Source organism: Alosa pseudoharengus, unplaced genomic scaffold (genome assembly GCF_046254945.1).
Source record: "Alosa pseudoharengus isolate Yale_2024_CS ecotype anadromous, Long Island Sound unplaced genomic scaffold, YU_APseudo_1.1 YU_APseudo_1.1_scf_11, whole genome shotgun sequence".
Taxonomy (NCBI): domain Eukaryota; kingdom Metazoa; phylum Chordata; class Actinopteri; order Clupeiformes; family Clupeidae; genus Alosa; species Alosa pseudoharengus.
In genome coordinates this window covers 28138559-28209497 of record NW_027468576.1, presented here as the reverse complement: position 1 = coordinate 28209497, position 70939 = coordinate 28138559, and the positions used below count along the sequence as shown (strand labels likewise).

The following is a 70939-nucleotide window of genomic DNA, read 5'->3' as shown; positions in this document are numbered from 1 at the left end:
CGTTCGCAGTGCTCAGTCCGAGGGGCGGGATAATCGGTTGTCTTTCAAATTCCCTCTGCACGCAATAGGACAGCACTGAGTCTCATGCGTTTTCCCACCAGCGGAGCTAGTTGGCTAGTTCAAACTTTTGCCATCTCAAAACAAGCTTAACTTGTGTCACACTGTTGGCCAACAGTAATATCCATCTTCTTTGTTTTCAAGTAGCAGGGAATTTAAGACAAACCGTTGCAACTCTGCCATCAATCATTATGTTATGCCCCCCTAACAACTCTATAGACGATTTGATTGGCCTGATAGAAGTTTAATTTTTCGAGCTCACAAGCCAATGGAGAGTTGCTAGCTAGACTAGCCCTGGAAGCAAATGTAATTTGCTGCCGCTAGGGTGTGTCTAGATTTCTAAGCTACCAAAATGCACCAGAATACAGGAAATCACATCAAACAAATGAAAAAAATTCTGGGGGAGGACCCCCAAACCCCCTTCCACATATGCGACAATTAGTGGTGAGCCCCTAATACATGTGGGCCCAGGGGCCCGAAAGTTCATAATCCGTCCATGCCTAGTCCCTACACCTGAGAACCACTGATGTACGTTTTTTTTTACTTTACGGTATAATGCTAAATGAGCCAAACAAAAAATTCCGCAGCAAAATTTTGGTTGGCCCCACCAAATCTCACTCCAAGGTTTTTTGAAAAGTTGGCAGCCCTGCAAACACACTGAATGTCTACCTATATGACTAGGCTATCTGATGACAATTACGGATCATCATTCATTTAGTGTTGAGATGTTGTTCATTGAGTGAGATACAGTAAGATCCAAATAGCAGGGATAGCCAGAACAGATAAAACACGTTTTAATTAAACGTAATCTACAAAGAGATCGTATCACACTGAAAGCTCATATTTTGTCACTAGCAAATAGCCTATATCGGTCCTTTGTCAAATACAGTTGCATTATCAGCCCTGACCAAAACCGTTCAGGAATTATTTATGCAAAAGTGGAACGTGCTTAATGTTTCATTCTCCCTCCTTTTCTGCACGAATGAAACAGCATGAGAGAGCATGAACCATATTGTTTCTCCCGTTTTGTATTTGCCAAATTTGACAACAGTCTACATTCAAATCATAGCCTCGTGGCTGCCTCCACTTTCCCTGTCGTCACGGCTGCAACTTTCGCACTCGTTTGTGCTTTTTAGCGCCTTGTTTATCAGGTCCCGGGACACCCATCTGAGCCTCCATGGACCATGTCAACAATGAATAAAAATTGGCAAATTCTTATCAATTTGAGCGAGTATGCTACACATACATTTTTTTCTAAAGATACAGGACTGCTGCAGACAATGACCTGCCAACCACCATAGGCCTAATGTAATAGCAACCCAAGATAATGAACTTGCTGTCCTTATAAAAAAAAAAATGGTCTCGGCATGCACATGCTTAGTCCAATGGTATAGTGACAATATAGGCTACTCAAGTGAATAAAGCAATTAGCCTAATAAATAAAATATTTGTCTCACTCAGTACATATACATCTCGTAAATTGGTAAGCCACAGAATATCCCAGCGTCACGATTATTATATTTCAAGATTCCAATCTATCCCACGTAAATATGAAAAGTTATTTCTACTGACATGCTTCATGGTGACATAAAAACACAAATGGTTTCTCTTGATAAGGCTGACATAAGAGACATAGGCTATGCATTATACTTTCCCACTCAAAAGTTTATAAATAAAATAATAAAATGCTTCATGGTGACATAAAAACACAAATGGTTTCTCTTGATAAGGCTGACATAAGAGACATAGGCTATGCATTATACTTTCTCAGATGGGTAGGCCTACAAATCCCTGACTGTCCTGAAAAATAAACAAAAACAAGATATGGGATGTATAGATTACAATGACAAATTCAAGGTCTCAAAGGGTTAATGCTTCTTTCCAATTTTTTTTTAATTAGTGAGTGCGGTGTGTATTTTCTCTGCCCTCTCTTTCGCATGCAACATTCAAATTTCTGGCCAAAAAATTATATCCCGAGAAAAGTGGATTTGAGGGGTACAGCTCAACAGCCCTCCATTCATTCTGCACTTATTCGTGAGCGCCCTCATGTGGAACCAGAATTGGAACTACAACCAGTTCAGAAACCGGAAGCTTCCCGAGAGCGGCGGTTCTCCCCTTATTAGACATTCTCTGATGCATTTTAATCCATTATCAAACACTTCCGGGAACTTTTTGAAGTTTACATGAACCACGTGACCTTAACGAATTTTGAACACCCATTGTCGCAACTCTACCTTTATATTGCTCTGGTACTCCCCAAAGGTTTTATTTTAGATAGATTGTTGCAGGGCTGTATAGTATAGCGGCTAAATCGTTCAGTTTTTGCAGAATGCATGAAACTTGGCACAGTTATACTACTACTCCTAGTGATCAAAAATTGAAATGGACCCCAACAGCGCCCCCTAGTGGCCGCCATCTTGAATTCAAATATGCCTACCATTCTTAATAGAATTGTTGATACAACTTACAAAAATACAAAATTAAACAAGATAAAAAAGTCTTTTAAGTTCTAACACTCAATTTTTAGGGTCAAGGAAGCTATTGACATGATTTCCAAACAAACTTGATGTTGGCCATTTGGAAATCCAATATGGCGGATACCAAATGTGAAAATATAGACCAGGGGTATTCAATTAATCTTCAGCGAGGTCCAGTTACGGAACATTTCCTCAAGAAAAGGTCCGGAGCATCATAATGTTTAACGTGCGTGTTTAGGCTATGTATGTGTGTGTGTGTGTGTGTGTGTGTGTGTGTATATAAGGCAACATTCGAAATGAGAAGAAATAAGGCAAGATAAGAGTAATTGGGGAGAAAAACTGAGTAGCCTTAGCTATTTTTAAGATCTTAACGTGAACTTAAACTTAAATTTGAGCTGAGACAAGGATGGATATTCCACAGCTGGTTCCTTGAACCCATTAATCAGCAAGTTTAATTTTTTTTTATTTTTTTTTTTTTTATTTTTTTTTTATGTTGACCCGAAATCCTGGAAACCCAGGAACATCACGTTGTTGGGCAGTGCCTTAACTAGATTGTGGTGGATCAATCATATTGCCTTCTTAAAGCGTAAAATATTCTGTGGTCTCAGTTCACTGTTGAATGGGCCTAACCTACCCTATGCTTGCTCAAAATATATTGTCTAGTAGAGGTGCTTCAAATTGGCGCTTTTAAAAATCGCCTGTCTCAGAATATTGTAGCGCCGAGGCTATTTGCCCCGTGTTGGACTTTCCCCTGTGTTCCCCTGTGTCTTCTGTTTTCCCGGCGTGTGCGCGTGTGTGTGTGTGTGTGCGTGCGAGAGTGTCTGTGTCTCCCTCTCCCTTCTGTGTCATAGAATGTGTCAATAAGTTCTGATGTGTTTTGATTGGGGGGAGGTGTCCGGGAGGGAATATTTAGGGGTTCGGATAGGTTAGCGATTGATAAGGGGAGGGAATAGAATAGGGGGTTCTAAGACGTCTAGTAAGTTTAGTCAGGTAGAAGTGAATTACGTGCGAGTGAGTTGTGTTGCGTTGTGTTGTCTCCTTTTGAGAAATAAATAACCGGAGTTTGGAACGATATCCCAGCCTCCCCGTCTCCTAACTACTCTTCGGCACTACACTGGTGTCTGGAAGTGGGATCGTTACCTCTGCCGAGAATGGATGACATCGCTGGGCTGGTAAGGTCGTTCCCTTTACTTGGACAGACTAGGGACCCTGATAAGGATGTGCCCCGACATGGGCAGGACCACCGAGGTCCGGAGGGACAGAGAGCTATTGCTAGATGGTCTCACAATAACCCCTTTCTGCCATTACTACGAACCGAATGTTCATTAAGCCCTGACTCTAACGCTCGTGCCCCTGACAGTGACAATCACGTTCGTTTTCCTGTTGCTACTGGCAACGGCGAAGAGATCAACCGGAAAGTATTCAATAAAAACATCCGGTTCGCTAGTACGCCAATAGTGGCTAGCGGCGCTAGTGGTGGCTGCCCTGCGCTGTCGGAAGCTAACTGGCTAGCGGGAGAAGCTAGTCGCTACTCCGGTAGCAGCAATACTGTTTGCTTAATTGATTCACATCCCAATTGCCTTCTAAATAAAGTCGAGTCCTCTTCTACAGAAGCACTTTTTGCTCCTTCACTTCCCACACCACCCAGTTTTATGTGTCCAATACCAAACGCCTGCAACTCCCATCAGCTCCTTGATATTGAGCCCCTTAGCATGCATGCTAATTTCCCATCTGAACACACTAGCATTGTGGCAAACACTCTGCAAAAAGGCTCCGACGAGGCAACCCGTCTATTTTATACACATAGAGAGAACACCACACAGTTGCCAGACACTCGACCTTCACCCCATCAGTGTGCTCACTCCCCAGTGACTGGGCCTCACTGGGGGGTCAGTCATTCTACCGGCGGGCATGCTACAGCCACAGAGACTGGGCCGTCTGTCCCCCTGACCCCTCTGGTTGCACCTGAACCTGTGCGTAATAGAAGTTTCCTGAAGTTGGGCAGATACGATGGCCGTACCTCTTATGAAGCCTTTCGTGAAAAGTTTGAGCTAATGGCTAACTCTAATGGCTGGAGTGAAGAGGATAGAGTGGGGCAGTTGGCAGCTGCATTGGAGGGGGATGCGCTGCAGGTTTTTCTTGACGTCCGCGGCAGCCAGGTGACCCAGGCAGATGTTCTACACAGGGCATTGTCTCGTCGGTTCGGTGACACCACTCCCACTGTGTCACGCCGTCAGCAGTTTCAGGAACGTGTGCGGCAGGACAAGGAGACACTGGGTGTTTTCATGGCTGACCTACAGCACTTAGCTCAGTGCAGCTATCCATCTTTTAATGTGGAAGTGAGAGATGCCCTCACCTTGGATGCATTTATTCGTGGTCTGACACCCGAGAGGCTTAGGCAACAACTGCGGCTGCAGCAACCCACCACTCTCGAAGAGGCGCTTCAGCAGGCCCATGCCATTGAGGGGATTTTTGACGAACAGCCAGCAAGAACCGCGAACAGCTGGGGTAGCCGTCCTAGGGCCTTTGCCGTTTATCCAGGTGATGGTAGCCATCCTCCATCTGCTCGTAGGCCTACCTCTTTTGACCATGACTCTGCCGTCTGCTGGCGCTGTGGCAAGAGAGGCCACCTGCGCCGGGACTGCACCACACTGGACTCAGCTGTTGGCTCTTTACAGCAGGGAAACGGGAAGGGACCGGAGTAATGGGAGTGTCTCCTGGTCCTGTGTGCAGTGTAGAGTCTCCCGTCAGTGTTGTTTCATCTGATTGTGGCCTAGTCGAGTGCTGTCATGTATCTGCTGTTGTAAATAGTCATCCAGTTAAAGCTTTAATAGACACTGGTTCCACCGTCACTCTAGTCCACCCCAGCTTGTTAGTGAACCATGCACTACAACCCCCCAGTGTCCCTTTAACTACCGTCACCGGCGAGCATGTGCCTATGGTCGGCCAGTGTGAGGCGGAGATCCAGGTGGCTGGACAATGCTTTTTCATACGCGTCTGGGTTGCTGAACTTCCTGAGCACTGTATCCTTGGCATTGACTTCCTTCATGCTGCAGCGGCTGTCATTGACCTAGGGGCAGCATGCCTCAGACTTGGAGAGTCAAACACTGCGCCCATCTGTTTCAGCCCCTCACCCCTTCGACCACTGTTAAACTGTGTTGGCGTGCTCCATGCGGCTGAGAATCCTGACCCGCCAGCACCTGAGACCATAACCACTACCCCAGACCTTCCTGTGCCGTTTTCAGCAGCCTGCTCTGGGTCCGAGACTCCACTTCCCCTACGCCCCTTTCCTGCTGTAGTGGAACCTGAGCCTCCAGCACTGGTCACTGATGCACCAACACAGAGACACACCATCCATCAGTTGTGGGAGGACAACAGCGTAGGCCTTGATGAGTCACAAAAACAGATGCTATGGGCTGTGCTGGACCATCATCGTGCTGTTTTTGCTGCAACCCCCGGTGATGTTGGTAGGACCCCGTTGATTCAGCACAGCATTGACACTGGTGATGCAACCCCTATCCGTCAACGTGCACGTCGCTTGCCCCATTCTCGACAGCTGGCTGCAGAACAGTGTCTGGAGGAAATGAAGGCTGCTGGAGTCATCGAGCCCTCTGACAGCCCCTGGGCTTCTCCGGTTGTATTGGTCCCAAAAAAGGATGGCAGCTGGCGGTTTTGTATCGACTTTCGGCGGCTCAACGAGGTGACTGTTAAGGACTCATATCCACTACCCCGGATTGACGAGTCCCTGGATCAGGTGGGTGGGTCGAAGTGGTTCTCGTCGTTGGACCTCCGGTCTGGTTACTGGCAGGTGCCCCTCGCTGCTGATGCCAGACCAAAGACAGCGTTCACTACGGGGACAGGGTTGTGGCAGTTTAACACCATGCCATTTGGGCTTTGTAATGCGCCCGCAACATTCGAGCGGCTGATGGAGCGTGTGCTGCAGGGAATTCCCAAAGAAAGGTGTCTTGTGTATCTTGATGACCTGCTCGTACATGGCAAAGACTTTGAGTCTGCATTGCGTCATCTAGATGCAGTCATCACAAGAATAGCCCAAGCCGGCCTGAAGCTACACCCAGAGAAATGCAGTCTGATGCAACGCGCTGTCACCTTCCTTGGACACCACGTGACTGGAGAGGGGGTTGCTACTGAACACCGGAAGACCGAAGCTGTTCGTGACTGGCCAGCCCCCTGCAACCTACGACAGTTAAGGTCTTTCTTGGGTCTGGCTTCATACTACCGCCGCTTCGTTCCAAGCTTTGCCACTGTGGCTGCCCCACTCCACCAGTTGTCTCGGAGGGAACAGAAATTTCATTGGGGGCCTGAGCAACAACGTGCTTTTGACAATCTGAAGCTGGCTCTTTGTAGTGCACCAATCCTTGTGGCGCCAGACCCGAAGCTCCCTTTCATCCTGGACACGGATGCCAGCAATGTAGGCCTCGGGGCCGTCCTATCCCAGGTGACTGCAGATGGAGAGAGGGTCATCGAGTATTACAGTCGGTCCTTCAACAGAGCTGAACGCAACTACTGTGTGACCCGGAGAGAACTGTTAGCCGTTGTCGAAGCTGTTCGTCATTTCAAGCATTACCTGTGTGGCCTTCCTTTCGTGGTCCGGACTGACCATGCCTCCCTGCGTTGGCTCCTCTCTTTCCGTGAGCCAGAGGGTCAGGTTGCCCGTTGGATAGAACAGCTACAGGAGTTTCAGTTTGAGATTCAGCACCGGAAGGGAGAAAACCACCAGAATGCTGATGGGCTGTCCAGGAGGAGCTGTTCAGCTGCGTGTCCACAGTGCAGTCGTCTACCTGGTAGCGCTGAGGGCACGTTGCCTGACGTGTTAGAGGATGAACTGCTAGCCATTCAGTGCCGAGCCATACTACCGGCCTCCAACATGTCCTGGGCTACCGAACAACGTAAAGATCCAGAGCTCCAGGTTGTGATCAGCTGGGTGGAGGCTGGACAGTGCCCATCCTGGGAAGATGTAGCTGCTCATGGACTCACAGTGAGGGGCCTGTGGTCCATGAGGGATGGGTTGGCCCTACATGACGGGGTGCTGAAGAGACGCTGGGTGGAGCCTGCAACAGGTTTACCTAAATGGCAGACTGTTGTCCCGATGTTTAGCTGCGGATTGGTCCTCGCAGCCATGCATGGGCAACCTGGAGTGGGTCACTTTGGGGTGAAAAAGACACTGAATCGTGTGCGGCAACAGTTCTATTGGAGCACGTGCAGGAGGGATGTAGAGTCCTACTGCCGCCGGTGTGACGCATGCACTGCCCGTAAGGGACCCGTGGGCCGTTCCCATGCTCCACTTCAGCAGAGGAGGGTAGGCTATCCGATGGACCGTATAGCTGTGGATGTGATGGGGCCCTTACCGTTGACACCCCGGGGAAACCGTTACATCATCGTGGCTGTGGATTATTTCACCAAGTGGCCCGAGGCGTACGCTGTGTCCAATCAAGACGCGTGTACTACAGCTGAGGTGCTCCTTGGAGGCATGTTTGCTCGGTTCGGAGTGCCTGCAGAACTCCATACGGATCAAGGGCGGAACTTTGAGTCCCGCACCTTTGCAGATTTTTGTCAGCGGATGGGTATTCGGAAGACTCGAACCACTGCTCTCCACCCTCAAAGTGACGGCCTAGTCGAGAGGTACAACCGCACCCTTGCCGAACAGCTAGCCTTGTGTGTGCAGCAGGATCAGAGAGATTGGGACCTGCAGATTCCTCTGGTCCTCATGGCAAGCCGCACTGCAGTCCAAGAGTCCACAGGTTGTACTCCAGCGCTGTTGATGCTTGGTAGAGAGCTGCGGACCCCACCCTCACTCCTCATGGGCCTACCCCCAGATGCTCCAGATGCCCCTGCAGGGCTTGAGTATGCACACCAACTGCAGGACCGACTCCAGCTAGCTCACGACTTTGCACGCCATCAAGCCATTCAAGCTGGAATTCGGCAGAAGAGAGCATATGACCACCATAGTGCAGGACGTGACTTTACTGTGGGTGAGTTGGTCTGGGTGTATGGGCCAAAACGGAAAAAAGGACGGTCGCCCAAGCTCGACTCAGCGTGGGACGGGCCTGCGTACGTGGTAGAGAGAGTTGGGGAGGTGACATATCGCATCCGTAAAAGACCTGGAGCGCGGTGTGTGGTCCTCCACCGTGATAGGCTGGCTCCGTACCGAGGGGATCGTAATCCCTTTGTCCGTGGAAGTCCGCGTCGTTCCCCTGGGGTGAACTGCCCTGAACCTGGAGGAGCTGGACACGCAGCGCCAGGGGATGGGTGGGGAACCTCAGAGGAGGGCGAGGTCTGTCATCCCGTTGCCCTGGTCCCTGGGAGTGTTCCAGGAACACCTGGAGGAGCTGAACACGCAGCGCCAGGTGGACCTGGAGGCAACCAGGTTCAACCAGGCTTGGGATTGTGCTGGCCAAACCCCGCTTCGCCTGCGCCTGACAACCACAGGGAGGAGAGGGCTCGTAGGCGCTCAGCTCACCGGCTCGCGGACGTGGGATCACGCGCCCACCGAAGACCGGCAGCACCGGACAACATTCCTGTGTCGCCCCTTGGTGCTGTGCTTCCGGGGACATCACCGCAGCGGCTCCAGCAACATCAGCCTGCGTATAGCTTGAGGCCCAGGAGAGGGCTTCGCCCGCCTCGACGCTTTGATGAGGCCATCTTTCCTCGAGGGCGAGGAACTTAAAGGGGGGGGGCAGTGTAGCGCCGAGGCTATTTGCCCCGTGTTGGACTTTCCCCTGTGTTCCCCTGTGTCTTCTGTTTTCCCGGCGTGTGCGCGTGTGTGTGTGTGTGTGCGTGCGAGAGTGTCTGTGTCTCCCTCTCCCTTCTGTGTCATAGAATGTGTCAATAAGTTCTGATGTGTTTTGATTGGGGGGAGGTGTCCGGGAGGGAATATTTAGGGGTTCGGATAGGTTAGCGATTGATAAGGGGAGGGAATAGAATAGGGGGTTCTAAGACGTCTAGTAAGTTTAGTCAGGTAGAAGTGAATTACGTGCGAGTGAGTTGTGTTGCGTTGTGTTGTCTCCTTTTGAGAAATAAATAACCGGAGTTTGGAACGATATCCCAGCCTCCCCGTCTCCTAACTACTCTTCGGCACTACAATATGTAGAAGAGGTCCAGGGCAATTCCGCGCAAACCTGTCACATCCATATTTAGTTGGCGTTACGGGCGTGACAGTTTTGCGTTGGTATTGCCCCCGTATCGTTATAAAGCTCTATTCTCGCTGTCTAGCTTTCTCCTCTTTGATCAATCGATGATTTGAAAATAACTTACTTATCGTTAACTTAGATATCCATCTGATTGTTTCTCATCTCCTCTCCTCGCTCGTTTCAGGCTATCAGTGAGTCTCTTACCCATAGGCTAGGCCTACTTTACTCACTGGCTCGACTTTATCAGAATTCACAGATTTCACTGGCTGAGTAGGAGCAAGCGAAATGATGGTTCCTGAAGCTCCTGAAGTAAATGCTGTTATCCTAACCAACGAAACATTTAGCGCAGCTTTGAAATCTTCCGTGAAAATCCAAATTAGGCTATTATGGTCCGGGTCCGGTTAGGATCACGTCAGGGTCCGGACTCGGACCGCGGTCAGCCATTTGGTGACCCCTAGACCATCTCTATTGTTATTGATGATAGAAATATCATTCAAAAACAATTTCAAAGTTTGAACAGTCATCACATACTCAATAATATACGAGGCATCAAGTATAATCTGGTAAGATTCCAATATGGCCACTATGTCTAAGAAAACTAGATGTACCGCAGAGCGGTACAAAATATGACCACCGCCCAGTCCAGCACATTTTTTCCACAAAAATAAATCACGCTCAAAGGCCTATATGATTCTAACTGTCTCACTAAATTGCATTAGCCACACTCAATTCTCACTGGTATCTGCTAGACAACAAGTACCAAAACATGATTAGTTCATAGATTTCATAGATGTAAAATGTATTTTATACAACCCCACCCCCATCTTGCCTGTTCATAATTCTGAGAAATTCTTGAATTGTGTGCATGTGTGCGTGTACACGTTTATGTTTATGTGTGTGGGTGTGTGTGTGGGTGTGCGTGTGCGTGCTTGTGTGTTTGCCTGCGTATGTGTGTTTGTGCATGTGCATGCATGCGTACATATGTCTACTGTGTGAGTATGTGTCATACGTATGATTACTGTGAATGTATGTGTGTGCGTGTGTATCTGTTTATATGTGTGCACATGGAATGGGTTAACATGACCCCTGGAGGCAAACATATGGAAAAAATTGGTCATCCTAGGCCCTACGGTTCTCAAGATATTCACAGAAAACTGTGTCTGCCCTACCCTCCTTTCGGGGGGTCCAGTACAGCGGGGGGGGGGGGGGCTACAGATCAAAACGAAAAACGATGGTTCCATGCTATCCATGTGGGGTTACATGCCCATCAAGTTTCGTGTACCCCAGTCTTTCAGTGTCCCGGGAAAACTTGGCATGCATTTGGAGGGTGTCATAATGATCCTACACTTTCAATTTCGTGCAGTTTTGACCATGTCAGCCAGAGATATTGTGATGAAAACACCTAATTTTTTGCTTTTTAATTTTTAACTAGGTGGCGCTATACATGAAATAAGTGGTAATGGGATGGGTTGACATGCCCCCTTAAGACCAACATACAAAAAAAAGGTGGACCTCCTAGGCCCTACGGTTCTCGAGATATTCACAGAAAACTGTCTCCGGCCACCTACAGGCCAGTTGGTGTATAGTAACATAAATTAATTTATTGTGTGGCCCCCCATGAACGGAATTCCACGAAACTTGGCGTGCATTCAGAGGGTGTCATAATGATCCTACACTTCCAATTTTGTGCAGTTTTGACTATGTTAGGTCACAGATACCTGCGATTACAACACCTCATTTTTACTTTTTTGTGTTTAACTAGGTGGCACTATACATGAAATGAGTGGTTATGGAATGGGTTGACATGGCCCCTTGAGATCAACATACAAAAAAAATGGTCCTCCTAAACCTTACGGTTCTCGAGATATTCACAGAAAACTGTGTCTGCCCTACCCTCCTTTCGGGGGGTGCAGTCCAGCGGGGGGGCTACAGATCAAAACGAAAAACGATGGTTCCATGCTATCCATATGGGGTTACATGCCCACCAAGTTTCGTCTACCCCGGTCTTTCAGTGTCCCGGGAATCATTGACGGAAATTTGGACATGCGAAAAAAAAACACAGTAGACATATGTACGCATGCATGCACATGCACAAACACACATACGCAGGCAAACACACAAGCACGCACACACACACACACACACACCCACACACATAAACATAAACGTGTACACGCACACATGCACACAATTCAAGAATTTCTCAGAATTATGAACAGGCAGGATGGGGGTGGGGTTGTATAAAATGAATTTTACATGTGGAATCTATGAACTAATTATGTTTTGGTACTTGTTGTCTAGCAGATACCAGTGAGAATTGAGTGTGGCTAATGCAATTTAGTGAGACAGTTAGAATCATATAGGCCTTTCAGCGTGATTTATTTTTGTGGAAAAAATGTGCTGGACTGGGCGGCGGTCATATTTTGTACCGCTCTGCGGTACATCTAGTTCTATATCTTGGAAGTAACTACCTACATCAATAAATTCTTATTCTACCACCTTCTCTTTCTGAGCAAACCTTAACTCTGACTATACACTGCTCAAAAAAATGATACACTTTAAAAAATAAAACACATCAGATCTCAATGGGGAAAAAACATCATGCTGGATATCTACATTACATTACATTTGGCTGACGCATTTTTAGCCAAAGCGACTTACAACCTGGTAAACAACAATTTCTCTCAATTCTAGAACAATTTAAAACAATTCAAAAAGGTAGAGTACAATAGGAAAAAGTGCATCAGTGAGTGCTGTTTTTATACAGTCAAGTCAGGTGGTAAGTGCTAGAATTAGCTAGTTGTAAGTAGTGCTACGAGAGGAGATATTCTCTGAAGAGCTGGGTCTTCAGGAGTTTTTTGAAGATGGAGAGGGATGTCCCTGCTCTAGTAGGAACTGGTAGCGCGTTCTACCAACGAGGAACAACAGATGAAAAAAGTTTGGATTGACCTGAGCATACCGATGGCAGAGCTAGACGATGTTTGTCTGAAGAGCGCAACGGTCAGGGGGTTGCATATATGCCTGTATGAGGGCATTCGAGTTTGGTTTTTGAGAGGTTTAGCTGGAGGTGGTGTGCCTTCATCCATGTAGATATGTCTGAGAGGCAATCCGAGGTCCGTGCCGAGACCAAGGGGTCATCAGGTGGAAAGAAAAGATAAAGCTGTGTGTCATCTGCATAGCAGTGGTATGAGAAGGTGTGCGAATAGATAATCTGTCCCAAAGAAGTAGTGTGGATAGCAAAGAGAAGGGGGTCCAGTACTGAGCCCTGGGGGACCCCTGTGGTGGGATGGTGAGGTGCGAACAGCTGTCCAAGCCATGATACGTTAAACGAGCATCCTGTGAGGTAGGATTCAAACTGATATGGACTGGGTAATATGTTAGGAACAAAAGGATGCCACTTCGTTATTTGGGAATGAAAATGATCAATCCACAGAGGACGGAATTCAAAGACCCCCCGAAAATCTAAGTAGAAAAAATGACGCGGCAAGTCCATTTTGCTTGAATTTCAGCGCAGCAACCCATGATGGTACTCAGTAGTTCGTATGGCCCCAACATGCTTGATGGCATCGGGGCATGCTCCTAATGAAACGGTGGATGGTGTCCTGTGGGATCTGCTCCCAGATGTGGACATGGCCATCACTGAGCTCCTTGACAGTCTGTGGTGCAACCTGGCGGTGTTGGATGGATCAAAATATAATGTCCCAGAGGTGTTCAATCGGATTTAAGTCAGGGGAGTGTGGGGGGACAGTCAATGGTATCAATGCCTTCTGCCACATTCTGGAGGAGTTGGACTACCTGTGCAACATTTGTAGGCTCCAGGTACTGGCTTATGCTACCAGTAGTGACACTGACCCTAGCCACATGTAAAACTATTGAAAAACCAGTCAAGGAGGATAAAGATGGAAAATGTATCATTTGCCACCACCTCTAAAACCATTCCTGTTTTTACAGACCTATCTCCCTTCTTCCTTTCTTGTCAAAGTTTTTGGAGAAAGTGGTCTTCAAGCAAGTCTTGGACTTACTATATCAGAACAACCTGCTAGACCCTATGCAGTCTGTTTTCAAGAGTCATTCTACTGAAACTGCTTTTCTGTCTGTGACCGAAGCATTGAGAGTAGCTAAGTCCTCATCTAAGTGGCTAAGTCATTAGTATTCATTCTACTAGACTTATCTGCAGCCTTCGATACTGTTAACCATGACATTCTCCTTTCTACACTATCTGAACTGGGATGTCTAGGAAAGCCCTTGACTGGTTTAAATTCTACCTTAAAGGGCACATGTGCCTCAGGGATCAGGATTTGGGCCCCTTCTTTTCTCTATTTACACACTTTCTTGGGTGAGACCATTCGTTCCCATGAATTTGATTATCACTGCTATGTGGACGATACTAAACTTTACCTGTCTTCAGCTTTTGGTGTTTCCACCACAAAGCACACCCAAGGACTGGGCGCTGAATGCACTAACAAGTGTCCTAAAAGTGCTCACTGACTAGCATGAGCCCTAATGTGTCAGGAGGGAGCTAAACCCATAAGGTATTATGTATTTAAATTAGCTTCATTAACAAGCATAATCATTTTATGGGATGGAAAATGTTAAACTACAATATTAGGAAGATATTTGGCTGATAGAAGAGGTTAACATGCTCTAGGACGTCGGTCTATCATTACATCGGAGAAAACTGGATTGTTTAATTCGTCCCGTGTTTCAATCGTCCTGTCCCCTATACTGTAAAAGTCATGATAGGCCTACAACTTAACTTACACTATGCAGAGGTTAGCATATCAGTTCCCTTACACATGGAGGATTATGGACCCTTTCAAGAGAGTTCCATTATCAGCATCATAGTTGGCCCCACAAGACTTCCTTTTTAACATTCCATATGTTATCTTAATGCAGAGGAAGTAGATTGGGGCCCAAATAGAACGTTCAAGCATTGTTTTTGTTTTTATTGTTGAAAGGGTCTTATAGAATCACAACTAGACCTTGACTGTTGCCGTCACCAACAGTCACCAACAGTGTTTTTTTTCCCTTTTTGGTCAGGGCCCATGGATTTTACTGTGGTAGGTCAAGTGACCTGAGGATGGCGGTGTTGAGCATTTGTCATGCCTGAAGTTTGAAGTCTGCGCCGATTCTTAGTTAACGCATGCGTATTAAGCACAGTCTGCGTATTTGCAAGTGTGTTCGAACGCCATTTTAGAGCTCACCGTCTGGTTTCGTGGTCTAGTTTGACTAGAAGTGGCGTGAATAGTAGTCTACACTTTGCTGTCAGAGTAATTTTCAATCATGTCTGAAAATTCTGCGACAGTGGAGTCAGCGGTCGGCGAGATTCAGGAGGGCACCGGCATTCGCAAGCTCTCCGAGCTCAGAGTTATTGACTTGAAGGCAGAGCTGAAAAGGCGAAACCTGGACGTTAGCGGCAACAAGAGCGTGCTATCTGAACGACTGAAAAAGGTAGAGCTAATGTCTGAACTGATTTAAGCGAACAGAAACTGTGATGACGAAATCACCATCTTACTCATGTGACTGTAGACAAATCGAAGTGTGGAGGCGAGTAAATGCTGCTTGTAAGCTAGCTTACAAAGTCAACAAGTCGTCTCGTTAGCAAACCAGCTAGCACATGTTGGGTTTATAGGGTAACGCTAGCTTGCTAGCTAGCTGCTAGCGAGAATCGATGTTTGATTTATGCAGTGCTGCATACCGTTAAAGTGGTAATTTTCAGAAATCGACGTGGTGTATAATGATAAGCTTTATAGCGTGCCCATGGAAGATGCATTTTAGCACTATAGGAGTCAAAACAGTATTTCATAACATTATGTAACAACAGCGTGCAGCCATTTCCCGAACGTTAACGGTATAGCGCTAGCTAGTGTCGAATCACAGATTACAGTGTGTTCTCAATCTCAGCCAATGTTGAATATGAGGGCGGGAATATGGATTATTGTCAGCCCATTAGGAAATGTCCACATTGTCAGTTAAATTTGTTTGTCAAGGTATTCAAGCTCAAAACACACTTTACATTATATTATCTCTACATTCTCTCTGCACGTGCATTAGGCTATTGAAGAGGAGGGTGGAAATCCGGATGAGTTTGTCGTCCCACTTGAAGGGACGCTGAAGAAAACGCCAAAAAGGACGCCAAAAGGTAACGTTGGAGAAAAAAAAACTGGTTGGTGTAAATATATGATGGTGATGGTGAATTGACATCTTGCATTGGGGTTTTCTGCAGGGAAAACACAGGAGAACGATGAACCGGAAGAATGTGGTTTAGAAGAGGATTCAGGAGATGGGCAGGTGTGACTTCGATAAAATGTTGATAGAAGCTGATGCTATGATTATAACTAAGGATGTATCTTATTTGTAAGAGAAGGACTTTTATTCTTTTCAGGATGACACTGATGGGAATATGGACAGTCTACAGGAAATGGACCTTAGGGACATGAATGTACTGGATGAGGCAGACATAGACAATGGCATTACAGCAGGCGACCAGGATTGTGACATGAATGAAGAAAATGGCAATGAAGAGGAAGACCATGAAGACGAAGACTCTGAAATCCTTGCACCAACAAACGAAAATGACGAGGTGTGTTGAAGTATTGACTGTCAGTTGTTTTAGCCTCAGCCATTTCGTGTCTCCTGTTTTGAGTCATCATAATACAACTGTGCACTTTATGCCCTCAAAGGAGATGGAGCTCAAGGAGGAGGATATTGCTGAAGATAATGATGTTAAGTCTTTCAAACAGGCAAGTATTCATTTCTCCAACTCCTGACTTTAGTTATGGTGTTGTATTGCGAGAAGTATCATTAGTGCTTGTCGTCCCCCATTCATCTGTCATTCTTTTTCATAGGAGCAAGACGGGGAGCAGGAAGGCATTCAAGAAGAGATAGGTACTGTTTTCAAGGTTTTGGATATGTTTCATTGCAGGCTTTTCCTGCTTGCCATAAGTTCTCACAGCAGCTCCCTGAACATAGTATTATCATCTAGGACTTCTAAAGAAAGAGACTGGAAATCCAAAGTTAATTGCTGGTTTTGAGCATGACCGGATGGACAAGCAAAAATGATACGGTCTGACTTGTTAGTATGATTGGCATATTTTGGTGTCTGGTTGAGACACTCATTTCTGAAGGTCATGCACATGGCCAGCAATTGGTGGTCTAGTGAGTAACTTGGAGAGGTCAGCCGGTTGTTGCAGGTGAAGTGCAGTGTTTCTAGGTTCCCTTGAGAAGACAAGAAGATGTGGACGTCCATCAAGCGAAATGTACAATGGAAAAAAGATTGTCAAATCCTTATTCGGACTCTGTTTATGCATTCAAAATGATGCTAAAGGACTCCTTGGTTTTATACATCATGGAAAGACAGAAAAGACCTTCATGTGAAAAGACATTGCAAAGTTTCATCACATCATGGACTCTCATGAAGTTTGAAACAAAATGAAGATGGACTCAACTCGTTCTACATGCTGCTGCCTTGTGGCTTTTCTGCCATCTCTTTCTTGGACCAGGTGAACTGCTTAGGGCGACCTTGTCAGAAATTTAGTTGATTATGCTGTTCCTTTGGTGTTTCCAGTCTCTTCATAAGGTGTGAAATTCATTGCATATTGATATCAGAGTCCAGGGTCACTACGTTTTCCAGCCTTGCCAGTTCCACGTTAACCATTGCTGTGTTTCAGAAGTAATTAAACTCTGTACCATTCTATTCCTGTTAAATCCGTAGAAAATGAGAAAGTAGCCGGGTCTTGTAAGTCAGAGCCCCTTAAAGAAGAGCGCCCATCTGAAGAGGAGCAAGCTTCCGTCGAGAACAGTCAGAACAACGTTCCTGAGGAAGACAATGCGTGCGACCTCGGTACCTCGGCCGATGAGGCCGTCGATACGGAGCGAGAAATGTCCACGGCGTCTCGCGATCTCGAACAGGACGTGGCCGAGTCTAACAAGGCCGAATCACAAGGCGAGAACGATCAAGTCATCCACGAAGAAGACATGGACGCTCAAACAGAAACTGAAAGCACTCAGGCTAGTGCTGTTGAGAAAGGCTCAAATGACATTGAGGGCACTGTTGATTCAGAAACGGGCTGTAAAGCCGAGAGCAAGAATGAGAACGCGAAGACAGAAGAGTCTGCTGCAGAGGCTACGGCACTGAAAGAGTCCTCTTCTGTTGAGGGTGATGATCAGAAAAAGAGGTTTGTTGTTTTATGTCTACTAGAAAAAAACAAAATGGCTATGTCTGTTACATTGGTTCCTTTTGTTAACACGTTTTTTGGTGCTCTTGGGAGATGTAGTGGCCTGTGCATTCCGTCTCAAGCTCTCATTTTTGTTGTCACCCCCTCCCTCTACCCTACCCTACACCCCCTTCGTTAAGTAATGCATTGCAAATTTCCTTGACTGCCCCAAGCCTGTTTGGAGGCTTTTAAAAATCAATTTGCCTGTCCATCATTGTTAAATCCCACAAGTAACAGTAAAACTACAACATTGTTGACGTCATTGTCTGCAAAAGGTGGGTATGATTTGCCAGGTTGAAACGCTGTTAGACTTACCTCCTATTCATCAAGTGTGTTTTTCTGTCTTTAGTTCTGATGATGAAAAAACTAGCAAGCCTGAGTCTAAGGATGAAAAAGGTTTGCGTTTTTGTCCTCTTTTATATCTTAATTGTCAGTATGTCTACCTCACCCCAGTTTTTTCTATAACTTCTGTTACAGCATGAAGTATTAATTTCACTCCAATCATGCTGTGCGTGTGTGGTTAGCCCCAGCAGGTAGTGGAAGAAATCTGTGGGTTAGCGGCCTATCGTCTACCACAAGAGCAACAGATCTGAAGAACTTGTTCAGCAAATACGGCAAGGTTGGTTGACATCTGTGTATGTATAAATTGATCACTGCAAAATTAACCATGGTTCTCAGTTAATCTTCAACCTGTTCATTTTGTTTGAGCATTAGCCTTGAACTCCAATGTTAAACATGGGCCAATCTACTGGCTAAAGGTTGTCATTTCAATCATTTTGTTGGGATTAAGTCAGTGTATGGAATAAAAGACCCCTCAAACTTCTATGCTATCCTTGGTAAAAGACTTAACGGAAAGATGGCCAATGTACCATACACGGGTGAAGCCTAGTAAAAAAGCTTTTATCAATGGTAGACTTTAATTGAAATGTACTCATAGATTAGTTCTTGGTCTAATCCATGCATGGGTAAACTGGTTGCTTATCTTTTTAACCGTAGCAGGATATAGACAAGTCAAAACAATGCAATCTTATTTCTTCTTTTCTCATTGTGGTTAATCTCTCACCAGGTCGTTGGTGCTAAAGTGGTAACCAATGCCAAAAGCCCAGGCGCCCGCTGCTATGGCTTCGTCACCATGAGCTCCACAGACGAGGCCACCAAGTGCATCAGCCACCTGCACAGGACAGAGTTGCACGGGAGAATGATCTCGGTGGAGAGGGTGAGTGAATCTGCCTACATTTGCAGTGCTTTAAGAAGGCCACCTGATCATTGGGATGTCCTGCTGCAGATGATTCATATTTCAGAGTTGAAATTGAAATTAAGAGGAATGAAAGTTATATAAAGTTATATCGCTGTTGGGCCAAATATCCACAAAATGGCAATGTCACTGTGAGCAATCTGTTTTTTTTTTTCTTTTTTTTTTCCAAGAAACGCTATGAAAAAGTATTTAAAAGCTCATTTTGATATTGTTTGTCTGTCAATGATACCTAATGTTTCTTGCAGGCCAAGAATGAGCCTGCCGGTAAGAAACCAGCAGAGAAAAGCGAGGCAAAGAAATCTGGGAGCGACCGTCGTCATTCCACAGATTCCAAGTCTGAAAAGTGAGTTCTCTTCCATTGTTTTTGTTTTGTGTCTGTTTTGTGTGTTTTCTTTTCTCATATTTTTTGTTGCCTCTGAAGGACTGACAATAAGGATGAGAAGACCGAGGAGTCGGAGGAAGGCAAAGACGGAAAAGGTTAGTTTTATTCTGTTGTACACTGTGGTTCTCTCTCTGTCAAATCTTGACATTGCACTCATGCTCAAAAGAAAAACATAGACAGACATGTGGAAGCACCTTAAGGTTACATGTAGTTTGCTGGTCTTTGGTGTATACTTCAATAGTTCACAACTTTGCGATTATGGTTTTCCTCCTGATTTTTATTGATTTATTTTCCAGGACGGGATGAGAGGACAGTGGTTATGGACAAATCCAAAGGAGAGCCCGTCATCAGCGTGAAAACCAAGAGCAAAGAGAGGGTATGTGTCCTTTACGCGGAGTCAAACTATCCTACCGTGGGCCAGGTCTGCATTAGAAGACGGTCATGAAATGTGGCCTTCTCTTTCAGAGCACTAAGAGCCGCGACCGCAAGTCCTCCAGCAAGGACCGGAAAGACATCCTGTCCTTTGACCAGATCAAAGAGCAGCGTGAGCGGGAACGGCAGAGGCAGCGCGAGAGGGAGATTCGGGAGGTGGAGAGACGCAGGCATTCTGGGTACAACAAACATGATTCTCTCTTTGATAACAGGCAGATAGCTTTTAACTTGGGGCTTAAAGGGGAATAGTGCTCAAGGGAGTTGTATGTCCTCAGTCTTTAGAGATTTAATTTTGATGATTAAATATAATTGCCAATCACTGGTCTGTGGCTTTTTTTCTCTGCCATTATTGCTATTGAGAGGATGTTTAATTGGGTCATAATTATGGGTAATTATTAAGATAATAATCTTGGCTGATCCCCCTCTCCCAGTGATCGTGAACGTCCCACCGACAGCCGAGCGGAGCGTGAGCGCATCCGTCTGTTCCGGGAGCGGGAGGAGCGGGAGCGACTGTTGCGGAAGCGCAACTGGCTGGAGGTAGAGAAGCAGCGTCTGGACGCGGACCGCATGGAGCGGGAGTTCCTGGAGCGGGAGCGGCTTCGCGTGGAGTACGAGCGGCGGCGCGAACAGGAGCGCATCCACCGCGAGCGCGAGGAGCTCCGCAGGCAGCAGGAGCAGCTGCGCTTCGAGCAGGACCGCCGACCCCTCAAACGCCACTACGACATGGACGGCAGGTAAGCACCCGCCTTGTGGCAGCGACGTGGATGGCAGATTTGTTGTCTGCTTATTATGGGACAGAGGTTGAGTAGTTTTATCATTGACTCACAGCGGTTTGTTGGGATACTGTAGTCTGCATGATGTTGCCATCGCTATGTAGAACGTTTACCACTTCCAGTTAAATCAATGGAATGAGTTTTGCCAGCTAAACCTACAGTATTTTATATGCTGAGTTCTATTTACCTCTGAATTCAGAATGTGGAGTTGGGAGTAATGTCACACCAAGTTGACAGTGTTCCAGTTTAAAAGTCATAGAAACAACCATTGTTTGAGATACTAGTTTTTGACCAGTTGATGGCAATGCATTAATTAATAGGTATTGCCATGCCATGCATGCAAACATTTTCGACTGATCAAGGTTGGACAATCGCGTTTATGTGAATTAAACGTGATCAGAGGATTACTTGGAGCATTGTTGATACTATGTTGCATTTTGAGGTTTGGGTTGGTGAGATTCATCCAATTTGAATTTCAGGGGTTGGCAGTAAAAAATTCCAACTTGGAACTCGGAAATGACTTCTGGAACACACTCCATTAAATTGCAATTTCTCATTTATGATGATGAGATGATCCCTTGTGTCAAACCAATTGGCATTCCACAAACCACATGAAACAACAAATGACCTTGGCTCTCTATTTGAGCCTCTATATTGTGTACTGTATTGCATGGTGGTGGGTCACATATTCATTGCCGTTGTTGCTCTAATTAGGGTTCCTTCCAGGAAAGACGAATGGCCTGAAAAACGAATGGCCATGGATGACCGATACGGACGCTCAGATTTCAACAGACAGGATCGTTATCAGGACTTCGACCACAGGGAACGTGGCGGGCGCTACCAGGATGACGTGGTCATGGACAGGTATGGGACTTGCGCAGCTCTGGAATTTGAAGCCTTCACACTTTCTCCTCAGTACTAAGTGCCCTGGTTGCCTTTTATTAATGGTGGTATGTTTTTCTCTTTAGGAGGGACAGTACCCGAAACATAGTAGGAGACAGAGAAGGACAGGTATGAAGCACTAGCTGTTTACTAAATGTCTTTCTCTATTTACTTGTTTGTGAAATGAATAGGAAAATGAATGACTGTGTGTGACTGCTCTTATCTACAGCACTTCTCAGATCGTGACCGACATACCAGAGACTCCCGTGAGTCGTGGGGTGGTGGATATGAGAAGCGTGGTGGCGGTATAAACCCAAGGTGAACACTTCTTGCATACCAGCATTATATCCCTGACATTCATTGTGGTATTGAAAGATTGCGGACTTTCGATTACTGATAGATTATAGCGTTTACCTTTTCTTTGCAGCAGAAGCTTATTGTGACATTGAGACCGCATCAGTCAACAACTGTTTTAGTCTTATATGGATGGCCTGCTTAATAATTATTCTGCTATTAATTTCTCATGAAGATCTAAGTGACTACAAATGTATTATTAGATTCAACTTTATTGTCATTGTGCAGAGTACAAATACAGAGACGAAATGCAGTATTATGATAGTTAATGTTGTCTTGTTGTTCTTGTCTCGTACCTCCAGAGATGGCCGAGATTGGGAGGCTGGGCGCAAAATGGACGGCGACAGAGCCTGGCAAGGTGAGCCAAAAACAGGTATTCAGACGAAAACTGCATAAGTGGGTAAATATGTCTAGTAATGTTTTCTGGTTATGTATCCTCCTGTATTTGATCCCCAAGTTTTAAGTAACGCTGAATTAACTAATTAGAATGTTGTGTTAAAGAAAGTCTTTAATTAGTAGAACAATCTTAAGTACAGCCTCCAAAGCTGCCAAGAATTTCACTTTAGAGGGTGCTGGATAATTTTATGCCTAAGGAGATCTCTAGCCTCTTGACTCCATGGGTTTGATCATTAGATTTAAGCTACTCTGAAATATTCTCTCTTGTAGGGGTGTTCGATAAAAAAATAATATCTGTTGTGAGAAACCTGCATTCTTCAAAAATCTTTGTAAAACTCTCATGTTGTACCATCTCACTCTTAATATGAATAGAAATTGCATATTTACTGAACTGAATTGAAGAATTCAAATAAAAGCTATAATAAACTATTGAGATCGGCAATGCCAAGGGGCAGAGTGATGTAAAATCAGTAGTAGGTGTTTTCGGATCTGTGCAGACATTCTCAAACGATATTTTTCCCTACAATTGTGAGAAATCTATGGATTGCATGACCAATGTTTTTCCAATGACTTCCCTGGTGTGGTTTAGGTGGAGACCGGGGCATACCTGGTCAGACTCATATAGGCAGAGGAGGAATGGCCAGGTAAGGAACACTCATTTTTGTTAGATTCTTTAATTTTTCGAAGTCTCTTTGTCTTATTGTTAGTGCTTTGTTTTCTTAGTCTTATTTTCTTCCTAAAATTTTCTCCTTAAAATGATTTTCTCCTTTGTCTTAATCTGTATATATATTTTTTCTCTATAGTCGTGGTGGATATATGCAAACAGGAACGTCGCAGTCGATCTCTGGAGCCTTAAATCGGCCAAATCAGATGATGCAAGGCAGTGGGATGCAAGGAGGAGCTTTTGGTCGTCGATATTAATTGTTCACTTCCGTAATTTCTTTGAGTATCGTGTTGCTTGGCAGCTTGTACATTGCGTACGCAGGCTTTGTAAATTTCAGATGACCCTTTTTTTAAAAATAAATTTTGTCTTTCTCTTAAGAGAGCCTCACAAACACGAATGTCTACTTGAGTTTTTAATATTGCTGTTTTCCTTTAATTGTATTTATTTTTGTTTTTTGGTGAACTTTCATTCCAATAGTCTTATTTTTCTTTTGTGTTCTGGGGTGACAAGTGTGATGTGAAAGTCAGGTGAGGCACTCAGGAATGGGCGAGAACCCTGTTGTCCGCATTATGGATTGTGTGTGTCACTTGTGTTATGGATGCATTTTAATAAATTCAGAAACCAACAAATGTGTTGTCCGTATTGTATATTTGCCAATAAAAGGACATCAGTTGAAAGTGAAAGAATTTGGCAGAAGTTGCAGGTGTTTCGGAACCCAGCGGTGGAACTCCAGTGTTCTTTCAGAGCCCCTAATTACTTGGCTTGCGATCACCAAGAGCAACACGGTTGGGTCTTACAAAAGTGAAGTAGCTTACTTACCAAAGTGTTCTTTCACTCCGTATAAGCTAAAGAAAAAGAAAATACTCAGACAAAACTACATAGTAAGTAATCTGACCAACAAGCTGGGATTACATGCTACTGTTAGATCACAGAAAATACCACATTTATTTGTTTAGCAGATGTATATTATCAGAATAAATATGAGTGTTACATAAACTAGTCTTAAAGGAAAACATTCAATAAGTAAAAACCTGTGTAATAAGCACTATAAATAACAGTAGAGCTGTGTTAGTTGTGCTTCCTCTTTTCCATCCATATAATGATAGATACTTTATTGATCCCCAGGGGAAATTCAAGGTCTCAGCAGCATACATACAACACAAACACATTCTTTAACAGCAGAAAGAGTAATTAAAGTATATAATATAAAAACACAACTAAGCAGTAAGGACAGTAGAAGATAAAGAATATACTAAAATACAAATTATACTAACTAACACTTAATACAATATGTAAAAATATACTACAATACAAATTATACTAACACTTAATCTAAATTCTAAAAACAGTATCCACATAGTGGTGATTAATCAATCAGAGGCGCTTGCAATGACTGAGGCAGGGACTGAGCCTGTGATTCTCTGTGCATAGTAAGGTATGGTAAGGTGCTCTAAGGTGCTCTGTGTGAATGAGTGTCATGGTGGTAGTGCAATGGTGATAGTGCAAATGAGTAAGTCCAACAGTGCAACAATGCAGAAATAAAGTAAAGTAAAGTCTATATATCTATATATTTAACTAGAAAATGTATAAGTGTGGCCACAGTTCGGCTGTGGCATGGAGGGGGGGGTTATGCATATGTGCTAATGTGCTAATATAGCACGCAAACAGTGAGGCATAAAGACAGTGGTACAAGTGGCTAGTGGACAGACAGTACCAAACATGGAGGGGGTGAAGAGGCAGACAGACTATGCAGAGAAGTCTATCTCTCCTCTTCCCTTAAGTGAGGCATTGAACAGTTCAATGGCCCTGGGGACAAATTACTTTCTCAGTCTGTCAGTTGTGCAAGGCAGTGAGCGAAGTCTCCAGCTGATCAGGCTCTTCTGCTTAAAATTAGTGCTGTGGAGTGGGTGACACTCATTGTCCAAGATGTTGATCAGTTTGTTCAGGGTCCTTTTGTCAGATAGTGAAGTGATGCACTCCAGTTCAGCTCCCACTACAGAGCCAGCTTTCCTTACCAGCCTGTCAATTCGCCCCACATCCTTCTTCCTTGTGCTTCCTCCCCAGCATACTACTGCATAGAAGAGGACGCTGGCAACAACAGACTGGTAGAACATCCTGAGGAGCTTACTGCACACATTGAAGGACCGCAGCCTCCTCAGGAAGTACAGCCTGCTCTGCCCTTTCTTGTAGAGTGCATCAGTGTTGGCTGACCAGTCCAGTTTATTGTCCAGGTGGAGACCCAGATACTTGTAGGTGCTAACCACCTCCACATTGACCCCATCAATGTGGACTGGTAGCAGAGTGGGCTTAAACCTGCGGAAATCCACCACCATCTCCTTGGTCTTTGAAGTGTTAAGTTGAAGATGATTGAGTTTGCACCATTGCACAAAGTCCTCCACCAGGCTCCTGTACTCCTCCTCCTGCCCGTTCCTGATACACCCCACAATTGCAGTATCATCAGAAAACTTCTGCATGTGGCATGACTCGGTGTTGTAGCAGAAGTCAGATGTGTACAGGGTGAACAGGACTGGAGAGAGCACAGTTCCCTGTGGCGCTCCGGTGCTGCAGATCACAGTGTCAGAGAGACAGCGTCAGTGTCAGCAATGTCTGACCTTCAGAAGAGCAGTTAAGAATCATTCAGCACCAATCAATGCCAACAACTTCCACTTTGTAGACAAGAAAATTAAGAAATAATAGTCTAATTAGAACCCAAGGCAAATATTGGTGTAGAATTGAATATATTAACAAAGATATTTGACATCTTTGAACATACAATGTGACATCACTGTAGTCCACAGGCTTTACTTATTAGTGCAAATGTTAATTTTTCCTGTAACATTAGAAACTTCTACACTTTCACAGCACAGAATTGGAATGAAGGAAGTGGTGCAGTGAACTGATATCAAAGAGTGTCCAGGGTTTCTGCAAGGCTTTCAACAAGCCATTATCCATTATGAATGAAATTGAAGACAAACTTCATGCCCTTACCAGAAATTAGTCCCAGGAGTCCCAGATTTAGGCAAAAAGAATAAATACAGGTTATCCCATTTACATCAGTAATCTTTGCATGTTGATCTAGTTTGTGATGTGTCTGTACTGAGTAAAAGACACTGCACTCTGGCACCAAAAAACTTAAATGACCATTGTACAAGTACTGAGCCTTAACATAATTAAGACCTACTTACATGTATTTAAAGTCTGATGCGTAATAGTTTAATGCATGTCAAATGTTAAGGACTATAATTCATAATAATTACTTCCAATAAGTTTATTATAATAAACTTTTTAAGACCCATGGAAACCCTGGTGTTAAGTAAAACTCAACCCCCCCACTCAATAGACTAGCACTTGCTTGCTCATGACTCTGATGGAAGTCTTTTTTTTAGCATAGCCTATCTGTATGTGTATGTATTTAAAGACTAAGATGACCTGATCCTAATTAAGCAAATTCCATTTTCATTCCAACACATTTCAGTAGCCAGCAGAGGGCAGCAGCACATTGTGTGTTTTTAATGGTCTAGAAAATGGCCATGTCTGCCCATCAACACTTCAATAATGTTATATTTATGGCATGTGTATGTGTGGCATATTACTGCATCTTGTAAATGTCATTGTAAAAATACGCTTTTCTACAGCTAACTTTGTTTTTGAACTTGATAAATGTGCTTAGTGATGTAAATCCTCATTAACCCCAATTTACAGTTAGGCTCATAAGTTTTTGAACCCATGCTAAAGTTGACTAAGAAGAATATAAAATCATCTCTTGGAAATTGACCTTAAGCAGAGCATAGGCATTTATTTGGACAAGATTAATTTATTTGTTTGCTTGTTTGTTGATTGTTTATCTTTAATAACAGTAGTACCATAAGTTCAGCTATCTTTTTTCAAAAGAATGTGGTTAACGTGGTCTCACACAATAAACAAATACTGATGCACATTCAATTGAAAGTGATTGTTCCCAAAGATGCACCACATCCTGAAATATATGTTCATATTGTAGTTGAAAGCATTACTATCATGGCCTCACTTTAGAGTCACTTTAAGTAAAAACTGGCACAACTCACCCCACTCTCCCCTACTGATGCACATTCAATCAGTATGCATATTACATAAACAAGAGCAATGGAAAACAGAAGGTAGTTTCCAGTGAGATGAAGGCTGTGGTGTTAGTAGTGAGTGGTATGATCAGTGGCCTTCCTTTTTAATCAACAACTTTTAAGTGACCCTTCTTTTGCTCGTTAAAAGGCCAGGTGTCTATGACCGTTGTAAAAAGGGAACTGAGTGAGCCGTAAGGAAGGTACTGGACTATCCTAGAGTAACCCCTGCTCAGTGTGTGTGGCTCCTTGTGGGTGGGTTGATCTTGTGATGTCATAATTTCAGATCAGGCTGTTCTGCCTGAGCCAATCAACAGCCAGGGAGTGTGGTGGGCAGGGCTCATTGTTACATTCTCAGAAATGGGTTGATGGGGTAAACTGCCTCATCATCTGTCATACTGACACGTGCCGGGGTCTTCACATAGTGTGTGAGGCTCCAGTGTGATCTTTAACAATAATCCACCTCCCTCTTGTTTTGAGGTGCTCTATTCCGGTTCCTGGCTGGTAGTCCATGTGCTGGACTTGGCAGTGGTCCATTTTTTAGGCGTGCCAGATCAAGTGAGCAACTGGGGGAGATGAGTAGGGAGAGGGGGGCTTATCTCAGTGTGCTCTGGCCTAGTGCATCTCTCCCCCGCAGGTCCAACTGCCCCCGCAGAGCTCAAATATGAAGGCGCCCGCTTTGAAAATGTTTGCCTTACTCCGGGCATTTAGTCCATGTTTAATCACATCAGCATGACTGGCCACAGCTCAGAATGCAATCACAGGCAAAGCCATAGTTTCAGGCCTGAAAGCAGATGCTGGAGATATGTTTTGTGACCTTATTCACAGATGTGGTCTGCTCCCTGCAACTCTGGCATGTCTGAATATGTCTGCTTCAGAGGTAGATTCGAGCCTGAGCAAGTAGCTAACATTCCTGTGTGGATGTTCCGGGTGCGACTCTAAGCGAAGACAAAAAGAAATCATGAGGATAGCATGGCTGGTGACGTTCTGAATATTATACACTCCTGGGTCCTTCTGTTGACATGCATCAGTGGACACAGTACAGGTAGAACTCTTTCCTCTATTGTCCTTTGGGGTCATGTCATGTCATGTTTGGCTGGGTCATGTTGTGTATACTATGTAACCTTGAATGCTACCAGTGTAACCTTCAGAGTGATCGATCGATAGCCCACCCTCTGTATTAGCCCTTCTGATTGGACTTAAAACCTACACGTTCTTCTGATATTTACCCTGTTGAGAGTGGAGGGCACAGAAAAACACACGTCCCTGTCCTACTCCTTGGCACATTAGTTTTATGAGTCATACCAGAGTTTTGGACTCTCTGCTGTACTCCCACTTACTGCACTCGTCCAAGTCAGTGTAGTATTACCAGCTTGAATACAGCGGTCACTTAAGGGAAATCATTCCACTGCTCTGTACCAATGAAAAACAGTGCCTGATAAAAAAGAGGACCACATGCTCTAGATTCAAGTGTGTTTAATTGAATAAGACAGTTATTTTTTTTATTCTTTATTAAAATGAGGTAACATAGAGCATTTAGTATCCTATTGTTGCTTTTAGTGAAACACATAATATTTTTTTTGTTCTCTCAGGAGCTTTAGGTACCATTGGTCAGTTCATAAAATACTATGAGGGGCTGACTTATGACCGCCAAGTTTTACATCAGAGTCACCAGCGAGTTAAGCGTGAAATAGTGTCTCACAAGCAGCAGCTACAACTGAACTTCAGCGCTTTCCAACGGTAACACCCTTCATTACACTCTCCTGGTCCCTGCACCTTTCAGAAAAACAAGTTCCCTGGTTTCTGGAAAACATTTAGCTGGTTCTCCTCAGAATTCATTTGCCATTAACAATTCATCATGTGCTGGTCTTTCTCAGGGACTTTAACTTGGTCCTCAGACAAGACTCGGAGGGATTTGCAGATAACTTCAAGATTGACCTGGGCGACAGAGACACTGTTGTGGACCTCTCTCATGTTTTTTCCGGAAAGCTAGAAGGTATGTGAAAGGTGGTGATAAATCTTGTAATTGCCCAAGGCTCAATGTTAACTTTTAAAAGTGGTTGCCAGCTTGGAAATCAGGCATGAAGTTTTGGTTGCCAAAGCCAACCAAATCTGGTTGCCACTTGTAACAACTTGGTAGCCAAGGGCAACCATTAATGTCGAGCCCTGTTATTGCCCCACTTTTCCTCACTCTACACCCAAGCAGCCAAGGCCGTAGCCATGATGTCAACATTGGGGGGGACCAAATCTGTCGTGCGGTCTGAATTTCTATAACAGAATTTCAATACATTTCCTGCCATGCAAAAATATTATTAAAATCACAAACAAGTCATTAGTTAAGTCAGTCAATTAGGATATTCCAAACTTTTGACGGACATAGGCACGGATGGATTATGACCCCCTGGGCATAGATGCAAAAAAAACCTCCCCAGTTAAAATAGGGGGGCCCAGGGGCATACTCCCCCGGAAGATTAAAAAATATATATATTATATTATGACGACTTGTGAGTTTTGTGGAAATAGAAGAGAAGGGCGGAGAAGCAACTTCACACAGTCTTAGGCTTCAGGGCCCCCTGAGCTCTTGGGCCCAGTAGGTCCATTCAATAATCCATCCCTGGACATAGACCTGTGGTATGACTCCATTTGTCTCCAAAATGTATATTTTAAAAGAAAATACAGACTAGAGTATCTTTGATAACCTCTATATTACACCGAATGCTTACTCATAGGTTTGGACCTATAGCCCAATAATTTTTTGTATTTTGATTTTATTATTCTGGTGGCTAATCACACAATTTTAAGGTAGCCTAGTTTAAAAGGGATGGGATTCAAGATAGGCTACTAAGACAGGTCCCTCTTCAGTCTGACTCACCTCAAGTTACCCTATGCATTATAAGCTGGTTTCTGACAGAAATTAAGTTTTGTGTTAACATGTAGAAACACAACCTTTATTTGGTGAATGGAGGTGGAAATTCCTTTCTTTGGTTATTGTCCGTGATTCACATTAACTGTTGGCTATCACCGCCATTGTAAAAGTTTTTTCAACTTTTGTGCCGTCGCCACATTGAGTACGTTTTGACTGCATGGATGCGCAATTGAGTGCGCATCTAAATGTAACATGCAAGATGCAACAACCATTTCTAAGAGGCTTATAAACCGGTTCATTTCTGACATTACTACTAGCATATGAATGCATTATTTATGTTGTAAGACATGTGAAAGAAATGAATGACACAGGCACGCACAAATTCAAATAAAAGGACACTACGTTTCACTTTCGCTATCATTGCGAGAAAATAGGCTACAGTAGGCTATGGAAAATGCTTCAAAATTCCCTTTGAGTCTGATCAGCTTCAAAAATGAATGGGGTTTCCTTAGACAGTGCTACACCTTTCCAACAAGTTTTGTGAGAATTGTACCGGTATCTTTTGCGATATTATTGACAGCCCGCACCGCAGTAGGGTGCAGGAAGCTTTTGCTAGCACACGCCTCTAACGAAAAACGCAAAACCACCAGGACAAACCACTCACAGTGTAGGCTACTCTCTCTGAAACCATCAATAGGTCACTAATTTGTGCGTTATTTACGTTTGATTGCATTTCAGATGGTGGGACTTGTTGGTTTCCTGTAGTAGCCTTTAGCGTTTTTTTCTTTATTTATTTTTCTATGTACAAATATTGGGGGGGACATTTTGGTCACATCTGAATATTGGGGGGGACACGTCCCCCCCCATGTCTATGGTGACTACGGCCCTGCAAGCAGCTAATTTCAATTGCTGGCCAGTTCTTAGGGAAGTTAATGTTCTGTTCATGCACTTCGTCCACATGTCTTTAAGGCTACATCCTCTGTATTCATCATCATTAAGTAACCTTGTCTTTGGAAGCTGAATTAGCTCTGCTTCCAGGTCTGATGGTTAGGAGACTAGCAGAAGGCAAACTACAAAATCAGGGCCGTAACACGTCCATGCTTTCTCCTTTTGTCTCCAGATGAGGACCAGTCCTCCTGCCACGGCTCTGTTCTCCAGGGCCTGTTCCAGGGCTCCATCACCACCGCCAATGGAACCTATCATGTGGAGCCACTCCATAGCTACACAACCAACGAGTCAGAGTTCCACTCCATTATCTATCATGAAGACGACATAGGCAAGTGAAGAGGAGACACATGGCAGCCTCCCAAACAGGCTCCAGGCTCCTCGTCGCCTTAAGCTCTCATTAGTCAACCCGTCACTGGCAGTTTAGGAGGAGGTTTGTCCGGACCGTTGCTATTGAGCCTGCCAGCCTGGGGCCAGCTGGTATTTTGCAGGGGCATTTCAGAGGTGCCAAGAGGGAAAGTGCCAGTAGGAGTGTGCCAGGGGTTGTATGGGAACAAAGGGCTTTCAAGGAAAACTTGACGCAACTCATTGTGGTGGAGATTCTTGAAAACTGCTTAACATATTGTTTTTGAAGAAAAAAAACTAAATGTGCATTTGTGTGTTTCCTTGGATTTGCTAAGAATTAGGGATCATTTGAGGATGCTATAAGAAGGCCTTGACTGTTGACACAGTGATGCTCCACAGAACTGCCCCGCTGAGAACCAGCAAAGACTTGTGTTGGCAGCCTCTTCGCTGCTCCTACGGTGCTTTTCAGACTGAAATGGAGCACTCGTACTCTAGTCCCCGTCGTCCCCGAAATTAGGCTTTGTTTACAAACTAGTGTTTAGACCTTTCATCAATATCACCAGGTGTGCTATGGAGAAATAACACAAAAGCAGAAGGATTTAGAGCCTATGAGTATTTGGCAAGTGCTTGCAGCTTTTATGATGTAGAAAGAATGTAAATCTGTAATCTCATAAAGGGTCTGATTAAATAACATCTTAACTTGTAGAAAGACTCCAGACTGGCACCAACATTGTCATATTTGTGATATCCTTCTGTGTGTGTGTGTGTGTGTGTGTGTGCGTGTGTGTGTGTGTGTGTGTGTGTGTGTGTGTGTGTGTGTGTGTGACAGAGTATGTTGAAAGAGAAGGAAAGGCAATAATCTTGTAGCTATAGCCTAAGGTAAACAAACCCGGGAGTGCACTGTGGTTACCCTGGGTCATGTGATCTTGTAGTTGAAGTCAGACCACATGCATGAGGCTGAGAGGTTACTATAGGGCATTTCCCATACTCTTGGCGGCAATGGTCCCATTCAGTAGAGTAGCTAGATCTCTCTGTGAGATACAAACAACTACAAAGTCGACGATGCCTTTGCATGTAGACAAACTCATTGCTTTGAGCAAATGGCTAAACAAAGGATATTTATACTTATCAGAGGGATAAAAGCGCCAGATTCCAAAAGAATGTCTGGTGATTTCATATTTATTTTCTTAGTGCAACAAAGATTTGGCTTGAGAAGAAGTTAGCTTTGCTGTTTGATTAGCTTGGCTTTGCCATCAACTAAAACAAAGGGAGATGGGCCTGTATATCAGACATCTTCTGAGACCCCTCCTACCCAGTGTAGGCTTGCTTACTTTAATTTCCTCTGCATGTTGTGTCTGTTTCCTCAAGAATTCTTTGGGACGGAAAGCTTGCTTTTGTCTTGGCATGGAACAATACTTAAAAGGGAACTAAGCTTTGAGAGAGAGAGAGCGAGAGAGAGAGAGCGAGCAGCCATGAGGTTTGTGAGCAGTCTGGAAATAATTCCGTCAATGGGTCAATGCCCACTGATTGCCCCAAATCCCCATCCCCACTGACAGCCCTGTCGAACTGCCATTGGCTTACTTCCATTCAGCCGGATCGTCCGACCTAATCATGCTTTGTGTTTTCGAATGAGCAGTTGGAAAAGTGATAGCATGAGAGTCAGCTCTTGGCCAATGATCAATTCATTCAGTTGAGCTAATCTTATCTTGGTCACTGAAGGCCAAACCACCTGACTCGGTCCCATTCAATAGCTGAGCTTTCATTTTCACTAAGCTATTGTAATCTATTAAAATAATGTTTTGCACGCCCTTTATCAACTTGTGTAATAGTAGGGTGTGCAGACGTATGCTTTATAATAACTCTCTAAGGTGCAGACAGATAGGCTTGAAAACAATACAACAGTTAATTTTGTCTTGCTTAGTTCAGAAATTACAGACACTGAACCATTCCTGAAAAAATGCCTTAGACCTTTCTTGTGGCATTGTAACTACCAAATTTATAGCAACACTAACAGTTGTCTCAATTTGTAACGGTTACAGCATTTTCAATGAGATTTCCACAAAGGCAGCTTAGCCTTAATTAATGTTTTACAAACTTGTAACCCATCACTAATGAGTCATGAGCTATAATCTCTAAATACACGTGGGGGATGTTCAAGGGCAATGCATGAAGAATGAGGCCTTTGAGATTTACAGTTTAGTGCCTGTCTTCTTGAAATCTCCCTTGACTAGCCTATAATTGTGCAAGTATTTCAACAAGCAATGTGGGGTCATGGTCACTGCCATGAAACAAGTTCGGTGGTTGAACATAATGGACATTGGCGTTATTGTTAAGAATATTTAGTATGTCAACACGTGCATTTATGAACGTTTAATACATAAATCAGATCAAAATCAAAATCAGATATTACTGAACTGTCATCACAGTGACTGTGTCATGGGTAAAAGCACTTGCAACTTTTAAAACGTAAAGACCACGTGTCCACGCATCAGTGCTCATTTCTGCTTCCCACTACCAGACTTTCACCCTGCACGTGCATTAGTGTATTCCAGAACAGTCCTTCGCACCCTTAGATTGAGTCAATATGGTAGTGATGTAGTACTCGAGTCCGGTCTCGGACTCGAGTCCGGTCTCGAGACCAATTTCTGCTTTCTCGGTCTCGTCTCGGACTCGTTCCTTCAAAGACTCGGTCTTGACTCGGTCTCGGACCACAGTGGGAGGAGAAGGACTCGTAATTTCAGACCTCGAGACCAACGCATTTTTATGTTCATATAAAAAAACAGACAACACATAACAACAATAATAATAAAATGCAATGTTGACCGGCATTATTTGAAAATGACATCCCATGGTGCAATGCAAAGATACTGCCGTCAGAGCCGTTTATTTATCTCTATGGCTCTGCTGCCGGTGAGTGTCTGTAGGTCAGCATAGTCCATATTAAGACGTTAAGACTGCTCCTCAATTCCCAATCTAGCTTAGTCTGTAGGCCTAACTGTTGATTATTAACTGGGGTGATATTAAATTATGAATATTAAAACTGAAATTTTTTTATGGTCTTGGTCTCGACTCGGTCTCGACTCGGACTTGCTTCCTCAAAGACTCGGTCTTGACTCGGACTCGACTGTATTTGAAAACCAACAGACTCGGTCTCGACTCGGTCTCGACCCTTCAAAGACTCGGTCTTGACTCGGACTCGGCATAGGCGGTCTCGTCCCCATCACTACAATATGGCAAGTCAACAATACTCAAAACCGCAATCTTTCAGCCCTAACTCCCAGCATACATTTCTGCTTGCAAGTAAGTACTCTGTGTTAATCTGTGTGACGTACACACATTGTACAGGAAAAAGTGGAGAACACAGGAAGAGGAAGAATGCAAATTAGAACACCTGGACTGAATAAAGCATATAGACTCTCTTTCTTTACATTAGATATTATGCATGGCTCTGGGTCTGAAAAAGCTGTAGTCAGAGAATCGGTTCCAGACGGTTTATTGTCTCTACATTCAAGTTTTGATCACCCATTTAGCCTGCGCTGCACAGCTAATTACCTTTTAAAGTGCTATTAACACAGTTGTTAACAAGTCTTCTTGCATGTGTGTGCTGTGCAAAATGCTTCCCTCTTAGTTTTTTTTCTTGCTCTCTCTCTCTCTCTCTCTATCTGTGTGTGTGTGTGTGTGTGTGTGTGTGCATTTACCTGAATGCCTATTCACATGTTGTAGTAGTTATGATGTTTATGTTTGTTATATATGTGTAAGGGTTTGTGATTTTGGGTGTGTGTATGTGTGTGTGTCTTCACAGACATGTCCTCCCTAGGGAACAGAGTTAATGGGCTCTGTGGGTCGGACCTCTTGGCGCACCTTGCCAGAAGCCTCAGACTGGAGGAGGAAGGGCAGGTCAGACATGACATCACTCTTATACTCTTATTAGCACTTCGGCACACTTCCTGCACTACGCTTACCCTATTTTCTTTCTCCAACGTTTTCCAGTGAGATTCCCATCCTCATTGTCCCCAAGTTCACAAAAACCTTTCAGAAAGCCTCTCCTTTGCTCAGTTTTGCTGATGCCAGGGGAACAACAATTCTGAGACAAATGTTTGGACTTTATGTCCTGTACTTAGTGCCAGTGTTTCTGATTGTTTTCATAATCACAAATCGAGGTTAAAAGCCATGCGTGCTGAGGCCACATATCTACTGTATCTACACAACCTGTACTATTGTTTTAGAGAAATATTTGAAGATTTGCCAAATTGTAATCAGTCAACAATCAAGATAAACAAACAATTGGAGTAGCCTACAAGGAAGCACAGAATAGCAATACCTCATCGTAGTGTATACTGACAATAATTCTATTTTTAGACACACAACACTCCTTGCCCGTAATCTGCAGATAAGGGTCCTAAATGAACTGCACACATGTTATCCTGGGCCTACCCAACATCCTCCTTTGCTTCCCACCTCTCTGTCGCCTTTAGAAGTGTGATCATCAGTAGTCTGGTGTGCTTCACAGGAAGAGCCACTGATGAGGTCGAGGAGAACAACGGATGATTCCAAAACCACCTGTCTGTTGCACCTGCAAGCGGACCACTTCTACTACCGGAAGTTTGGTAGCGTGGAGGCTGTCGTGGCACAGGTAATGCATACAATACGGTTCCAAAAGCACATTCTGTTTACTAATCTATCATTTTAAAAGGCTACCTGAGAAAACATTGGAGAACCCTTTTGCAATTATGTAACCACAAAATGTAATCTGAAAACTGCTGCCCTGATTAAAAAAAACAATGCAACTAATCTCAGCTGGTATTCTGTCTGTAATGGAGTGGAATGGAAGTTTCTAAGTGACCCCAAACTTTTGAACAGCAGTGTACCGCTGTGTAAAGTGGCACATGGTCAGAGAGAGATATGTACATACAATATGTACATATGACAAGAAAGTATACATGAGAAATGTAAACACATATGTAGATCTCATGTGGTATGGGTGTTCCCTGGGAATCATACCTTTGGCCTCAGTGTGTCTGGCGCCAAGGTGTTCCCCTTCAGCTGCAGGAAGCTACAGGAATGCCTTTTTTCGCCTTTTTTGAGGGATCATGGGCCACAATGGTCCAGTAATGTACTTTTTCATTGTTGAAAAAAGTGGTGCAAAGTGTCTCCCTATTGTGGGGCCAGGGGAAGTGAGGTTATGTCCAATGTATTTGCAGATGGGGGTGGATGAACTGTTGGGGGAAAGTTTGGACATTTTCCAAATTCTACGTTTTGCCAAGTTTCATGACCTTGAGAACATACCGTCTATTTGAACCATGTAAAATCGAAATGTTACGTAATGTTTGTATATTGAAAAGAAGGGGGCAGGATTTCCGTCACTTGTAGTTTTTTGCCCCAGAATGTTATGTTTTGTACAATATAAACCCATTGCCCATCCCAGATGAGATCAATTCATGTGACTTTTTTTGTTATTGTTTTTATTCCATTGTCATTGTTGATGTCATACACTCATCTAGTCAATGTACCATATATCATGCCATACCAACAATCATATTTTACAGCTTTTTACTGATGTGAATCTTGGAAACACAGTTTCTATTGTTCTATTATCCTATTGGTTTGAAGTATTTTGTTACTAAATGGATAGTTACATTAGAATAGAATATTTTGCTTTATTATCTATACAGACTTATCCAAGGCTCCTAGACTCACTCCTCAATTAAAATGATTCTTTACAGTGTTACACAAAATAAGTTACCAAGGAATGAGAATACTTAGTCACCTTTACAGAGAAAAGAAAACATATGTGGCTCCCTAATGTTGTGAGAAGGAGTAGATACAGACCAAAGATATTGAGCTGACTTGTCCCTTTAAGAGCTTGAATCTTTCCTTGGACGTCATATTTATCTAATCTGGACTTTTGTTTTTACGGAGGGGAGTTATACTATGCCCTTCTGGTTAGCGCTTCGGACTTGTAACCGGAGGGTTGCCGGTTCGAACCCCGACCAGTAGGCACGGCTGAAGTGCCCTTGAGCAAGGCACTTAACCCCTCACTGCTCCCCGAGCACCACGTTGTTGCAAGCAGCTCACTGCGCGCCGGGATTAGTGTGTGCTTCACCTCACTGTGTGTTCACTGTGTGCTGAGTGTGTTTCACTAATTCACGGATTGGGTTAAATGCAGAGACCAAATTTCCCTCACGGAATTAAAAGAGTATATATACTTATACTTATACTTCAATGGAGCAGCTTATCAGTGAAGGACTATGGGGTGCCAGGACTACTGTACCTACAGCTGTGTGAATGAAGTGTGGGCGCGGGCCAGAGTCCGTGTGAGAGTTGGGGCCAGGTGCCCAGGCACTTTGCCACATGTGAATCCGACCCCGCAGCATGCCGCTCCCAGCTGGCACATTCAGCGTGCACTTCCAGGTCGCCATGTCTCTGGCAGCCTGCTCTGGTATGTGGTAACACGCTGCCCATGACCAGGCCTAATCAATCGTGCGCTCTGACAGTTGGTCTGGCAGACCGTGCTCCGAGACTGTTCGGTCCCACTTAGACGCTCTACTGAGACTTGCCCTCTCTTGATTGCGTGGTGTCAGACTTGCAGTCTGCCACGTGCGGTGGGTACAAGACTGTTATGCAAGACTGATGAAATATCAAGTTACTCTCTGGGAGGTTACGATATAAGAGCCACAATTAATGTGTTTGTAAAGGATGGCTGGTAAATGTTGTCAGAATTGATCTCCTCTATGTTTATCAGTGGAGATCCCTGTACTCCCTACTGTGGTCTCATATAGTGACATTGGACCACACATGGGCTATTTCCTTTTCTAGGGTTGAAAAACCTGTTCTGTACCATCTATCATCCCAATGTATGTCACTGTGGTCATCATGATGGTCTGACAAGCACACTGAGGCAATTAGAAGTTACAAAATGTATTTTTTTTTACCCATTTCTCACTATTCTCCTTCATAGGTAGCCTCCTATATGAGAGCTGTGAATGATGTTTATGACAAGGCAGACTTTGAAGGCATCAAGCTGATCAACTTTAAAGTGAAGTCCCTCAGTGTGAGTGCCATAACAGCATCACATGAAACATGTGATTTTTCTCTCATTTGAACTTACCAAAAATATTGATTGCACTGTGCTGAGATGATATTGGTTTTAATGCATAGAATGCGTTCATATTCAGAATGTGTTGCTTAAAGGCTTATTGAATGAAATTACTTTTGCATGGGCCAAAGAGGTGCAACAAGTGAATTTAAACAGAAACTATGGGGCAATATGTTAGAAGATAGCCTATGCAGTCTGTATGCAGATATGCAGCGTGTCATATTCAATTTCAATTTCAATTTCAATTTCAATTTAAATGTATTTATAGAGCGCCAAAACATTACGCATGTCTCATGGCGCTCATATTCCTGTTCAACTTCTCTCAGGTGATGACAAAAGAGGAGCCAGGAAACCCCATGAATCGACCGTTCATTGGGCCAGAAAAACTGCTCAGTCTCTATTCAGAGACAAACTGGGGAAACTACTGCTTGTCTTACCTGCTGACTAACCGTGACTACAGTGGAGTGCTAGGCCTTGCGTGGGAGGGAAAGACAGGTAAAACAACAACAACACTGAAAAGAAAGACAAAAAAGAAACAGAAAGCCTAAGCTGAAATGCTGACGGTGGAAGTTTTTATCTTAACGATAACATAGCACACGTGAGAGACCCTTATGACTCAGATCACACCTTTAACAGTCGTTAAGCGATAGACTTAAAGCTTGTTTGGTATCTGCCCTTTGTCCACTTCTGTCCTTGACACATTTCCAGGAGGGGCGCCAACACGCTTGTTCCTCGTCTAATCCCACCCCCCCTCGTGTTCAAAGCCCGCTCAGAAACTTTCCACTTTCCACAAAACACTAAGAAAAACAGGATGTAGGAAATTTACTGGCAGGGCAGACAACAGAATGAATAGATTCACTTTGTTTTATTGCCTTTATTAATTTATGTGTGGGACTGATACTTTATATGTCTCATCTTAAAGTAATTAAGCGCCACATTCATTGTTTTTGTTCAATCATCAGGGATTTATATCCATTTTGGTTCTGCATCTCTTCCTAGGGATTTAATAATATGAAAAATTTGACTATGCCAACACTTTTGCCATGATCCTGTGCAGTGGTCTTGTATTCAGATTTGCAAATAAAATAAGCATTTTTGAGATACCTTACCACATCACCTCCTGTAACATACACTGAATATAGTGAAAAGCTTGTATAGATTTAAGTCAAGAAGTGATACGTTCTCCAATTGATTTGTGCCACACAGTCACTACTGTCATAATGACCCTGCTGTAAAGTAAAGTTTTATTTTTTGTCACAATAGTGCAGTAGCAATCTATAACATACTATACTATACTATAAAATATTTTTATTTCTGCTAAATCAATCAAAACAGTCTTGTTAGGGTCATAGATTTACCCACTTCACTATGAGTTTTATGTCGCACAAGGAGAACCTCAGTTTCACTGAGTGTCCAGGAAGTGGATTAAAATGCTGCACAATGTACTGTAAGCAAATTGCAAATTGAAATTATCTTGTTAGACTGTCTAAATGTCAGCCAGTAGACAGACAAGGCAAACATCATCATCACTGCTCTGTATGGGTAGAATGAAGAAGATAAGCAATGTCTTCCTTCAAGCTATATTTGCCGTGGGGAGAGACAGTTTGGAGGTGTTAACCAAGAGGAGGTGAGTGTTTGGCTAAGGGGAACCAATGGTCAGCATATATGAATGCACAATAACCAGATGTAAGTCTAATTGGAGGTTAATTGTAGTCGAAAGGTATGTATCGTCATAGCAGATAAACAGTTCACCATCAAATGAGTAAATGGCAGGTAGACTACAAGTTACATGCCTTTACTGTCCTTCAGTGTATTCTTTACAAAAGATTAGATACTGTATGTACTCTCTAATACTTCCTGACAGCAAAAAAGCAAATAAACATTGCACTTATATGTCATGGAGACATCTCACATGAGATTAGCTAGGTTCAATAAGTATAGTACGCACATTTCAACACACAATGCCACCTATGTCATCCGAAAGGTAAATGGTGGCCCACTGATTTGCAGTCACTGTAGGATCTCGAGGAAAATGTTGTTGTGCTTGTGGAAACTGCATGGATGCTAAAAAGAGGAGGTCATTTGTTGCTACAGTTGTAACCTTGTCCTCAGTGAACTATAAACCATGGGTTCTTCTGGGACCCCCATGCTGTGGACTCCCCATGGCTCTCAGTATCTCGCCACACTTTGATTAAATTCGTTTTCAAACACATATAGGCTACTTTTAACTTTATGGAATGTATATGAAAGGCCCCGCAACAGCATAGGTTGCAATTGCTCCTCAAAAACTGAGATTTCAGGACCTTGCTTTGCTTCATGCCCAACTATGCCCTGTAGTTGTTTTAAAACCACTGTAACCTACAACCCCCATGGACACACTTTAACAGACATCTGATTTCATTGATTGAAACCTCTGTTAACGATTATGCTAAATTGTCCTAATGTGGGACACTGCCTAATGTGTGACACCTAAGCTCCAGTGGGTGTGGATCTTCCCCAAACTAATGAATGCCAGTGAAACTATGGGAAAGCAAAGCTGTTGCCTTCACATTGTAGCCTAATCTAGCCTACTACATAAGTCCGAAAAGCAAATAATGTCCCACATTAGGGCAATCCACCCTATCCACTTCTACCGTACCCTCTTCCAACTGCCATACAGCCTCTACCACATGTAGTTTTTCCAAATATGCACTCTAGTTTTGTTTTGTCTTCATACAGCTAGAATGATAGCCTCTTAAATTCTATTGTTTTTAAATGGACACTGCTTTTCAATAGCTTTTCCTAGAAGTCTTGCTTTTGGCTTATTGTGGTGTTAATTTGAATGAAGCTGTGAGCTTTTTTTTGTTTAGCTCCATAAGAATTGATTTTCAATGGAGATCAAGTGAACGAACATGTGCCACAGCAAACCACAATGCCAGCTCATTGGTACGCCGTGCACAGGACACTGGATGGGCCTTACCAGACAAACGCCCAAAGACACTGATATCATTTCCTGACCAGGGAACTTTCTGTTCACTCCTACATCTGAAACTATAATTACATTTTATCAACATCCTTACATTCCAAAATGCCTAAACTCATGAAGTATTCACATTCCAGCACAGTCTGTGACTGGTAGCAAGGCTTTGAATATCACTGACATCCCACATGTCAAGTGACAAAGTAGGCTGTGTTGTTGTTGTGGGGGTGTGGAGGGTGGGATTGGGGGCTGTGGTGGATAAGAAAAGTAGGCTGCACTCCTTGAATGTTGCCATCACATTGTCAGCTGTGTGGCTCTGGATTGGCTGTGCAGAGGGGCGTGAGGCCACCTAAATACAGTCATGTGACCAAAGAACTCTGCATCTTTTTTTCACCCCCAACCCCCCATGTTTCTTATCCACCACCGCCACCATGGATGCTGGCTGGGTAGTAGTGCTAGTGGCTACATTCCACAACTTGGATTTGTCTCCATGGAGACATCTCACATGAGATTAGCTAGGTTAAACAAGTACGCAAATTTCAACACACAAAGCCACCTATGTCATTCGAAAGGTAAATGGTGGCCCACTGATTTGCAGTCACTGTAGGATCTCGAGGAAAATGTTGCTGTGCTTGTGGAAACCGCATCGATGCTAAAAAGAGATAATTTGTTGCTACAGTTGTAACCTTGTCCTCAGTGAACTGTAAACCACGGCTTCTTCTGGGACCCCATGCTGTGGACTCCCCTTGGCTCTCAGTATCTCGCCACACTTTGTTTATTAGTTTCCAAACATGCTTATTTGTTTTTGGGAGAAGAAAGGAAATATTCAACTTTAAAACATAGGAACTATCTCCATAAGGGGGGTAATATCACTTCTTGGAAGCTTAGAGACTTTTCTCTCCTATGTCACTGCACTGTATCGCTGAAGCGGTGAACTCGCCGGCCGTTATGGCTGACCTACTATTCAGAGTGAACCTGACTTTGTTGTGATTCTAAGCCTGCATCTTATTGTGGGGTAGTGTTGCCAGCCCCTGTCCTAAAGCTCTCCCGGTGACAAAAATGGCTTGGCCTGAGCTTGATGGAAAATTGGCCTAATATAGCTCCTGAAGTGGGTGGAGACTCTATGGCAAATTGTTGAAAGGGAAAACCACAACTTAAACATGAGCTCTTTGGCTAAAGGACTGCCATTGGACAAGGATGATTCCTTGTTGGGTTGGGTCTTTGCAGCTGCAGTCCCCTTAGTGATTTCCAGGGATGGCTGAGTTGATCAAACATGTACCAGTCATAGCTTCTGTAGAAGACGTTTTCACAGTAGCTACTACTAGCTAGCATGCCTGAACTCATGTATCCTCTTTGCCCACTGACACACTGATTAATGTGAATGTTTACGTGTCTCTTCTCTCACTCTGAGTGTTTTAATGACTGAGGTGAGTCACTGAAATAAATGTAATTGTGTAACCCTTATTAGATAAGACCAGCATTCTTGACAGTCCACTGCCATGGCCTGGAGCCTAGTACATGAGCCAAAAGGAGAGTTGAGGTTTGGAGAAGTCAGTGCATATCTCCACCATGACCACTACAAGAACTTGTAAGAGCATGCCTCTTGCTGCTTTGTCACAGAGTTCACCAGGTCATAGAAACCCATGTCCCAGCTCCCCTGCATTCCTTTAGGGTTTCTCCTTTCATATTACGAAAGAGCCAGTGAATGCTTTGACCTTACCCATGAAGCTCCACAAAACCAATACTCTCTAAAGATAGCAGATATGCTATGTAACAGGTAAATAATTAACACTGCTCACTTTGCACACTTGTTGTCATGTTTCGATGACATACAATTTCTTGAACAGGAATCTCATTAGTATACTTAACCTATTGATAAGTATGGTAAGAGAATTCACAATAACAAAAGTGATTAAAATATTTTGGTTATCTATGTACATTATCTCTGTGGTTTTTGTGGCTTTTTTACGTAAAGTTCCAAGGATGACAATGCACTGTGCATTCCAGGCATTCTGCCCTGGAAATCTTGTCAACATATGGCAGTTAGTGTTGATAGGCTGACGGATTAACCAGAGCCACAGCCTCTCACACAGCAAGCCATTCTTCCCATCTGAGAGCCCTTTGGGCCAGAGGACTTAAAGGCAGCAGTGTTCACGTGTGAAAAAGCCCAGCTGTTTGTAATCCAGCAAACCTAACCATTATGTAAGTTTGGGGGACGTGTTTTGCTGAAATTGTGATGAGGTGATGTTTGCTCATGAGAAAAGGGGCAGAAGTCTCAGGGTTGTTACGTCAGATGTACAAAACAGGGAGATGGGAGAATAACAGGACACACCCCTACAATGTACTGACAGAGGTGAGTTGAAAAACATCACATGACTGCTTTTTCCCCCCACTTTCTTGGTCTTCCAGGTAACTGGGGAGGGATATGCTCCAAGCACACCACTCTGAGGGACGGCCGCAACTCTAGCCTCAACACAGGCCTGGTCACTGTGCAGAACTACGGCCAGTATCTACCCCCCAGGCAGATCCAGCTCACTTTTGCCCATGAACTGGGCCACAGTTTGGGATCTCCGGTGAGTCTCATGCCTCTCTTACTGCATGTAGGACATTAAGTCCTACACTCTGTAGAACAGTTCAGTTGGTGACAATGCGTCCTGATCTCGGAAGGGGGGGTGGGGTCCTGGTTGTTGCCCAAAAAAGAAAAGTCTGCAGTCAGATCAGTGCTTGCCCTGTGGCCTCGTTCTCAATCCATGTGGGCCCAACACTGTGCTTTATTGGCATTCAGATTGGAGCAATCCATGCATCCACCCGACAGAATCCCTTTGCTTTGCCTTGTAGAACCACCGTGAAAATGACTTCATGAAAAGGGCAGACAGGCTTGAATGCCCCCTCCACGGGACCTGTCACCCATTCTAAAACCCATTCCACCTCCAGCACTGCCCACCACAAACCAGCTTGCTCCACTTACAGCTGACCCCTCACCCACTGACACCACTGCCAGCCACCTCGCCTCATGAATGATGGTTACCCCTCCACAGGCTCGCTTGGAGACATGCTCCGCGTTCCTGAGTCAATTAGTTCCGCTGTCTTTCTCTCTCTCTCTCTCTGCCTCTGCCCCCCCCCCCCCCACCCCGTCTTTATAAATTTAGTGAGTTTTTGACTCGAGCAAAACCTGAATGACCTGACATACATGCTTTCAGTGTTTCCAACACCTTGCCTTCAGTGTTTTTATGACCATGCAGAGATCAGAGAGAGAGGCTTCACCTGAGATTTATGTGGGCTGTCCAGCCCTTAGCCTGCATCCCATTGGACTTTATGTTCTGAGGAGTTCCTTCGCAGTGTCCTTACTACCATGAGTCACCATGGGAGCAAACTTTTAATCTGGTTTTGTATTAACTGTTGGTTTATTGTTTTCAAAACAAACGGGAGCAGGTGACCCTGTACGCCCTACTGTAGATAAAAGACAAAGGCTGAAAGGCATCCGTGAAGATATGATGAATGAGTTGTTATCTATGCCCCTCTTGACATCTGTTAGTTATGGGATCATTTCATCCAAGGCCCAGGGACACTGTCACTGAAATCCATTCGAAAGTCATGTCTAATGTGATCTGAATTCCTGTAGTAAACATCTGTTTAAGCATATTTGTATCAGACATAACAGTTTATCGGTTGTTTTAAATGTACAATAGATATGCAAAGTAAAACAAATGTGTGTACAACAGGAGGCGCTTACCAGGCCCCAGTGGTTTGTTGTGTCTTTCTTAGGCTTGTCAGAGGTCAAACTCTCAGTAGTTAGCCCTGTCATAACCTTAGGGTGTAAATCACGTAGAAGAACTGGCCTTGAGGATACCTTGCCCCTGTTGAATTGCCCTTTTCATAAGATGAAAGAGACACAGATTAGTCTCGCTGTTGGACAAGAGGGTATATTTAATGAACAGCTTTTTTTCTAAGCAAGTCCCAAAGAGTGTTTTCATTCAAATAAAAACACCTCACCCTAATATGCACTCTCCTCTGTCTTGGTCCCAGCATGATGAAGGCCCAGCATGTGGGAGCCTGGGCTCGGAGGGAGGCAAAGGCAGATACCTGATGTTCCCTCACGCCAGCAACGAGGTGCAAGAGAACAATGACAAATTCTCCCCCTGCAGCCTCCAGCGCATCGGCCAAACGTTGAGGACAAAGAAGGACGACTGCTTTGTCGGTGAGAGCGAGGAGACGATTCACCTTCAGGGCGGATTTGCTGTTTTATTTCGTGGCTTATCTGTCTGAGACCCTTGAGCGCCTTGAGGCTGTGTTATGTCGGAGCTTGTCTTTTTTTCCTCTCACGACTCATCCTTGTTCAACCCTTAAGAGGCGTCTGTGTGCATGCTCTGTCTTGCTCTAGTTAGCGATCAGCCCATCTGTGGAAACCAGATCGTGGAAGACGGAGAAGAGTGTGACGTGGGCCACAACGACTCGGACTCGTGCTGTTACAGCTCTAAGGAGTCGCTGGCAGTACAGTGTCGACTGAAACCAAATAAGCTTTGCAGGTATTATCATACGACTCCTTCTGAGAACTTGTGTGCTAATTACATTTTCCTCTTTTGTGCTTTTAGGGTCATTGGTGTTATTATTATGACCGCCGCGCAGCGAAGCTATAGGTTTAGTCAGATTTTTTTTTTTTTTTTCGCATGGCCAATTTTCCGTCAAAGATTCCCGGGACACTGAAAGACCGGGGTACACAAAAGTTGGTGGGCATGTAGCCCCACATGGATAGCATGGAACCATCGTTTTTCATTTGATCTGTAGCCCCCCTGCTGGACTGGACCCCCGAAAGGAGGGTAGGGCAGACACAGTTTTCTGTGAATATCTCGAGAACCGTAGAGTTTAGGAGGACCACCTTTTTTTTTGTATGTTGATCTTAAGGGGCCATGTCAACCCATTCCATAACCACTCATTTCATTTATAGCGCCACCTAGTTAAAAACAAAAAAGTAAAAATGAGGTGAAATGTAATCGCAGGTATCTGTGACCTAACATGATCAAAACTGCACGAAATTGGAAGTGTAGGATCATTATGACACCCTCTGAATGCACGCCAAGTTTCGTGGAATTCCGTTCATGGGGGGCCACACAATAAATTAATTTATGTTACTGTACACCAACTGGCCTGTAGGTGGCTTGGTCTTAAGGGGCCATGCCAACCCATCACATTACCACTTATTTAATGTATAGCGCCACCTAGTTAAAAATTAAAAAGCAAAAACGTAGGTGTTTTAATCACAATATCTCTGGCTGACATGGTCAAAACTGCACGAAATTGAAAGTGTAGGATCATTATGACACCCTCAGAATGCATGCCATGACTTTCGTTCTTGGGGGGCCATACAATAAATGAGTATGTGTACATTTAGTGACCGTACACTAACAGAGTTTTCTGTGAATATCTTGAGAACCGTAGGGCCTATAGGATGACCAATGTTTTGCGTATGTTTGCCTCCAGGGATCATGTTAACCTATTCCATATGCACACATGTGCATAAACAGATACACAGGCACACACATACATTCACAGTAATCATACGTATGACACATACTCACACAGTAGACATATAGATAGATAGATAGATAGATACTTTATTGATATGTACGCATGCATGCACATGCACACACAAAGGCACATACACAGGCACACACACAAGCACATGCACGTGCACACACACACACACACACACACACACACATAAACATAAACATGTACACGCACACATGCACACAATTCAAGAATTTCTCAGAATTATGAACAGACAAGATGGGGGTGGGGTTGTATAACTAACTACTAAACTAATCATGTTCTGGTACTTGTTGTCTAGCAGATACCAGTGAGAATTGAGTGTGCATAATGCAATTCAGTGAGACAGTTAGAATCATATGCCTTTCAGCGTGACTTATTTTTGTGGAAAAAATGTGCTGGACTGGGTGGCGGTCATATTTTGTACCGCTCTGCGGTACATCTAGTTTCCCTTCAGGTTAACTGAGGTTTGGAAAGTGATTTTGCAGTTCAGTTGTTTGTCCCAGTAGCTGAGCGGGGAAAAACATGGCACAAGAGATGTTGGGGTCAAGGGGTCAAGTCTTTCACAGTCCAAGTACTGATAAAGATGCATGCTTTCACAATACTGTAAGTCACTTTGGATTAGAGTGTCTGAAATGAAACTGACAACTTTGGCAGTGCTTTATGGTAATGGCAAACGGTGGTGTTGTGCATGCCTTTAGTAATCCTTCTAAAGTTTCCTGCCAAACCCTTTTGCCTAAAAAACTGCAGTCCCAGCCAAGGCCTCTGCTGCAGCCCAAGTTGTGACTTCAAAGCCCGAGGCACGCCATGTGAGGATGAGTCCGAGTGCGAGATGAAGAGCGAGTGCTCTGGGGCCTCTCCACACTGCCCTGCTCCTCGTCCCAAAGCCAACATGACCGTCTGCAGTCTGGGCACACGTATCTGTCTACAAGGGGTACGTCAGAATGTGATGAAGGTCAATGCCGATGTTCGCAGTGAGCCAGCTACATAGCCACAATAATGAACATTAAAGTTTCATTAAGTGGATTCAAGAGAGTCAAACATGCTAAACTGATTCAAGATAGTCTGGCTTTCACCAGACCAAGCTCAATCTTTTAAGATTGAACATTGGTCTGGGGAGTCCACTATGTATTTTCTACTGCACAAGAGGTGTGATCAATAGGCATAATTTAAATGACTCTGTATGCAATTGGATAGTCATTCACCAATCTGACCAACGAACCGGGTGAAGTTTGCAGAGCAACGCGTATTAATTCTGCCAATAGCGCGCCGGGTGGATAAGCTAGCTTGTAATTGGTCCCGGCAAAATTGTAACGAAAGCAGCAGAAAAAGATGCACAGGTTTCCAGCCTGAGCTGCAGGGCGAAAAAGAAATTGCCGGCAGATCAGGCTGGGTTCACCCAGCGTAGATTCAAGAGTCAAACATGCTTAACTGAGAAAAGGCTATGTAAGAATGCTTGATTACTAATTAGAAACACAGTTCACACACTGTGTCTGAAATGCTATGCCGTTTTCAAAGGGAAGCCCTTGCAAACAGAGAGTGAGTGTTCACAGTATATAGCCGCATGTGTTTTTAGTTGAATTCATTGTATCACCCACCGAGATGACGAATGAGGGACTTGGCGAACAACGTTGGTGTGAGAGAGAGGAGAAAAGTTCTCAGAAACCACACTGTACTGTACATTTCTCATATATCACCCTCTGGAGAATCACAGGCATGCCTTCCTGTGTGCAGCACTCAAAAAGAATAGAGCCATGCGAGGAAATTCTGTAACCTGGCAGCATTTCCAGCCACATTCTTCTGTATTTCCTGAACGAAAGGCTGTAAGAGAGCTGCACCCCCCACAGAGCTATCTAAATCATCCTTTCTATTTGTCTCAGGAGTGCTCTCTGTCTCTCTGTGCAAAGTATGGCCTGGGGCAGTGTGACTGTCCAGGAGAGTCCATGAGAGAGAAATGCCACATGTGTTGTCAGCAAATTAGTAAGTGTGTGTTTTCTTTTTTTATTATGTCGACTGAATATGTTTATTCAGCAGGAACAATCCAACAGAATAACAATTCGAGAAAAACACCAGACTACTTCAAGAAAAGCATTAAGAAAGTGAAAAATATATATTTTCTTTTCCATCTTTTTTCACTGCCAGATGAACCCAAAACATGTGCGAGCACTACCTCCTCTGTCCTAGCCAAACATTTTCAGGGAAAGCGTGTGGCCTTGGTGGCTGGGGCTCCCTGTTCAGGGAACCAGGGCTACTGCGACAAGTTCCAAATCTGCCGACTGCTGGATGCAGATGGGCCAATAGCAAGGCTCAAGAATGCCTTTCTTCATCTGAATGATTTTGATGACCTGGGTGACTGGATGGTGGTATGTTCATGTCTGAATATAAACAGATAGATGTATTACCACATTTGCATTTCATCCTGTTTCGATTGAACCATTATCAGGTATTGATAAACACATAACAACTGAATTACTCAACACACTGTTTTGTCTCCCAATTGTCACCATGAAACACTAGTATTTGTCCTTCCAGCATGCATTTCACATTTTTTGTCTTGCACAGTTGTAAAAAATTTAACAGAAGTACTTATATTTCTCCCTAGGCACACTGGTGGGCTATTCTTTTGGCCATCCTCACGCTCTCTGCCGTTATGGGTGGCACTGTGCTTGTGTTTGGACGTCCCTTGGAGATAGATGACACTGAGTAAACAGACAGCCTCCCTTCCTGCCTTGCCACAGCTGTCACGGGTGGACAGCCCAGTCCAGCCGTTTTGTCAATCCACGGCCCTGCGAAAAGCAAACTTGACTGTACTCTCTGCATCATTTCTACTGATTCAGAGCACTGTGAATTAATCCCCAAACCCTTTGCGGAAAAGTTTTGAGGATGGAAAAAACATCTCCCAGCTTGTTATTGTCTTTATACTGTTGGTGAGCTGGCTCGGCTAAATGAAGGTGATCCCAGGTTGAGTCCCATCTGTCCAAACATGCTTCGACACTGTTTGAACTCTTCTGTGCACAGGCTTCCAAGCATCTCCAGCCTCCCATCAGGCTGTCCTTGCGGAGCTATTTGAACTTGATGTCTAATTTGAGTCTTGACTGTGATCCAGGTTTCCACGTTGTACTGCCCCCAAGAGCCTTCGACACAATTCTATTCAGTGTCTCCATAGATATGTATGACAGCCAACCAGAGAAAGATGTTTGTGCACTTTTCCACCTGCACCCATACATTAGGGGTTCATTTGTGGCAGTTTGTAAATCAAGATGTTTGATAGCAAATACCTGATTACTACTGAGAATCAAACATGTTGAGTAAACATCTCAATTTAGTTGTACATTTCTAGAGATGCCAGAGGCAGTTGTTTTCAGGGGGATAACTTTATATAAGGATACAATAGAAAGTTAAAGTATTGCATCAGTTGGATTCCTTGCAGGTAGCTGTCATCTTAACCCAACAGTTAAACAGTTGTCAAAAACATAATCAGAATATGATACCCAACCCTTATCCTCACCTCAAACTCCAGCTCATCTTTCTAACACTAACTTTAAATGTAACCTTATTTGTGTTATTTTTTTGTCCAATTGTTTGAGAAAAACACAGGTAGTACAATAAACATTGCTGACCCTTGAAAGTATTTGAAATGTTGTTTACTCTCGTAGTCAAATAAAGTAAACATAAATATTAAAGTCAAACATTACTTCAATCATACAGCACAAACATACCCATAACACATGTTTAGATTTAGATACAGAAAAGTTAGTTTATTAGAGTATCTCTATTTACATTATGTCCATCAAAATGGTTAATATCTTCATATTTTTATGAATACCAACAATAAAACAATAAAAAACACATAAATATGCATTCATATTCTGTACCATGTAAACCAGTTACCAGCAGATCATTGACCCTCTTTAACAAAAAAATACATCTATTCGTTCTATCGTACACCTAAGTTTTAAAGTGCAATGCATGTTCTGCTTGTATCATTGATTGAGTGGAACTAAGAATATAAGGGTTACAATACTGAAACACCTTATCGAAGCATTCATATACTATTAAAACATTTATGTACATTGTTATGAATACTGCATAACACTTAATATGACATGAGACTACAACAGTTTACAGTGATCAGACATGTATACAGACATCACACTTTATGGATAATGACATCTCAAAATGCAGACACTTAATTTATCTGCCAAGTGTATTACTGTCATATTACATGTGTTGCAATATGACGATAATACACGGTAATTGACCAAACTGTCGCTATGATTTGCTTTCTGAGAATGGGTTCAAAATAATTTCCTGGGCAGACAAGTTAAGTTCTTACGGAGAAATTAAACAAACTGAATATTTGATGAAATTTGCATATTATATTTGGCAACGCACAGTTTAACATTTGTTCACAGGCTTATAAAAATACAGCACCTGCAGAAGTGCTTTGGAATAAATGTGTGCTGTAGTTGACAAGTACAAAAAAATCACACATCCATACATTTGGTGATATATAAATTGGTGCATACTTATTTTATACATTTGTATAAACTAACCAGAGATTTGGACTAAAAAAATAGAATTAAAGCAATATATCATGTGTTCATTGTACCTGGCCGTCTGTCACAAAGGCAATGCTTGCAGCGTGCTTTGACTTTTTTTAAATAGTAGCAATTGCTGTACTTTGTATACACAAAAAAATGAGATTAGGATGTAATACAGTATGCATTTGCTTTTGCTTTGCAGAATAAAAATAAATAAATAACAGCATCATAAATAATTGTATGGCTATTAAGGGTGCAGTCCGCGATTATCGTCCCATAAACTTTTAGTCAAATTCTGTGAATTGTTCCTCACAGTCCCCTTGCAGGTCCGTTCAGTTGTTGTGCAAAAACAAATAACTCCGGTACTGCTCCTGTAAATGGGAATCAAACATAGTGGCTCGAACCGAGCCGTAAATAATCCCAGCCAATCAAAATGGTGCTCAAGGAGTACAGGAGGGAGTGGTGTAATCTGATTGGTTGTTGAGCTCTAATATCAAAATCCTTTCAGGAAGCTCAAACCAAATCGCAGACTGCATCTTTAATAAGAGAGAGTCTCTCTAGTAACACTTGAATCCTCATTTCGGGAACTGTCAGTGGCTCTTTAGATTCTTCCTGAAATCATACAAAGATGAAATCAGAACACGATTAAAAATAGCTAGAAAGGCGAACTGAATTATAACAATCTTTTATAAAAACTACCTACCTTCGTGATGGGCCTCTCCACTCATCTGTGCATTTGACAAATGTAACTTCTTGGGCCATGCTTACTGCTTTGGGATCTTTTACACAAAGGACAATCCTATAAAAAAACAGCAAGTTAGGGATAAAGAAAAATAAATACTTCAACCAGCTTTGACATAGTTTTGTTTCCAGCCATTGTGTTGCTGGAATTGCTCAATGCATCAACCACATCAAAGCGTACTTTTTTTGTGTCTCTCCGACTCTGACTCGAATCTTGTGGACATCTACGCTGGGGGTGGCTGAGACACCGGACCACCAAGATGACACCATCTGGAGGAGTGAGGATGCAGACCAGCTGGTGGACTCCTCCAAGCTGAACTTGAGCATCAGAAGGTCCCCAATGTCCTTCTCGGTCACCAGAAGAAAAGATTGCGTCTTATTGGCAGCAATCTTCTCCATCCTGTGCGAGGAAAAGATCTTGTGTGATTTTCACAGTCCAACAAAGCTGTCTGACTAACATCCTGTCATTATCATGTCTAATTATTTAACTCCAAACAAAGTGTTGACTCTGCAAAGTGTTGCAAAGTGAATGACTATTCACAGAGAAGATCAGTAGAGTCTGATCTAAATATATGTGCAGCAAGCATGTAGTTCAAAATGACCATTTTACACTCAGAAAACAGTAGAATAATGTTTTCTTGCTGATTAATGCTTTGCTTTTGTTTGGGTGACATTTGAAGGGGAAACCAAAAAAACTCCTCACACATTAAGGGGAAGGTTCTCAGCTTCTCCTTTAGTACCATAGAGGGAAACGGAGAGGGAAGGGTCCAACTTGGTTTGGTTGATCTTACTTGAGAAATGAATTTTCAGTTGATAGTGATACACTGAAAAAGAGACATGACTTCACATGAATAACAGCTGACCACTCTTATTACAGTGTGTTGCAACCAGAGCCGGACAGTAACGGAGTACATTTACTTGAGTACAGTACTTGAGTACAATTTTGAGGGATCTGTACTTTACTCGAGTATCAATTTTGGGGAGTACTCATGACTTTACTCAAGTACATTTGAAAGGAAAATATTGTACACTTTACTCCACTACATTTCTATCCATAACCGTGAGTACCCGTTACTTCTTCTAAAAAGAAAGGAAAAAAGAAAAATCTCGGAAACCCTCAATTTGTTGTTTCCCTCTCAAACGTGATTGGATAGTGCAGGCGCCACTAATTGGGACAACCTATCAGCAATCACCTTCAGCTTTCCGCCAAAGTCAACTCCATGGTCAGATTTAGATAAGAGACGAAACCATAGACGAAACAATGGATGAAGACGCAGCAGGTTCATCCCGGGAATGTGCCAACCTGTGGCCCCACCTCGCCAGACTATTTCAATTTTCTGAACAAGTTAATGATAGTTTTCACTTCAAGTGTTTCAATTACAAAATAGTATTTTGTATTTGAAACATGTATTTTATATACATGTATTAGAAATACTGCCCATCCCTGGCAACATGGTAAAAAGATGAAAATGACTTGATTTTACTTTCAATTCCTTTTACATTGTCCAAGGTATTAACATTAACATTTTTCATAACTCCATGTAGGACGTTTCTGTACATAAATGTAAGCACTGTGGCAGTAGTAATGCACTATTTAGAAAATGTAGGCTACTCTTGTACTCTTAATACTCAAGTACTTTTAAAAACAAGTACTTCAGTACTTTTACTTAAGTAGACATCTGACTGTTGTACTTTTACTTGTACTTGAGTAAAATTTAGCAAAGGGTATCTGTACTTTTACTCAAGTAATGAAGCTGTGTACTCTGTCCGCCTCTGGTTGCAACAGCACCAGAAGTTTGTTAAGTAATGTGCTAGGTGAAGTAAGTTCAAAATTCCAGTTGCGTAAGATGTACTGTACCTCTAAAAGGCATGGAGGAACGAGTCTTTGTGAACATTTTGACACTGCGGGCTTTGCGGACTTTGGTAGCATCATAGCCAATGGTGTTACAACTATTTTTATGACACTTGAGGCACATCCCACGGTCAAACATCTCGCTGCTTCCACAGCTATATGCTGTGCTGGCCTCTTGTTCGTTCAGAAGGGAGTCAATGAAGAGATGGATGGACCGCTCATGTTCACATTTTATGGCATCGTTCATGGCTTGGAGAAGAAAAGAGGAAGATTCTATTAGCGAAAAGTATTTCACTGTACAGTATGAACTTGAAGTGAATGGTCAAAATAGTCTAGGTGTTTGTATAATAACTTGTCATTGTCATGTCTTTCTCACCAAGTATGCCAAAGTTTGCTATTTTCTCCAGGGCACCCCTCAGGTTGCAGCCAGGCTGAAAAGCTCCCCCATTGGGGTAAATGTCAACATGGCCCACAGGCTGCTCGATGCCAATGCTCAGGCCGAGCGAGCCACGAGTAAACGTGTGGAGAACATCAACAAAATGGGCATCGTCGGGTGAGAGACGTCTGTGGGCATGAACTCCTTCAAAGTCTGGCCCTGCGGGGTCAAGACCTGCAGAGAAATGTTTTGCATTTCAAGATTATTTGTTACGTCAATGTTCAAAACAAAACAATCGTATCTGCAGCAAACATAGTGTGTCCTGTGACTAATGTTTAGATAAGAAAGTCATACTAACCAGTGATTCGTCCAACCTTGTTGGAGGTATGACTTCCAGCGAATCCTGCGACATGAGCACCAAGACTGTAGCCAATAAGGTGAACATTCTCCAGTGGAATATTTGTTGTCTCCTAAGATTTCCACAAAAAAGTACAACAAAATTGAGTTACTGGTATTCTCAAAAAGCTAATATCAGGTATCCTTGACTACTGATTCATCAAAATCACACACATACCTCCATCCAGTCAATGAAATGAGCAATGCCTTTTCCAACACTCTTGGTGTTTTGTGCAGCGATGACATAGTGATTTTGGGCTGTGCTGAGCCAGTCCACGACTATGACATTAGCACTCTGCTCCCTATCATAAAGTGCAGCTACCAACTTCGCCACCCAGCTCTCAAACAGTCCACTCACCTGAGGATACAGAGATGCCAGGGGTGCTGTCAGTACCAACAAACTGGACAGTGCATGAATAGACATTGATTGTACATATAATGGAAATACATCAGACATGCAGTGGCTATTTACCGTCCATCCATGAATCACCAAGAAGGTTTTGGCAGTTGAATTAAAAGTGCAATCAGACAAGGACTCTGGCTTGCCAGGGATAATGTAGCAGATATCATCATCTGGCTGGTTTGGTTTGCGCAGAGAAAATTTGACTTGTGGACCATTAGCATCTTTCAAAGTAAACAAATTCTTCAAAGGTTCCAAAAAGTTATCTGCAAAGGGACAAAATAAATTACACATATTGTATTTACCATTCAGCAGCATTCATTTTAACAACATTCTTCTAACAATAGTTTCTATTGATCTGTAACAGGGACAGATTTTGAAGGGCATTTCCGCAGCATTTACCATGACTTTCCCATGACCGTTTGACCCTGTGGCAGATTGTAGTTCACAATATTGTAACCTTATCTACCCACTTCTGTTAACAGGAAGCTAATATTGCAAAACGTGACATAGTGTTGACCTTTTGATCAGAAGAAAACTGAATTATTGAGCTACCCATCTAAATTAAGCCCTCCCCTTTGGGCAGGTGAAGGATAGTGCGTTTTAGCGAGCCATATTAATAAGGCTACGTCATTATTCACAGAGACGACAGAGATGTTAAGACTCATGTGAGAACATTAGGCTACACTTCACTATTTACCAAATGGATACTTTCGGGAAAGGGAAATGTACTTCAAACGCAATTACGCAAAGACATGTCAGAGATATACACCAATATATACGACAGAAATAGACTAGGTTACGCAGACAAGTTGTAAATTCAAGCCCAGTAGAATAATCTCATTACTATGGTAAAACGTATGTTATCTGATAAGGTAGGGCATTTACACACTTACCAAAGTTTGACTGAGAAAGTACGTCCTCCAAAGAAGTAACGTCAAGAACAGTGCAACTGAGAACGAACCAGAAAAGACATTGGTGGAACCGCAATTTCATGTCTTTGAAACTAATTTCTGAACTGTTCACCCTTGAGTTTATCAAACGACTTTGTTGACTAGGCCTATATAGCAATTCAACAAACTGTGTGTGTTGGAGTAGTCCTCTGACCAGCAAACGTGAACAGTATTGATATCTGACACTCAGTGCAGAAATTCGGTTCCTAAATAGTACCTCTCGCCACCAATCCAATATCCCATTGGTCGTTGCCTGCGGGCGGGGTATCATTGCAGCGTGCGTTCAAGATGTGGACTCTTGAGTAGAATTGTAAGTTGTTCAAGAGGTTATTCTGTGTCTGTATAACTGAATATTGGTACGTCTAATATCGAAACCCATTTCATGTTTGTTTGTTTTTCGTTAAGAAGAATACTGTGGTTTTGTGTCAGTTTAAATAGTAATTTAATTAATTTAATGTATTGTGGATGTGTAGGTTATTTGTTACATTGTGCTAGGCTATAAATCATGACATGGTTGCAATATATTGTTAAGGGTAAGCTACATTAAGGACAAAAGCTCCCAACCCCTGATACACACCTCTCTGCTGTCAATTAGGGAAATCCTACTGCACTATCTATTTGCTTATGAAATGACTCCACATCATTGATTACTAGGGCCCCAAGGGGGAAGAGGGCCCAGAAACGTCTGGAGTATATTTTATTTTTCCTAAATGTTTTCTTTTCTAAATTAGATGCCATAATGAATGTAAAACGAAATGTGAAGCTAATTTGTGAAGTGTATTTGCTGAATATCTTGGTTGATTGACTGACTGAATTTTATATAAAAAAAATAGTGAAGACAGTCTATAGGTCACACTCACCCCTTGCTAAAGAGCAAAATTGTTTAGGCCACCTGCAGGACTAGGTAGGCTATGCACTTTTTGCTGATATCAAATTGATGAAGATGTTTGCTTGTGTTTTGTTTGCTAGTGTTTTTTTTCTCGATTTGCATGTTTTGTCACAAATTGCAGGTCGTGTGCACCCGTCGGCCACCATATTGAGTTGCTCTGATGAGAATGGCCCTTGTAAGTCACTTTGGATAAAATGAATGAAATGTCTGCTAAATGAAAAAAAATTAACAGTGTGGAAAGATTTCAGTGAAATAGTCCAGCCTATTTCCATACAAATAGGAAGGCTGTGGTTTTGTCTATCTACTTTCATTTGAATTTGTGCATGCAGTCACATAGTCTGCATGTACACACAGCTGTAAGTTAGAAGTGTTAGATGAATAGTAACAAGATACACAGTCTCTTTCACACATACACACACACACACAAACAGGAAGGCTGTGCTTCTATGACTGCTTTCATTTTGTGCATACTGTCACATAGTCTGTGCATAGCTCTGACAGCTATTTGGGTGTTTTTAGCTTTGGGTGTATTTAAATTTTTTCTACCATCAGTAAATGTCATGTTGGTAGGTTTAACAAGTGTCACCTTTACATTATTCAAAGCTGCTAGACTATAGTTGCTCAGGAGCTACTCTATTGATGTTGTCTATGTGAAGAGATCAAACTCCCGTAGACTTGTTTAAAATTGTGTTAGGAAAACAATTGTTGAATACCAGTGTTTTTATAGGCTGTATTGTAATATGTTAAAATCAATGAATGTAATATATTTTAAGTATCAATTTATCAATTGTCCCCGAACCCCCTATCATTTTGCCCAGAGCTATTGTCTGTCATAGGCCCCAGATTTTCTCTTTGACCCTCTTTTCCATATACAACCCAATTAAATTGCATTAAAATTAGGGCTGTCAATCGATTAAAAAATGTAATCGAATTAATTACATACTCTGTGATTAATTAATCTAAATTAATCACATATATATTTTTGCTGTGAAAGTATTTTACATATTTAAAGTTCAAATGAATCATTGAATAATCAGCATTAGTGACATTAAAGTTAAAAAACTCTTTTATTATTATTTTTACTGTTCAAATAATGGCCATAATAATCTATGATCCAATCACTGATCTAGGCAGCACATTTTCTTCTCTCTCCTTCATTTTACAGTCTAATGAACGGCTCAGGGTCAAAGGTCATACAGAATCGATTAATCTGCACTATTTTTTTTTTAATCAGTTATTTTTTCTCAAATTAATTAATCGAAATTAATCAGTTATTTTGACAGCCCTAATTAAAATCCTACAAGATTTCTGCTGGTAGGACTTACCAGTAGCCATGTGCAACCATAGCTGTTGTTCAACAAGTTAAGGTGAAGTGACAGCTGTGTTTCCATCTTATGGGAAATACCTTTTGTTCTTTCATTCAGTGAACGCAGAACTGCTCAACTGACTAGTCAGCAAGTGAGCAGAATATGACCATAACAGTGGAAAGATCATCTAGCCACAAAAATGCAAAGACCTATAGCCCATAGAGGGAGAAGGGATAGTGTAGTTCAGAGATCATATGCAACAAGCCCAAAACTCCCATAACAGATGTTTTAACAGATATTTTTGCACAATTCTTGAAATCTTTGAAGGGACACAATTCCATTCCAATATCTCTTGGCCTGGAAGCCAGCCGAACTTAGCCCCGCCCACATATTTTTGAGGTTGGGAAGTTCGGTCTGGAATTGTTCTGTTGAGTAGCAACTATGCCCGAACCAGAGTGGTTCGGACTAGAAGAACTCTTGCTGAGCTGTTCAGAGCTGAAAATGCAACTGTGTTAGACAGAGGACAGATGTAGATTGACAAAATATTACCTTTCAGTATGGTACGTCTGTAAATGACGTTTAATTACAAAGTGTTTCATTCATACCGGTTCTCCCTTCACAAAAAACGCTGTTGCTAGAAGGTAGACATTTAGATTTCGACATCATGTCTGTTGTAGAAGATATTGACAGTGCAATAACTTTAAAAAATGACCAGGAAATTGTGGAGAAGGAGGATGGTTCGGGTGTTCCTACATAATTGTTCCTACAGAATTTACCCCCGTGTCTGTTGAAAAACACCCCATAATCACTTCCCAATGGAGCAGTATCAGACTCAAATTCTGACTAATATTGAGTATGGTGATGTCAGGCTATCTTTATAGTGCTTAAGGACATTTGTTTTTGAAATAAGTACACTCCCAATCATGCTCTGAAGAAAAAGCCATTTTCATAGCATGTTGTTTTTTTCACAGCACCAATCTGATGTTTGGCTACATTGCCTTAACTGTCCAGAAAAACCACCAATAATAAAGACCTAGGAACAAAGTGAGTCTATTGCTTATCCAGGATCTGGACAAAAAGCAAGCTATATACGGTATGATTTTTTTTTTCAGCAGGTGAAATAGTCATCTTACCATACCAATATTTTACCATTGTCTAGCATAAATGTATTTTCGATGCAATTATTTGAACTAACTTACAGTAGATACTTCATAGAGTTTGTTTGTTCAGTCCTGCAGTTTGTAGGAATACCTGGCAGGAAGAGTAGGCCTATTACACATCTGCTGAAGGCACCCACAACCAGCTGCTCTCTCTGTGTTTTCATTTCTCTCTTTCTCTCTCTGTCCATTAGTGTGTTTATCACAGAGGGAGAGAGAAAAAAAGAAGAAAAACAACAGGTAAATGTTCTTTGCAAATGTCCAGTTTGCTTTTCTTGCTCCATAGCTTTAAAACGTGCGTTACAGAGTTGGCTGGCAGAATCTCCCACTTTGTTTTAGAGCTAGTCATTCCCAAGGTGAACTTCTTCAGCCATTCCAAATGCAGTTCTAGGGATTCTTGGAAGGGAGTAAAGCGCTCTGAAGCCAAGGCCTGGAAGCCTTTGTTTGTATTCCCAGAATCCACCCCACACTTTTTTTGAATTTCTAGCAACAATTTGGTGATGTCATTTCTTCGAAACATTTCCTGTTTACCGTGACTACAGGAGGATGAAGAGGTGCAGTGCAGTAAAAGTCGTACAAGCCCTAACTGGAGGAATCAAATGATAACTGAATCTGAAAATACGATGGTTAAAAATACACATACTTAGTAAACCTATATAACCTGATATTAATTTTAATCACTGAGAAGTTGTCAAATGGATTTCTAAAATGAAGCCTGTTAGTTCAATGTTAACATGTAACTCTAATATACCAAATGCCGCATTAATCACAAATTCAGCATTCTTACCTTAGCTCTTGACAAAGAACCAGTGGCGGATCATTTGTGTATGTGGCAGTAAGGACCTTGACCGTTAGATGCATTCTGCAAGTGTTCAAAGAGATGCCGTCACATCATTGTATCAAGTTTGAAGTCTGAATACAGACAGGTTATTCCAGATTATTCCACACTGACACTGACTTCATATACTGACATGCTTTCACATAAGTCAAGTCAAGTGAAATATATTTATATAGTGCATTTCATACACAGAGGTCATTCAATGTGCTTTACATAAACAAAAGCAAACAGTAATAGCAAATAAAATCATAGAGGGCAATAATCAGAGAATAGTTTAAAAGGTAAAGATGATAATCAAAAAGAAAACATAAAACACACAAGGTAAAATCATTTAAAAATTAAGAATAATTAAAAAGACAAAATAAAAGACACAAGGTAGAATAATTTAACTCAGTGCAGTAACTCAGAATTTGTAACTCAGTGCAGTTAGCAGAAGGCATCTGAGAACAGTTTGGTCTTAAGTCTAGATTTAAAACTGGCTACAGTTGGGGCCTTTTTGATGTCATCCGAAAGTTGGTTCCAGAGCTGAACCGCATAGCAGCTAAAAGCTGCCTCTAGTTCCAACAGCAGGTTTTACTAACAGGTTTTTCTCCCGAGACCTGAGAGGTCGAGAAGGTGTGTACTGAAGCATGTCTGATAGGTATTTAGGTGCCGCTCAGAGGTGGACAAAGTTAACTCAATTATGAGTAGATTATTTATCATTTAATATAGGCTAAATATCTAGCTGTGGTGAATGTCAGGTGATTGTCTAATTTCATTCCAATTTCGCAATGATCATGGAGGATAGCCTGGTTAACACCAGACCACTTCACAAATCTCAACTGCTAACAGGTTCATCCGGGTTCTCCAGGCTACATGGAGGATGTTCTAATGAAGAATCTGTTGTCACCATCATTACCACAGCCAATTCAGCCAAGTTGGTCTATTTTGTTTGGCAATGTTTTTGAGGTGGTAAAAAGCTGATTTTGCTATTGCTTTCATGTGGCTGTTGAAATTTAGATCACTGTCAATTAATACACCAATATTTTTAACAGTATCTTTTGCTTTCAGCCCTTTTGTGTCAAGGAGAGTGGCAACCCTAAGTCTTTCCTCCTTTTTTACCAAATATAATTTCTTCAGTTTTTTCTATGTTCAGCTGAAGAAAATGTTGACACATCGAGTTGTTGACAGTTTGGCGACAGAGCTAAGTAAATTTGTGTGTCATCTGCATAGCTATGATATGAAATCAAATTATTTATGAATTTGTCCAAGTGGAAGGATAGAGGTTGAATAATAGTGGCCCCAAGATCGACCCCTGGGGAACACCACAGGTCAAGGACGTTGGTGTTGAGGTACAGTTGCCGATGGCAAAGAAGCTCCTTTCTTAATTAGATATGATTTGAGCCAGTTGATAACTATACCTGTAAATCCAACCCAGTGTTCTAGTCTGTGTAGTAAAATATTGCAGTAGCGCTAGGACTGATGTTTTACCTAAATCTGTATTGAGCATATGTCATTGAAAACCTTAATAAGAGCAATGCTGTGATTTGCCCGAAAACCAGACTGAAAGTAATCAAAATACCCATTTGATGTTAGGAAGATAGTTAGTTGATTAAAGACTACTTTTTCAATAATTTTGCCAATGAAAGGTAGATTGGATATGGGCCTGTAATTGTTTAGCATGGAGGCATCCAGGTTACTCTTCTTGATAAGTGGCTTTACAACAGCTGTTTTCAGTACCTTAAGGACATCTGCCGCTATAAGGTGAAAAACAATTGTGAAGAAATTGGTAGGCAGGGTGTCTTAGCCACATGTGGAAGAGCTGAGACTCTGTACCGTTTTTTGAAGTGTTTCGTAGTCTATCAAGCTAAATTCTGACATCAAGTTAATTTTCCCTCTATTTGTAGCTGTAGCAGTTCAGGCGCTAATTGTGAAGGGGAATTTGTTAACTTCTCGACGGTTGAAAAGTAGTGAAAAATAGTGTTATTTGAACTTCTACTGATAAAAAAACTGTCTTGCTTTGCATATTTAAGAGTTATGTGCGGAGCATCTCTATGGATTTCATAGTGAATCTGAAGTTTGTATTTACACCATTTTCTTTCGTCCTTCCTACACCCTCTTTTTAGGAGTTTAACCGCTGGATTTTGCTTCTATAGTGCTTTCTGTTTGTCCTTAACTTTCTTTGAATTGTAATGGAGCAATGTCATCCATAATGTTTGCCATTTTTGAATTAAAGTGATCCTACTGAGTCTTCTACTGAGTCTGACAGTTGACTTGACGTCTGTGAAAGTGCTTGCTCAAAGAGAGCAATTGTCTGATCATTTATGATTCTCCCTTTTTACCATCATAGATCTGTTCTGAGTGTTTGGGGACAGACACATCAAAGAACACGCAGAAATGATCGGATAAGGCCAGGTCTTTAACAGTTGTTGAACTGCAGCATTCTTTAGACATAAAAGCTGCAGTACTCTTTAGAGCAGAGGAACAGTTTAATGTCCAGACTGACATCCAAGAGGCTAGATTATTTCAGTTGCATGGCCATAACTGTAATGATGATGATTAGATTAGGGCTGGACATAGATATTTTAAGGACCATATGCTCTCAATACAAGAAGCTAGTACAAGTGCAAGTAATATTTGATCGCAGAATGGGTGTTTGTGTGTGTGTGTGTGTGTGAAGGAGAATGAGAGAGAGGGAGAGACATTCAAAGTTAACCTGTTAGAAGTGTTGGATTTTTCCCCAATTGTTTACATCTTTCACCAGGAGCAGGTATGATGCAGCAGTGATATTGGAAATGTTTGGGTATGATATGGTAAGGTGTTTTAAAATGACACCACACTAACAAGTTCACAATATGTCCAGTTTATTACACAAAGATTACCATACAGCATGCCACTTCTCACTTCTTTAAGGTGAATTGGCATAGTTCACAGCGTTCAGCTCACCGAAACCAATTAGATCAAAATACATAATAAAAGAATACATAGGAGGAATTGAAAAAAACACAATTGAACCATGGCATAATATATTAAACTTAATATACAAATATATACATTTAATAAATAAAATATGAAACATTGTTAGTGTATGTATGGCTATTATGTGCTACTATTCTAAAAAGAAATGTAACCATGGACACTGCAATATTTTAACATGTTCTTGGTCATTGTTATGGTAATGATAAAGTAATGATTGTTCATATCAACAGTCCTCTCAAGATGACCGGGACGACTCAAGAAACAGTGGTTGAGTACTTCTGAACCTAAGATATAATTTCAAGTGGAATCAAGTCAGGGATCTGATCCCGGAAAATGACTAGTAATGAAAAGAATAGTCACGCAAAAAAGAAGGAAAAATCTCTTGTAGATCCAGAAATAAATCCAATACTTCATTTGATATTTAATGACTGTCTATGTCTTTGGTCCCTCTGCTTTGGCAACAGTGAATGGGTAAGGCACAGGATGATTGCTCATATTTAAGGTAACAGTATGCATGGCGAAATGCTTGTCCAAAAAGTTGCAACAATTCAGCTATGTAACAAAGCAAATAATAATTTCCCACCATTTGCTTTTCTGACAATTAATAGGTTCAACATATAGCAAGTGCAAGTTTATATCTAATACAATGGCAAGAGCACTAATACATATGAACTTTCTTGCTGAGTAAGTAATCATTCTTTTCATTTTAAGTTCTTAATTGATTCTACAGCTGATAGAGAAATATGAAGTCGTAAGAATGTGCCATCCTTATAAGTGAGACCTTTCTGTTCTGTTCTGTTCCAACTAAATCGGATAATAGGCAAGGTGAATAATGTAGTGACCACAGACGAAGACTGGATTCAGTAATCAAGGGTCTGTTCTTGGCATTGTATTTTCCCCATAGGTCAGTGCTTTCAAGTACATGTGAACAGGGCACCAAATGTTACTGAATCCTGTCCCCCTTAAAATAGAATTTTACCCAGGCATGCTCAATACAACGCTTGCATCAATAACATCAAATATTATATGGGCTCATCACAGTAACAGTCTTCTACTACTAATCCCTAGCAGTCAATAATAATTATTTTTCTGTCAAGAATACATTTAAGCCAGTAGTTATTGCACTAAACTAGGCCAAACTTCATTTCATAACCATCCAGTAACCTTTACCATACACAGTACAGTAATTCTAAAGCATGGTCTACACAGCTTCTAAAACTGTTGTATAATATCTCCTTTTCTGATTGTTATTTACAACAGTGGACATCCACTAATTTGGAGGGAATGTTTAAATAATGTCTCTTCATTTCAACTGATTTTGTGCTTTTTTTCCCCTACACAAAAACCCTATAGGCACTATAGTGAATATTAAAGGTTCATCCTTTCTATCTCTACAAAGTCAGGCATATGTTTAGTCTGAATGACATTTCAAAAAACACATTCTGGATGCTTGATGAACTTGCAAATATATTGAGTATTTCAGAAACCTGTGTAAACACTGATTCAAGTAGTTGAGGCAGAGAGAGGCAAAGAATAAAAGGTCTGACAGTATAAAAGCAGCTGTGGAATCTCATGAGAATGTGGAAATAGATGTAACATGATTGATACAAACGTCCGCCCAATGTCACTGATGATGAGAGAGAGAAAGAACATTTAACACAGGCACAGGTCCATGCTTCTCTCCACTCTAAAGATGTGTCTTCTTAAGTCCATCTTATGCAGTGTTCTGCTTAAAGAAGCTTCCATGCATTTTCAGCTTGTGAAGCCTGTGATGAGATGATATGAACAGGGGTTACACTCCTATCCTGATTGGTTGTAATCACATAGTCACAAAGAAACTAGCCTGGGTGAACCCAGATGAACCTGATAGCAACTTTGAATTTGCTCTGCAGGTCCCTCTGGAAAGGAGACCGTCGATGCCTGTTTCCGAACTTGCAGTTTTACTACTTTCACAGGCGTAACCAGCAGTGAAATTAAACTAAAATATGTGCATTGGAGTCTTACCAAATTGTTTGTGCAGGTTTATAAACAAAGGTTTTTTAAATGTAGTTGTTTACTAAATTACAAAGAAAATACACATTCCTATGTTTTTGGTGATTCGGGAAACGGACGTCAATAGACTCTTTTCCAGACCAACCTCGGTTCACCCAGGCTACAAAAGGAACTATATGAGGGACAGTATTTACCTTTCATGTTTGCGACTCGTCTGGTCTTCTTTTGACTTGACAAATACAGCAGGCTCCCCTCCCCTGGTCAGGTACGCAAACTCCCCCTCTTTGGAGCTGAAGATCACCCTGTGAACATAATGTGCCTGTCAGTATTCTGTCACCTTCTATGGCACCAAGAACTGTTTCTGGTCACCCACAAGAAACATATCTATCATGAAAAAACAGTGCATGCCAGTGTTTCCACTCGATGAATTGCACAATGACAATCTGCAGTAATATGTTACATGACGTACTGTACCTGGCCTGTGTCTCTCCTGCTTTGACTCTGAGTCTGCGGATGTGGAAGTTGCTTTTCTTCCACCAGTCTGACCAGCCGAAATAAGAATCTTTATCCCAAGTGATCTTCACCATCAGCAGCTCCCCGATGTCCACGTCAGTGGTCAGGAGGAAAGATAAGGTGACGTTCGTCTTCAGTTCAGGCCTATGTGGTAGGGTCAAAATGAGTGCTTTTCTTAAACATTGGGGGGGGGGGGGGGGGGGGGCTACAGAATACTTTCTAGGTTTGTCACATTCAGATGTATGACATATGTCAATATTACAGTGCTTTTGAAGCAGGAGAAGCATACTTACAAGACATGGGTGATGTCCTCTTTTTCTCCATGGGTACCGTACAGTGACACTCTGATTGGCTGCTCTGTGAAGCTCAGTTCATCCTTGCTGAAGAAGTGAACCTTCAATTGGTAATGGAAAACTGTAGGGAGAGAGATATTTTTAGACAAGGAAAAATTCCTGTTGACAACATCTGAAATCCTGAGAAAGCCTGTATAGAAACACCTGCAGCTTCACCAGAATGTCCTTTAGGGCTATTTTAAGACAACCATGCCTCATATGGCTCTTCCAGCTCCATTCAAAAGCTTGGCCGCATAACTTGCATTGTGCCGGTACTTTAATGATACGGAACATCTCCATGAAACACATCTCTTCTGACCCCTAAGAGTTAATGTCATAAGTGGCATAAGAAATCTGACGTCTCTTGAGCTTTACATGCATGGAGCAGTGTCCGGTTTCAGAGCACCAGGCACTGAAATATCCATCCTATCTCTGGCATGTGATCATATGGCCAGAAGGTTGTGTGGGCTGCACTTGTAATGACCCATGTCTGGTTAACTGTTTTCCTCTGACATCATTTTCACAAATCAAGCATTTACAGTTTGGCTTAATGACAGAAAACACTGTGAGTTCAATAGACTCATAAAAGGAAATCTGTGAAGAATATTGCTTAGTACTGCCAAAAAATATGGTAACAATTTGTAAGATGCAACACAGGTGTTTTGAGGTTACATTTTCTGGGTAAATTTAATGTTTCACTTAATTTGTTCCGTATGTGTGTGCGTGCATTTACATGTTCAATAAAACAAAAGCCATAGCAACCAGGCTCAATAAGACAACTGAAAGTTGCACCTCCGCACGTACATAACTCTACACTGTACATAACCTCCGCACGTACATAACTCTACACTGTAATTCAAACCTCTATGATTTCTAGTTCTGTAACTCAGATTCACTGATTCATAAGATTAATCAATGAGTTGACCCCTTCACCAGTCTCACCTTTGAATGGCATCATCTCTCTGGTCTTCAGGTACATCTTGGCACTTCGGCGCATGCGCACACGGTTGATTTCATAGCCCAGCTTGTTGCAGCGGTTCTTGCGGCAGCTGAGACACACACCCTTGTCGAAGGACTCCTTGTTGCTGCAGCGGTAAGCCATGCTCTGATGCTCCTGTGCGTTCACCAGCGAGTCGATGAAGAGGTGAATCGAGCGCTCGTGAGAACACTTCACGATCTGGTCCATGTCTGGAAAGAATGAGCAAGGAAACAAACCAATTAAATGCGAACAGAACATTATGCCCTTTTAATTTTGAAATGTCAACTCAGCAGAAGTGACGTTTACATCCAACTGTGTGACCAAATGAAATGGAAAGGGTTGAAACGGTCAGCATACTTGAGAAACCTGTGGACACGATCATCTTCATTGTTTTCTGCAGGTCACAGCCAGGCTGGAATGTCCCACCGTTGGGGTAGATATCAACATGGCCTACTGGCCTCTGGATACCGATGCTGCGGTCTGGGGATCCTCGTGTGTTGGTATGTAGGACATCCACAAAGTTGGCGTCATCCGGAGAGAGGGTGCTCTGTGAGTCGGCATACTCAAAGCTGGGGCCAGCTGGGTCAAGACCTGGAAGAGATCATAGAGTGAGTTTGTGCTGAACCATGCAAATGCAGTCAAGCTGTTGCCTGTGATGACCAGATGTGTTTATGTCGTTCAACCTCTGATGTGGTTTGGAGCAAATCAAGCTGTAGACAATGATGATTATCATGTTTGTTAGGTAGACCATTTTTCTTCTAAAAGAAACATGGGACATTTCATCGGCCATTGTTTATGCTGCAAATCCTCCAAATGGTGTTTATGATATAATTCCTAGAAATGGTGAAATGTTGATAAAGGGAGAACTGAATTTCTCATTACATTCGTGAAGTCACTCCTTACCTGTGATTCTGTTAACTTTGCTGCTGGTCAGCAGTCCAGCAATTCCCGCCACATGGGCACCAAGACTGTAGCCCAGAAAATGAATTTTCTCCCAGGGGTAGTCAAGCGTACCCTGAGAAAGGAGAGGAATGGGGAAAATGTTGAAAAGTGGCCAAACTTTCGTAAAAAACAAGTAACACAATAACATTCCAGAGATACCCTACACAATAGGCAGCATGTCAACAGAAAAACCTGAGAGAATATGTGTGTGTGTGTGTGTATGTATCACACCACCAACATCCAATCTCTCAATACAGACAGAACTGAGGGAATATATACACAAACTGTCAGAATATAACAGATGGGAACTTTTTGATCTCAAATGATACCCTAATTACTCTTACCTGTAACCAGGTGACAAACTTGGCAACATCTCGTCCGACTAGTTTGGTGTAAGCGGCGGAGGTCGGGTAGTGCTGCTGGGCTCGGGTCAGCCAGTCCACAACGATGACGTTAGCAGTGGGCTCACGCTCATACAGAGCCGTCACCAGCTTGGGGACCCAACTCTCATACATGCCAGTGACCTTAACACAGACAGCCCTGTCAATATCGAGTCTCACACAGCGAACTCTTTTAACATGCCGTTTGCTGTAGGGTAAATGTATTTCACGGTGATATTATGGAGAAACAAATATTCGGAGCTACTTTACATTTTAGTTGTCTATGCAACCTGGTAGATTCAAAGTTGTTTCCCTACATGCCCAATCTATGATGCTTCTGACAAAAACAGCATTTACTGTATTTTAATGACTTCTTAAAATATGTTAAGGACATTGAAATGTTTTGGCAGTCAATAGGTAAGGGTCCCATTTACCGTCCAGCCATGTATAACGATAAAGGTCTTGGCCTCGGAGTTGAATTCACACTCTACGATGCTCTCAACTTGGCCAGGCTCAATATAGCACAGGTCATCATCAGGTACTGCAGCTGTCCGCAGGGCAAACTTAGATTCGATGTCTGAGAAGTCTATGAGCCAGTCTGTGCCATTTATTGTGATGTTACCTGTACAAACATAAATGTGTTACTGTTTAAACCAAACAGCAAATAACCAAAGTTGAGGGTCTGAGGCATTACTTTGAATTATTGCAACATTTCTGTTCACTGAAACATTTTAGTGTTTTTTTTCTTCTGAAAAGCAAATAAACACTGATGTTATGCCTCCAGTTGGCACACTAAAAAAGCATCCTAACATATCATTGTACTAAAACAGACAAACAGTTCCAGTAAAATTACTCAACCTGAATTTTAAGAGCTTTGTTGCTATTTTTAAGTTACTGCTTTCCCTTTTAATCCGATCAGACTGTAAAAATGAGAACACTGATAGTATTTACCTGACTTGGTGAAAGTACCATGCATAATGTGTATGTCGCTTTGGAGAAAAGCGTCTGCTAAATACCATAACCATAACACTTGCGCAAGCTTTTAATCTATTATACCAGTTTTGTATTGACACTATTGAACAATGAAATACATCGCTTCTTTAATGCTCTCCTGCGCACAGTGCGTGCAGCCAACCACAACCACGAAGGAGTCCAAAACGTGACTCACTTCTGATTGGGTCTCAGCGAGTTAACTCCCGATCATTCGGACTCTTAATTTGACCCTCTCAGGCTGGAATGTTTACATGTGAAAGGTTCGCGGCTTTAGGGGCCGGACATTATTAGTATTTTCTCAAGTGCACATGAGAGAGCATGCATTTCCAAAACTAAACTAGCCTACTTACCAAAATAGTTCACTTCAGCGGTAGTTGAGAAAACAGTGCAAATGTTTTCTAAGTATATCCAAACAACCAAAAGAAATAATTTGCCTTTGCCCATATTATTGATGGTCCAGTCAGTGCAGTCGCTCTGAATAAGTTATTTCGCGTCTGTACAGCAAAGATATTCCAGGTCACTCGTGTGTCGATGTAGTGGGCTACTCCAATTAGAGGTATAACTACAAGAGTGGCCACTGCCTGAAGTCACTTGAGATGTTTGCCTGAGAGTGCTCCAAGCGTGTCTTTATGCCTAACACAGAACCCCATGCAAATAACTCATATTCCATTGGCCAAAACATACAGGACTGGGCGGAGTTGAAGTAAATCAATCGCAACCGCTCTATAACGGTTCCAACAGAGTGAGAATAACTGCGCGAGCGCTTCAGTCAGGGCGCACATGACAGTATGTCTACATAAGCTATCAACTCAAGCTGAATGTGATTATTCCCATGTGGCTTCAGCAGATAGTTTTGTACCCAATATTTCAAGAATGATGTAAAGAGTCCCTAAACCCATTAGCCTACATTTTCTGAGGAATGTCATGTAGGCCTACCCATATGTTCCACATTATGATATTAAAATCCATTATAATGTCACATTCATCATGCATATGCATTTAATTAAATTAAAAAGCCAATAAAGACATATTTCTCTTGTAAATGGCAAAACATCCCTTTAAATGTAGTTCTAGCATTTAAATTAGTCTGATTGTGATGATATTCAGCAAGCCCAAGTACCCAAAATATCACTTTGGATACCATAATAGCCTATAGAATTTTGACACTCCAATGAAATGTGAGCCACTGGGATATGGTTGGCATTGAAGGTCTTTGTGATCATGCCAGGTGGCAAAAGAGGCATATCATTTGGGTTGAACTCAGGGCTCCCCTCACCCTCACAAAACCTCAGATCACTTCATATACTACATATATTGCATGCAGCACATACAGAGCATACTATAGATTACATAGTGTGGAAAGAATGTCATGGGTATCAAAGGGATTTTCCTATAGGGAAGAGAGAAAGAATGGGTGTGTTGAAGAGCATCCTTTCTGATTGGTCAAAGTATTGATATGTAGTCCACTATAACAAAAAGACTGCTAACAGCATTACTGGCAAACAACTG

General features: G+C 42.5%; 4 protein-coding genes across 4 annotated transcripts; 2 read left to right on the top strand and 2 right to left on the bottom strand.

Annotated features, from left to right (window-relative positions):
* Window positions 1-14856: 14856 nt before the first annotated feature.
* On the top strand, window positions 14857-23665 carry safb (scaffold attachment factor B). Its single transcript, XM_076275423.1, has 21 exons — window positions 14857-15133; window positions 15737-15824; window positions 15909-15973; window positions 16068-16265; window positions 16366-16425; window positions 16531-16570; window positions 17361-17859; window positions 18248-18294; window positions 18423-18517; window positions 18965-19114; window positions 19399-19496; window positions 19575-19630; window positions 19832-19911; window positions 20001-20146; window positions 20399-20701; window positions 21455-21604; window positions 21709-21751; window positions 21852-21940; window positions 22279-22349; window positions 22962-23016; window positions 23176-23665. Exons 1-21 carry the CDS (start codon window positions 14966-14968, stop codon window positions 23291-23293), a joined length of 2619 nt encoding a protein of 872 aa, XP_076131538.1. The 5' UTR covers window positions 14857-14965; the 3' UTR covers window positions 23294-23665.
* Window positions 23666-27991: 4326 nt separating this feature from the next.
* On the top strand, window positions 27992-50519 carry LOC143117149 (disintegrin and metalloproteinase domain-containing protein 10). The gene is made up of 15 exons (XM_076278680.1): window positions 27992-28175; window positions 28723-28870; window positions 29008-29126; window positions 31117-31272; window positions 35089-35183; window positions 35797-35919; window positions 38245-38337; window positions 38709-38877; window positions 43751-43914; window positions 45368-45539; window positions 45723-45867; window positions 47639-47822; window positions 48769-48868; window positions 49031-49251; window positions 49491-50519. The coding sequence occupies exons 1-15, from the start codon at window positions 28103-28105 to the stop codon at window positions 49593-49595; spliced, it is 2067 nt and encodes a 688-aa protein (XP_076134795.1). The 5' UTR covers window positions 27992-28102; the 3' UTR covers window positions 49596-50519.
* Window positions 50520-50625: 106 nt separating this feature from the next.
* On the bottom strand, window positions 50626-56459 carry lpl2a (lipoprotein lipase 2 a). Its single transcript, XM_076278681.1, has 10 exons — window positions 56094-56459; window positions 55270-55463; window positions 54976-55155; window positions 54760-54871; window positions 54402-54635; window positions 54032-54274; window positions 52877-52997; window positions 52355-52573; window positions 52136-52231; window positions 50626-52044 (listed from the first exon to the last, which is right to left on the bottom strand). The coding sequence occupies exons 1-10, from the start codon at window positions 56419-56421 to the stop codon at window positions 52023-52025; spliced, it is 1749 nt and encodes a 582-aa protein (XP_076134796.1). The 5' UTR covers window positions 56422-56459; the 3' UTR covers window positions 50626-52022.
* Window positions 56460-63167: 6708 nt separating this feature from the next.
* lpla (lipoprotein lipase a) lies at window positions 63168-70021 on the bottom strand. Its single transcript, XM_076278682.1, has 10 exons — window positions 69781-70021; window positions 68872-69059; window positions 68402-68581; window positions 68019-68130; window positions 67473-67706; window positions 67079-67324; window positions 66098-66218; window positions 65766-65948; window positions 65486-65593; window positions 63168-65065 (listed from the first exon to the last, which is right to left on the bottom strand). Exons 1-10 carry the CDS (start codon window positions 69872-69874, stop codon window positions 65014-65016), a joined length of 1518 nt encoding a protein of 505 aa, XP_076134797.1. The 5' UTR covers window positions 69875-70021; the 3' UTR covers window positions 63168-65013.
* Window positions 70022-70939: the final 918 nt, after the last annotated feature.

Excerpts from the sequence above, each read along its gene's own strand:
- safb (XM_076275423.1), top strand. The coding sequence starts at position 14,966 with ATGTCTGAAAATTCTGCGACAGTGGAGTCAGCGGTCGGCGAGATTCAG. Across the intron at positions 15,134-15,736 it reads TATCTGAACGACTGAAAAAG|GCTATTGAAGAGGAGGGTGG; the intron begins GTAGAGCTAATG and ends CACGTGCATTAG. Across the intron at positions 20,702-21,454 it reads CACTACGACATGGACGGCAG|GGTTCCTTCCAGGAAAGACG; the intron begins GTAAGCACCCGC and ends TGCTCTAATTAG.
- LOC143117149 (XM_076278680.1), top strand. The coding sequence starts at position 28,103 with ATGGCTGGTGACGTTCTGAATATTATACACTCCTGGGTCCTTCTGTTG. Across the intron at positions 43,915-45,367 it reads GCCACAGTTTGGGATCTCCG|CATGATGAAGGCCCAGCATG; the intron begins GTGAGTCTCATG and ends TCTTGGTCCCAG. Across the intron at positions 48,869-49,030 it reads CATGTGTTGTCAGCAAATTA|ATGAACCCAAAACATGTGCG; the intron begins GTAAGTGTGTGT and ends TTTCACTGCCAG.
- lpl2a (XM_076278681.1), bottom strand. The coding sequence starts at position 56,421 with ATGATACCCCGCCCGCAGGCAACGACCAATGGGATATTGGATTGGTGG. Across the intron at positions 55,464-56,093 it reads ACTTTCTCAGTCAAACTTTG|ATAACTTTTTGGAACCTTTG; the intron begins GTAAGTGTGTAA and ends GTCCCTTTGCAG. Across the intron at positions 54,872-54,975 it reads ATTTCATTGACTGGATGGAG|GAGACAACAAATATTCCACT; the intron begins GTATGTGTGTGA and ends TGGAAATCTTAG.
- lpla (XM_076278682.1), bottom strand. The coding sequence starts at position 69,874 with ATGGGCAAAGGCAAATTATTTCTTTTGGTTGTTTGGATATACTTAGAA. Across the intron at positions 68,131-68,401 it reads AGTTTGTCACCTGGTTACAG|GGTACGCTTGACTACCCCTG; the intron begins GTAAGAGTAATT and ends CTCCTTTCTCAG. Across the intron at positions 65,949-66,097 it reads GAGGACATCACCCATGTCTT|GCCTGAACTGAAGACGAACG; the intron begins GTAAGTATGCTT and ends CCTACCACATAG.